Genomic DNA, 64,761 nt, shown 5'->3' on the forward strand with positions numbered 1-64,761 from the left:
GGTCGGGAAGATCCCCTGGAGAAGGAAATGGCAACCCACTCCAGTATTCTTGCCTGGAGAATCCCCTGGATGGAGGAGCCTGGTAGGCTACAGTCCACGGAGTCGCAAAGAGTCGGACACGACTGAGCGACTTCACCTCACCTCACCTCACCTCACCTCAAGACATGAAAACAATGTAAACGTCCATTGACAGGTGAATGGATAAAGAAGATATGTTACATATATAAATGGAATATTACTGAGCAACAAAAAGAACAAAATCAGGCCATTTACAGCAACAAGGACGCAACTAGAGACTGTTATACTAAGTGAAATAAGTCAGAAAGAGAAAGACAAGTACCATATGATATGGTACAGACATAGAATCAGGGACATAGAGAATAGATTGGTATTTGCCAAGGGGAAAGGGGTGGGAGAAGGTTGGATTGGGAGTTTTGAATTAGCAGTTGCAAATTTTGTATTAATATATATAGAATGGAAAAACAACAAGCTCCTACTGTATAGCATAGGAACTATATTCATCATCCTCTGATAAACCATAATGGAAAAGAATACAAAAAAGAATATATACATATATATATATGTTCAATATGTATGTGTGTGTGTGTATAACTGAGTCACTTTGCTGTACAGTAATAATTCATACAACATTGTGAATCAACAGTAGGTCAATAAAAATTATTTAAAGTTAAAAAAAATGAAATGAATGTCAGCTCACAAGCTGATGGCACTATAACCCAGTGATTAGCCTTGGAGTAGACCCTCATGCCAAGTTGCTGGGTTTACAGGACACACAGACATGGTCCTGGTCCTCAGAGGTGGAACTTGGACCTGAAATTCCTATATTAAGCTGGGACCTTGGAAATTCTGTGCTTTCAGTGAAAGAGGATTAAATATTCAGATGACCAGTCTTAAAATGCAAAGAAGCCTGTGTCTGACAGCCGATGTGGTTAGAAAAAGTTTCTAGTGAGAAACTGAAACAAAACATGATATGTGGTTGTAGACACAACTTATGCTAGCCATGTGGTGCTGAAATCATTTTTACAGGGATTTAATGTAAATCTGGTCCTGAGGATACCCCTGGGGCTCCTGGCAGAAGCAAATACAAAACCACCGCCTTGGGACAGTTTCCTGAATCCATCTATATTGTGAAAGGTGAAATGTTAGTTGTTCAGTTGTACCTAACTCTTTATGACCCCATGGACTGTAGCCCACTAAACTCCTCTGTCCATGGGAATTTCCAGGTGAGGTTACTGGAGTGGTTTGCTGTCTCCTTCTCCAGAGGATCTTCCCAATGAGGATCAAACCCAGGGCTCTTGCACTGCAGGCAGCTGCTTTACTGACTGAGCTACCAGGGAACTGTACACACATAGAAAAAACAATATGGAGTCGAAAATTAAAATTATAGATAAAATGAAGAAACAGTCCCTTAGGAGAGAAATCAGTGGACACAACAAACAGAAAGATGAGCACTGTAAGGACTTGACATAATTTAACATAATTTAAATGGTGCTATTTAAACTGATTAAGTGGAAAAATGATGGAGTAGAAATATATAGAAACAATAGGAAACAATTTACAAAGAAGAGGCAAGTTTGAAAAAGTAACAATTAGAATATCCACAAATGAAAAAATATTCATCGGAAAAAAGTCTCAGTGGATGGTGTATCAGTTATCTATTGCCATAGTATGTTGCCTTGGGCTCGAGAGGTATGAAAGTCTCAAAGTATTAGTTGCTCAGTTGTGTTCAACTCTATGCGACCTTATGGAGCCCACCTGGCTCCTCTGTCCATGGACGTCTCCAAGCAAGAATACTGGAGTGGGTAGCCATTCCCTTCTCCAGTGGATCTTCCCGACCCAGGGATCGAAACTGGCTCTCTTGCATTGCAGGTGGATTCTTCACCTTCTGAGCCACCAAGGAAGCTGAGAAGTATACAACAAGGATTTATTCCTTATGTGCCTGGAGTCAGCTGGGGCTGCCTAGGTGGCATTGGTGCCCTTGGCGGGATTGCTCACTCATGAGGGGTCAGCTGGCTTTTGGCTGCTATAAGTTGGCCTCAGTTGGGGTGACAAGGGTAACTGGGCTCCATTTTACATGTTTCTCTTCCTGCAGTAGACTACTAGGTATGTGCTTATGACAAGGATAGAGCAAGGGCATAATAACTGACACACTGTCACTCCTGCTTCATTTTCTTGATCAAAACCATGACTCGACCAAGCCCTGAGTCAAGGTCAGGGCAGGGCATTTTATTCATGATGAGAGAGCATTGCATTGCACAGTCATGTGGAATAGGATATTTCAGGGAGACGTGAAGAATTGAGGACATTACTGCAATAGATTGCAGATGAGCGAAAGAGCTTGTTAAACACACCTGAATAGAGAATGAGTGAAAAAGGAAAACCTGAAAAAAAACTCTCAATTTACAGCAAGCAGAGAAGCAAAAAGATAGGATACATGAAAAAGTGAAGACATTAGAAGTACAGACTGAGATGGCCTGTCATATATCTAATAAGAGTGCCAGAGAAGACAGTACATTTAAGGAAGAAATAGTGAGAATTTTCCTGAGTTTATAACAGACCTATTTTCTCATAATTTGAAAGCATGATGGGCCCTGAGAAGAACTTTATTTTTTTTTAAGTCATACCTAAATGCACTTTAGTAAAACTTGAGAATGTGAAGAGAAAATTTCAAAGCCACAAGGAAGAATAGACAGATTACTTACTAAAATACAACCAATTGCTGCTGCTGCTAAGTCGCTTCAGTCGTGTCCAACTCTGTGCGACCCCATAGACGGCAGCCCACCAGGCTCCCTCGTCCCTGAGATTCTGCAGGCAAGAACACTGGAGTGGGTTGCCATTTCCTTCTCCAATGCATGAAAGTGAAAAGTGAAAGTGAAAAGTGAAAGTGAAGTCGCTCAGTCATGTCCGACTCTTCATGACCCCATGGACTGCAGCCCACCAGGCTCCTCTGTCCATGGGATTTTCCAGGCAAGAGTACTGGAGCGGGGTGCCAGTTCCTTCTTCAAAATACACCAGTAAATGACAGCAAGCAAACTTTACATCAACAACAATAGATACCATAAGGCAACAAACTATACCTTACGGGGATTGAGGGAAAATAGCCATCAATATGGAATTCTATATGATACAAAAATGTCACTACAAAATGAGGGCAAAATAAAAGGCTATGCTAAACAACTATTACCTAATGTGCTTTAGAAAGAAAAATAAATAAATCCAGGAGGAAGGAATAAGATCAGAGAAGCAACAATGATCACAGACAGTGCAGATGTGGATAATTTAAATTTTTATTAACTGATCATACCACAATAACCGAAATAATGGCTATGGCTGAGGGAGGCTTGAAAACAGAGTAGATTAAGCTCCTTCACAAGGAAAATGTGAAGGAGTAACTAGAGTTAAAGAATTCCAAGTTTCTTGTGTTACTCAGGAGAAGACTTGAGGTATTAATTAACTGTAAATTTTGTTAAGTCAAGCATGCTTGTTAAAATATAAGGGTAATTATTAGAAGGACAGAAATAGAATATATAGCTTCAGAATCAACAGAGGAAAGTGGAGTCTACAGAGAACCTAATCATTCTATAGAAGGCAGGAAGTGAAAAGAAGCACTCTCTATCTTTCTCTCTATATATAATTAGAAACACAAAATAAGGTAGAAGAAATGTAATCACACTGTTTGTAAATGTATTAAACTCAAAAATGCTTGGCCTCACTAACATTCAGGGAAACGTAAAATGAAGAAAAGAGATACAATTTTATGACCATCACATTGTGAAAAGAATTAAACCGCTAATAACAGCAGATTTGTCGCCAAGCATATAGAAAATAGGTCATGTTATACACTGTTGGCCCAAGTGTAACTCGGTACTTTGTAAGGCAGTGTAATAATACCTAATAAAATTGAATAGATACAAACATATGTCCAGATGTTAGAGAAACTCTCATGTGCGTACAGGAGGAAATATACATAACGATGTTAACAGGGAAAAACAGGAAGCAACCAAAAACTGTAAGGAAGAGGCAACCTATAAAAAGCAAACAGTAAAGAATATATATAGTATTCTCCTGTCTCTCTGTGTCACATATGTGTGTGTGTGTAACATACACATATATACCTTAAAGTATATACTTATAAGTTTATTATAACTACATAAGCAAGTTGTATGTATATACCTTAAACCTGCCAATGCCTTGTGGGTAAATAAACATATACTTATAAGTAGAAGCTATAAAATGTGCCCTAGAAGGACATCCACCAACCTCAGGGTGGTGGTTACCTCTGGGGAGAAAACGAAAGTTATCTAAGTATAAAGAAGGTGAAGAGGGCTTTAATAGACTCTTTTTTAAAAGAAATCTGTACTAAGTATGGCAAAATGTTGGCAACTGTAGAATTTGAGTGGCAACTTCACAGTCATTTGTTATAGCTGTACATTTCTAAAAGTTTGAAAAATTTCATAATTAAAAATTTAAAGAATTCTGGCTAACATAAAATACTCAGAGAAACACCAGCAATCATCACAGCAGAGAATGAAATTCAAAGCCAAGGAGAAGTGTTCAAAGGAATCACATTTTTGGAAAGTCATGACATTCCTAAGGTGAGGCATTAACAGAAATGTAACTGTAATCACGATTATGTACGCAAGATTTCCTACTTCTTTAGCAAAAAATTAATGTTTAACCCAATGTATTGCACTTGGTCGTGTTAGGAGAGCACCATAAACACGCTGTTCTCTGTCCCTCAGCTAAATTCAAATTATAATCAGTCAGCTTTGACATTTCATGACTTTCTGGGTCTGGAATTCACCACCTCCACCAAGTATTAGCATTATTTTCCCATCTGAGCCCTTTTGGACCACAGCAGTAATAACCTTGGTTTTTTTTTGTGAGTGGTTATAACCGAACCTTCCTTGCGTTCCAAGGGAAATAGCCCCCATCTCATTTCAGTGTGAAGTTTGTCAAACTCAGAGCTTCCTTCCAACTGTGAGTCTGATTTCCCAATATTCTTCATGTTCCATCTGGGGCACTTTCATCTGGTGCTGAGAATGAACATAGGCTTTAATCTCCAAGGCCCAAAGGGATTGGAATGAATAGGAGCCTCTCAGTGCTGTGCTTTTTTAACACCCTTTTCAGGGACAGCTCAGGAGCAGACAGAACTTTCTGCAAGCAGGGTGTTGAACTGGACCTAGCTTTTGGGGTAAAATCATGGGAAGTAGTAAGCCTGAGATGAGTTAAACTGTAAAGTGTATTTAAGGCACATTTTAAAGGTCAATTTAAATTTTGTCAATGAGGTGATTTTTAAAATCAGCATTCAGTTCAATTCAGTTCAGTTGCTCAGTCATGTCCGACTCTTTGCGACCCCTCATCCTCTGTCGTCCCCTTCTCCTCCTGCCCCCAATCCCTCCCAGCATCAGAGTCTTTTCCAATGAGTCAACTCTTCGCATCAGGTGGCCAAAGTACTGGTTTCAGCTTTAGCATTAGGACTGGGCTACCAATCTAATGGTAGCCACAGAGCACACACTTGCTATGGCTTGGCTATGCCCTCTGCTCCCATAAATGCATGAAACCAACAACCCTTCCAATCAAGGTAAGATGTTTCAGAGAGATGCTCCTCACATCCCAATCTTGTGTTACCTTTAAGACATGTGGCAAATTTCCTTCTCTTTTTGATACCATTCTCTGTGGATTACTGTCTTCTTTAAGGGACACTAACATTTAAAAGGGTTTCCCTGGAGGCTCAGACGGTAAAGAATCTGCCTGCAATGTGGGAGACTATTTCTCACAACTTTGTAGTTGGACAAACCTAGGTGTGAATTCCAGTCTTGGATTACTCATTGTAGGATCTTAGGTACCATATTTAACCTCTCTTTGCTCCAATTTCCTCATCTGAAAATTGGGAAAATAATAAGACTTATTTCAGAGGCTTGTTGTGAGGACTGAATGAGATAGTACAGAGTCTGCCCTGGCATAATGCTGAATTAATCACAATTGTTACCAACATTCTTCTTTCCATTAATTTTCCTTGTCCTTCAGATTTCCATTTTGAGTTGAGAATGATTATTTTGAACTTAGAGAAAAGCATTTTCATTTTATTCTTATCTGCTATTGATTGAAAATATGCTTTATTTCCAATGAAAGAGATTTTCTTGAATTTCTGTTTGGTATTCTGTGTCTTACATTTCCTTTTCTCTAACATCATTAAGAACAGAAACATTTGAAAAATTGAAGTCAAGCATATTCAGCAGTCAAGTGGTTTTGGTCTTAAGGGCCACTGTTCATCAAGCCACTTGAGGTACTTCTGACCTTTGCTGACTTCTCAGAGTGCCTGTTAATTCACTAAGGCATTGGTGTTGGTGTTAAGATCAGCCATTGGGGAACAGAACATTTAAGCTTTATTACACTGTGGGAGTTGTATTTCCAGTAAGAAAGGCCAAGAAAACAACCAGGGAAGTTATAAGTTAAGTCCTTTCCATTTGCAGGTTGCCAGGAGAATAAGTCTGAGAACAAGTACCATTCCTTTATGTCTTTTAAGCAACGTCAGGCATGAACAAACACAGTCGGTACTTAATAGTCACTTGCTGAGTAATATGTAATGCCTCCCATGGGGAGTCACCTCAAGACAGATTGTCATGGACTAGCTGTGTCCCTCCAAATTCACATGTTGAAATCCTAAACTCCAAGGTGATGATACTAGGAGAAACTAGTTCACAAGGATGGAGCCCCCACGAATGGGCTTAGTGCCCTTCTAAAAGTGACCTCAGAGGGCTCCTTGCTTGTTTTCTACTATGCAAGGATACAGGGAGATGATGTAGTTTATACCAGGAAGCAGTCTCTTACCAGACACTGGATCTGCAGGTGCCCTGACCTTGGACTTCCCAGCCTCCAGAATTATGAGAAATAACTGTTTGTTCTTTAAACCAGCCAGTCTGTAGTATTTTGTGGTAGCACCCTGAACAAACTAAGAAACAGACCCTATCAAGGATGCTGACAATCATCAAGTCTTCCCCATCCCCCAAAAAAGTCCTGAAACTAAATGCCTATACAACTTGAACTGTGTTCTTTTATTTATTAGTTTCAGTCATTGCCCAAAGGAAAATTTGTGGCTATATATACTTTAAATATCAGAAAATATAATTCTGGAAGGAAAACCAGGTCAATGAAATTTTGTAAATCAAGAGAAATCATTTTTCTCGAGAGAAATTCAACTTTGTAAAGATTCCAGGTATCAGTGCTCTGTGAATCCTGGAAAATCTGTCATTGCTTTGTATTTGTAATCTCATACACAATTACTGAACTTCAAAAACCTAACCACAGTAACTCCAGCATCTCCTGGGACTGAGAACAGGCAGCTGCAGTTCTACGCTGTCATCCTCGCCACGGTCTCATCATGGTTCAGCTTCCACTAGAGAGCCCTTCCAGGGGCCCTGCTCTTGGCAAAGTCGTCTTCATCTGCTCCCCCTCTGTGTGACCCTGCGTAGAAGAGTCTCATATAGCTCATCCAGACCGAGTATAGCATTTTAACAGAATAAGAGGGACAAGCGCTCCAAAGAACAATACAAGCCCTGTGGTGTTCCTGGCATTTGGGCTAGGAAGTCAATTCTCATTACTTATAATGCTAATGGAGACAGTACTTTTGAGACAAATTACTGAACCCTTGTTTCCTTTCTGTGTACATGACCATTTTCATAGTCCATATTCCCACCCATCTGCTGTGGGGATGGGAATTAGAGTAGAGAGTTTTATATCTATTCTTTTTCAGATTATTTCCTATTATAGTTTATTACAAGATATTGGATATAGTTCCCTGTGCTATACAGTAGTATCTTGTTGTTTACCTATGGAGTAGGGAATTCTGACGATTTGAATAGAAATTTTGAGTCCCTAGTCAGGCAATGGGAAAAAAAATAAGGATTTGAAAAATGTTTGTTTTGGGGGGAAAGGTGGGGGAAGGAAAAATTGGGAGACTGAGATGGACATAAATATTCTATTACATATAAACTAGATAACTAGTAAAGACCTACTGGATAGCACAGGGAACTCTTCTCAATACTCTATAATGATCTATATGGGAAATGAATTTTAAAAATTGTAGATGTATGTATGCTAATGTTAAGTCGCTTTCAGTTGTGTCTGACTCTTTGCGACCCCATGGACTGTAGCCCACCAGGCTCCTGTGTCCATGGGATTCTCCAGGCAAGAATACTGAAATGGGTTACCATTTCCTTCTTCAGGAGATCTTTCCAACCCAGGGATCGAACCCATATCTTTTATGTCTCCTGCATTGGCAGGTGGGTTTTTTGCTGCTAGAGCCACCTGGGAACCCCAAAGATGTATGTGTGTGTGAAAATGAAAGTGAAAGTCACTCATTAGTGTCCGACTCTTATGACCCCGTGGACTATACAGTCCATGGAATTCTCCAGGCCAGAATACTGGAGTGGGTAGCCTTTCCCTTCTCCAGGGGATCCTCCCAACCTAGTGATCGAACCCAGCTCTACCACATTGCAGGCAGATTCTTTTTCTTTCTTTTTTTAATCTTTTAAATTTGTTTTTTAATTGAAAGATAATCACTTTATAGAATTTTGTTGTTTTCTGTTAAACCTCAACATGAATGAGCCATAGGTATACATATATCCCCTCCCTTTTGAAACTCCCTCCCATCTGCATCCCCATCCCACCCAGGCAGACTCTTTACCAGCTGAGCCAAAAGGGAAGCCCAAGAATACTGGACCTATTCCTTCTCCATTGGATCTTCCTGACCCAGGAATCTAACTGGGGTCTCCTGCATTGCACGTGGATTCTTTACCAACTGAGCTATCAGCGTATGTGTGTGTATGTATAAATGTATATATATATATATATATATATATAAAACAAAAAATAAATTTAAAAATTAAAATGTTTATATATCTATTAGCATATTGAAAGCTAGACCTGCTGAACTTGACTGGAGATTGCTAGAAGCCAGAGAGAATTCAGTACATATGGGCATTTCACATCAGACAGGGAGAAACGGTATGACAGGGACCTTATTTTCTAGTTATGAGAATGAGAAGGCAGGAGAAATGGAGTAAGAAGATCAGACAAAGGTCCTTGGTTCTCATCCACTGTAGTGGATAGAATTCAAGGAAGAGAGACTATTAAATGTCTAATTAGGCATAGGTTAGCCTGAGAGTATTGGAGCAAGAGACCTGCCTCTTTTGATGTCACCCAGGGGAAGATGCAGGGATGGCCTGACAGAAGGATGCAGGATGTCTCTAGAAGAAGTTCCGTATTCAACCCAGGCCATATCCAACATGGGGTGAGTGAATTCACAGCACGGTAGAGAGAGAAGAGTCAGGAGAAACAGCCAGAGACCACACTAGTGGCTCCCCAAGCCTAGGTCTGGCAGGTAGGGTCTTGAAACTTCCTGAGTGTTCTCTTGAAGAATGCAGAGGTTCTTGGATGTTGTAGCACTGTCAGAAGCCAGGAGACTGAACAGGAAGGACACAATGGAACAGGGCTTTGAGGCTGGAGTGGAGGCCACAGACTTCAGAGCTGGGTGCATGATGTTCTAATAGTGCTAGATGGAATTAGCTGCATCTCAGTGGCCTCATTCAGGGACTCATTAGTTCAGTTCAGTTCAGTCACTCAGTTGTGTCTGACTCTGCGACCCCATGAATCGCAGCACGCCAGGCCTCCCAGTCCATCACCAACTCCCAGAGTTCACTCAGACTCATGTCCATCGAGTCAGTGATGCCATCCAGCCATCTCATCCTCTGTCTTCCCCTTCTCCTCCTGCCCCAATAGACCAACCCAAATAGTCACAGATTCCTCAAAGGGACACGGTGGACAATGCCTGACCTGCCACCTGCCAAATGGCAAGGAACTGTGCACATGGCTCCAGAGGCCCTCCTTTTCCTTACTGCCAAGGAATCAAGCAAATTCTTCCACCCACTCTATTCAGTAGGCGTCATTTCAGATAGAAGAAGCGGATGGAGGCAGGAGATTAGAAGAGACTGTATCAATCAGAGCAGGTCATCTGAATGAGGCCATTTAACCAAAGACATGAAGCTGCTATTGACTGGCAAGTTTAAAGTCACCACCCTCTGCCCCAACTTCCAGGACAGTGGGTACTGTGAGAAAGACTGGGTGGCTAATAGATAATAAGGTACATTCTCTTCACACGTATGTGTAAAAATATTAAGCTATAGAACATCTATATAACAAAGGAAACAGTTGTGTATTTTTAAATATCTCCTTTCTTCTAAAAAAGATTTGAGGCATTTAAAACCTATATATTGTAAAATAAACACTTAAGGGAAGAGCCAAAAACTGAGTAAGTTTTAATTAGTAGGCATGAAGAATGAAATTATGCAGACATACTTAACATATGTGTTACGAGTTATAGAAAGATAGTATGAGACGGGTGATACCTTGCATCTCCTCTATTCATGGAATGTCACTATGTTTGTGGAAGAAATCAGAAAAGCAAAAACTGTGCTAGTCACACCTGTATTGCCAGCACTTCCTAGACTTCTTAGAGCATAGTGTATGCTCCGTAAATATTTGCTGAATGAATAAAAGAAAAAATACAGGAAGCATTAGCATCCAAATGGATAACAAGACATTTATTGAACTCTCAAGTCATCGATAGTGGGCCAAATGATGGAGTGGGGGGAGGGGTTCTGGTATGGCAGGAAGTAGGGAGACCCTGCGAGACCTGCACGGAAATGGGAAAAAAGAAGGGAGTGGGTGTGCGGACTTAGCTGTTCTTCTCACCCCATCTCCCCGAAGCTGTGAGTTTGGTGCTGTTGTCTGTGTGTGTGTGTAATTGTTTTCTTGGGCAGAGGTGCCTGCTGTAGTTTCAGGTGAGTGGATATGACCTTCAGTGGTACCTTATGCAGCAGAGATTCAAGGCCAGGGCAGAACGGATTGTCTGGGAGCAAGGAACAAGGCACTCAGCATGGCTTCTGGGAGGGAGGCCTAGACCGGCGGGCCCCAGGGGGCCTTTGGTCTACAATTCGACTTCATATACGTATACTCATAACTCACTGATTACCCGGAAAGAAAGAGAAGAACATGCTGTAACTTTAAACTGTGTTTCATTAAACTTACATTGTGTGGTGAATTAAGAATTGCTTTATTAACCCTGCAATATCTGGTTACTAGCACAATTTGACTATTGTTTATTAAAAGTTAAGATGCCAGTTCACTAAATGTCAACGTGTAAAGTACACTGCAATTAGTGTAAGTTTGTGTTGGCTTTTATTTTTTTTAAAGCCAGAATCTCAAAAAGAAAAAGCCACTAAAGGCCCTGTCTGAGATATTCTGGTGCAAATAGTAAAACCACACAGCGCTACTGATGGTTCTCTCAATGTGATGCTTTTTCTATCACCTCTATGCATTTCACACACTGTTCCCTGGGCCAGGAGCACAGACTTCTCATATTTAGCCCACTTCCACCCTCAGCAATATTTTTTGGGATTACATGTTTCTTCAAGACTCAACCCACGTATCACATCCTCCCAGAAGCTCCCACTTCTTCCATCTTGGGTTCAAGGCCTCTCTTTTCACAGCACACGTCATACTTATCGCTCATCTCTCTTCTTCGCTAGAGTATAAATTCCTTTAGGAAAGACACCGTCCATTTCGCCCCTTTTGTGTTCTTAGAATTTGACACAGTGTCTGGCACTAGACAGATGCCCAGCCCTTACAGCAAAGTTCTCAGAATTCCAAATTCTAGTTCTGTCCCTCCCCAGCATGATCGGAGCACAGTTTTGGAGGGTGGGTAGGTGGCACTAAGTGGCAAAGAGCCTGCCTGACAATGTAGGAGACAAAAGAGACGTGGGTTCCATCTCTGAGTCAGGAAGATCCCCGGGGGAGGGCATCGCAACCCACGCCAGTATTCTTGCCTGGAGAATCCCATGGACAGAGGAGCCTGGCGGGCTACAGTCCATAGGGTCGCAAAGAGTCAGACACGACTGAAGCGACTTAGCAAGAATGCATAGTCCTAAGCCTACACGAGTTAATGGCACAGATTCAGCAGAAAGTATGTCAACTGGGGAGAGACACGAATGCTACCCAGTTATACAGCAGGGCTCTGACTTCTTTTCTCCAACATTAGAGGTTTGGGGGCAAGATTAAAGCAGAGAGAAAATTTTTGTTAGACTGAGGATAGGAGGCTGCTGTTACTGTGCAGGAAGACAGTTGGAAGTGAAATGCTTTGTCCCAGGCCAGGCACTGTGGAGGACGGACTTGGTGGGGCTGTTGCAGCTCCTGCTAATCTCAAAGCTGTGCTGAGTCATGGGCTCTTCCTGGCACGTGGCCTCTGCTCACAAAACACCCAGTGATGGTGTGAGTCTGCATTGTGCGTGCTTTCTAAAAACAAAAACTTTTCCTGTTCTTGTTTAGATGACTGGCCTTTTGCAATACAGGCAGTTTTAAAACATTATCGAGGACCAATCTGTCATAAGAAAGGGCTTGAGTCTTAAGAATATTGAAAACCAGGGAAATTAAGACAACTCAGAAGACGTGAATTAGTACTCCACTTTCATAGACTGTGCAAGACTGTTCTGCGTTCCACCCAGAGGATGAGCACTTGTGTACTGTCCTGGAGAGCTGTTATATGGGGTCCATAAATCCCTGCTGGCATTACCTGGCACAGGCATTGATGAAATCATTAGCTGACAGGCATAGAAAACAAACTTGTTGTTGCCACAAAGGAAAGGATAAATTAAGGAAGGGATAAATTAGGAGTTTTGGATTAGCAGATACAAAGTACCATATATAAAACAGATAAACAACAAAATCCTAATGTATAGCACAGAAAAATATTTTCAATATTTTAGAATAACCTATAAATCAAAAGAATATGAGAAAGAATATATACATGTGTGTTTGTGTATAACAATGACTTTGCTGTACACCAAGAACTAACACAACATTGTAATCAACTATAATTTTGAAAAAAGATCATTGGCTGACAGAAATTGCACTGGAAATCAACATGTCAACTGGCCTAATTAATTCACTGGAGTAATTAATTATATAGCATTTTTCTAATTAGTGAATGTTTTCACCTGTCAGAACCAGAGGTAAATGCCACACTGGAATTGGCGGCAGTGGGTGGGGGGTGCGGGGTTCCTCCTCATGATACTCGACAGTAAATTGAGAGGAGCACAGAATACTAAACATAAGAGGGAAGGTCCCAGCAGTGGGAAGTGGGCGTGCTGAGTCTCAACACTGTCAGTGGGCACTGGGAAAGAGCAGCAAGTAGACCACTTTGAGGTAGGTCATGAGGTCAGAGACATATGTGTTATTATAAACTACAAACACGAACTACTGTACCAAATTACAAGCAACACACATGTGCAGGCTTATTTTGCTTCAAAGTTTTCTTTACCTTCAGTTTCCTTGGGGATTTTCGGATACCCAAAGTGACGAATGCATATTTGGTGGTGGCAATGACAGGACTTAGGCTGCTATATTGGTTCCCTATCTATGGCCTTTCCTTTTCAATCAGTAAACTCTGCTAGCTAAGATGGACCAAAGGAAGCCAGTATGGAATTTGAGGAGATTTCCCACAATGATTGTCACCAGGAAGAGGAGTATCTTCTAACATGCAGACCCCGATGAAGACATGGGCATTTGATACCTAACAAGGACATGTTGTATAGCACATGGAACTCTACTCAATACTCTGTAATGACTTGTGTGGGACAATAATCTAAATAAAAGTGGATATATGTATAACTGATTCACTCTGCTGTACACCTGAACCCAACACAACGTTATAAATCAACTATCCTCCAAAAAAAAAAAAAAAAGATATGGGCATTTGATTCTCCGCTGTTATGCACATTCTTACAGAGAAATCCACGCACATTATGGAGTGCCTTGATCTGGTGCTGTTTGGGTATTTACAGACATTTGAAGCTCCAGTTTGCTTGAAAGTTATGAGATTAATATTCTTGATGCTCTCACCAGCATAGAACCTCAACTGATTGCCACTGGAGCTGAGCCAAAGTGAGACAGGATGGCGAAGTTCCTCTAATGTCTTTTAGATTTTTCTGTCTGTAGAAGTATAAAGTGATAAACAACAGCAAACATGGTGAATTCATGGATTTCTTGACAGAAATACCCTGTTTTCTGAAAATATTAGTCTGTATTTTGTTCTACCTTGGTTGATTTCTGACAGCTGCTTCATTGGATTTCACAGGCAGCCTTGGGTTTAGCTAAATAAAGAGTACCTGGAAACAGGTTTTGTTTAATTATCAGACCTTCTGTGTGAATTTGAACGGGCAAAGTTCAAATGAAGGGGTGTTCTGAGGTCCTAAGTTTGTGTGTTTTTCTCACTGTGATCACAAAGAATGAAAACAAGTTGATGAGAGGTAGGATGGGATAAGAAAACGAATGTTTGGAAACTGAAAGTTCTCACGTGTACCGGATACATTTTGAGACAATCTGGTAGATTTGTTATGGAAATCAGTGGAGGACTTGAAACCATATACAGTTGTCTTAAAGAAAATGAGTCTGTGTGCTACCCCAGACCCATACTGGACCAAGGCCAAATGTAAGGAGAAGGTGCACTGGTCAACAGTTAACAAATCAACCAACCTATCCTATTAGAGAGATAGATGCCCCACCTTCAAAGGGGGCCTATCTCCTCGGGGAAATGTTGCCCTGAGAGCTGGGGTATAGTATAAAAGGCTATGTCAGGGGGAATATTTTTGAATTGATAAGGGAGTTTAGAAAGCGAAGGGGAAATTTCCTTTAGCAGTTTCAGAAGAAAACAAGTTTAAAGAGAGAGTGGCATTCTACCATCATTCTACTGTGATTTGATCTGTAATTGAATAGCAAATTACGATATTTTTATTTTCTGTTATCAACTTAAGAGTGACTATCTTCATATTATAGAATATGGCTTCGATTTTACCTGCTTCCAACACATCCATGAGATCTGACAGGAATACATATGTTGGGTGAGTAATTTTGAGTTTTTTCTATTGACTTTGACAAGATGGAGGTTCTTTGGACTTTATATTAAATGTTCAGAAGATGGATCTCTACAGTTATGTAAGTTTCTTAAGTTTAGAGATCACTTAGTTGGAACACAGTTCAGAATACAAAGCAAAAACAAGGCCAATTTTCTTCTCAGTGGCATTTTCTTTCCTCAGTTTTTGGGAGAGTTTAGCTCATCTTTAACAAAGTGGGGCAATATGTCAATTACATCTCAATTAAAGAAAAAAGAAAGTAGGGGCAAAACAAGTCACCAAAAAACATGGAAAAGCTGAACCAACCTGCCTGAATGAACAAATTCACAGTTCAGCCTGAAATTCAGTGTGCAGTTCAGTCTTTGATTCCAAGACTATGTGCTATATCTGAGATATAATTACAGGGGCCTCCTGGTATCTAAGGCAGATTTAACTGTGTTGCAGCATATTACAAAGTGATTTCATATGCTTTGTGGTGGACTTTACATAGAATTCACTTTTAAAATACCATGTAGCTTATTCATCTCAGAGGTAGACATAAATCTGCAAATTTAGCTCCAATTCTTGTCCCAGGTTCACAGAACATAATAGAGCATTAATCTTCATGAAGCTTAAGGAATTTTGCAAGTTCCCTCTGATTTGCTGAGAGTTGTGTAAAATGTCTGCTTAAAGCCTCCATCAGGTCAGCATTTCAGAAAATGCTACACTTACACATCTCAAACAGAAGTAGCCTTCCACTGTGTTCATTTCTTCAGGGAAGCCAAGGAGAAAGAAAAGCAAAAAGTACGAAGATGGAGGTAATAGTAAAATGGAAAGACTTCTCAGCCAGCACTTTACTTTGGTTAACAATATGTAATACTGACAGTGCTATGTAGCTTGTCATAGATTGCTAAAAGACTTTATTCCCAATCCCATCTCTGGCTTATGTTTTATATTAAAAAAAAAGGCAAAACAAGATAGAGGAGAAGACAGTAAATGCAAGTCTATTTAATAAAAATTATATATCTTGGAAAAACTGAAGCAATTGTCTGATTCATACTGGATTGAATTTGGTATGATACCCCAAATTAATACTTTATCTGGTCATTGGTAAGCATGATCATCTTAGAAATGCTTTTCAATGAATCCAATGTAATAAAAATCTATAGACATCTCCCTGCCCCAATTTCTAGTCCAAGGGATCATTAGACAATGGAACAGACATCAAGGAAAACTAAAGAATGAATTAAGAGGAGTATTATTATTAACATGAAAGAATATAATTAATGGTTATGCCAGTTTGAGAAATTCTTCTTGAAGATAGGAGAGGTGGAGTAGATCAGTGATTTTAAAAATACAAAGTCCCAGATCTCCTTGACCAACTAAATCAGATTTTCAAGGAGCTGGGTCCAGGTATCACTACTTTTCAAAGCACTGTGGGTGATTCTGATATATAGTTAGATTTTGACTCTCTGGAGTAGATGAACTCTTTTAAAGAGTAATGATTCACTCATTCAATTGGGAATCCAAAGGAAAAATATCCAGATAGTGAAGCTGTTTTGGCAGAGTAAGACAGGAAGCATAATAGAAACTGGAAGAGACAGTGGATGGTGGTGTTTCTCAAACTTTAATGTGCATGAGAATCACAAAACAGTTAGTTGAAATGTGGACTTCATTAGATCTAGGGTAGGGAATAAGATTTTGCATTTCTAACAAGTTGTCCAGGTAAATGCTGCTGACCCTGCTGGTTCATTGACCACTTTGTCTAGCAAGGGACAGTGGGTCAATGTCCTCTTGCCCTTCATCAAGAGAAGAGAGATATCCTTTTGCTTTGAAGCTTATTCTGAAAGTGCACTAATGCCATGGAATATTTTATTTTTGAAATCTACTCTGATTCACTAAGAATCTGTTATCCTAAATGTCTTGGAAATTAATAGTATTTCTGTTCTACTTCCTGAACAGTTAAATTTAATTCAGAAAGTAGAATTTTTAAAGATTTAGGAATTTAAAAAAAAGATGCATATGTACAGCTGAGTCCCTACGCAGTTCACCTGAAACTAAAGCACCGTTAATCGGCTATGCACGTGTGCTCATTGTGTCCGACTCTTTGAGACCCCATGGACTGTAGCCCACCAGGCTCCTCTGTCCATGGGATTCTCCAGGCAAACATACTGGAGTGGATTGCCATTAATTAATTGACTATACTCGAACAGAAAATAAAAAGCTTTAAAAAAAGATATATGAGAGAGCTTGCATGAGGGAATTCATATCTTTCTGGGGAGGCAAAAAAATTAACATGTGAAATGCTAAAATATATGCTTTAGGAGCACAGTGGGGAGGAATTCATACTGACCAGAGAGGAAAGATGCTTTGAAAAGCCTTCACAGAGGATATGGTATTTGAATTTGACCTTGATGAATGAGTAGGAGGGTTTCCTTTTCTCCGCACTCTCTTTATTGTTTGTAAACTTATTGTTTGTAGACTTTTTAGATGGTGGCCATTCCAACTGGTGTGAGATGGTGCCTCACTGTAGTTTTGATATGCATTTCTCTAATACCTAGTGAGGGCTTCCCTGATAGTTCGGTAAGGAATCCACCTGCAATGCAGGAGATCCCGGTTTGATTCCTGGGTCGGGAAGATCCCCTGGAGACAGGATAGGCTACCCATTCCAGTATTCTGACCTGGAGAATTCCATGGACTACAGTCCATGGGGTCGCAAGAGTCGGACGCGACTGAGCGACTTTCACTTTCAGCACCTTTTCATGTGCCTCTTGGTCATCTGTATGTCTTCTTTGGAGAAATGTCTATGTAGGTCTCTGCCTATTTTTGAATGAGTTTGTTGTTTTGATATTGAGCTGCATGAGATGTTTGTATATGTTGGAGATTAATCTTTTAATCAGTCATTTCACTTGCAAATATTTTCTCTTATTCTGAGGGCTATATTTTCATCTTGTTAATGGTTTCCTTTGCTGTGCTGAAGATTTTAAGTTCAATTAGGTCCCATTTGTTTATTTTTAAAATTTTCATTACTCAAGGCCATTTTACTCCGATAAAAAATCTATATATATCTGAAACCATACTTTTTAAAAAAATCGAGTAGGATTCCAGTAATTAAAAAATGGAAGGGTAGCAGAAGGCTGTTTCAGGAACAAAGGCCTAGAGCAAGGGTCCTTAACTTTGGCTTCACATCAGATCATCCCAGAAGATCTGAAACATAATCAGAGTTTAAATTAATTGGGACCTGGGCAACAGTGTTTCCTACAAAGCCCCTCAGTGATTTTAATGTTCAATCAGGTTGAGGATCATCAGAGATCTAGAAAGATGCAAGGTTTTTGTTAGGGGATTTTGAGGTATTTGGAGGGAAGTGGGAGGTCTATAGAACAGAGAAGTCCCAGATGGTTCTTGGTAAAGATGGCTGGATCCACTGTGGTGTATGGTACATAATTTTTTATCACTACTAATTAAAGCAGTATATAATTATTATTGAAATAACCAAAGTCTGTATAGATGATGTGCTTCATAAATATGAATGTTTGAATTAAGGTGATTTCTATAACAGCAGTCAATTCACTGTCTTGACTTCCACATCTTGTATTACTTTACCAAGAGAGGGATGAAAACCTGGTGGTTCAGCTTGCACTGCTGTGATGGAGGTCTCAGCTGGGGCAGTGGCCTCTGGCGTGGAGAGGAGGTGATGTATTCAGCTTGGTTGATGGAATCCTCAATGGCAGTGCTACTCTGAGTGTGATCCTTGGGCCAGCAACATCACACCAATGAGCAGCTTGTTTAAAAGGCAAACTCTGACACACTCAACCTGCTGAATCAAAATTTCTAGAAAAGAAGTCATAAAGTGTCCAGTGATTCTTATGCTTGTTGACCTTTGAGAAACACTGGTCTATGGAGCTGAAAGACACTATTGGACTCACAGATTACATGTACACATACACTCAGATACAGACATACACAAAACCCCACGGAAAGTTGAGGAGACAAGGAAACATGCAGAGATGAAAAGACAGCAGTGATAATATTCCCTCAGCAGAGTGTATGGAAGGATTGCCGTGGGAGCAAAAGCCTGCCTGTGCAGAAATGACTGCTCTGCAATTTCTTGGTTATATAATCTTCCACAAGTTTCTCAACTTCTGTAAGCTTTGGCTTCTTACAAATTGAATTATTAGTATTTGTTACCTAATAGAATGATTATAGGATTAAATGAAGTAATATATTTATTATATGCAGTTTTTATGACAGTGTGGAATTTTCATGCCTAATGCTATGCCTGGCATACAGTAAATGCACAGCAAATCTTTGTCATTTTTATTCATTATACCATATTTCTTCCTTACAAATCAATTAATCCTAAACGACGGTTTGTGTCCAATATTTGGGCTTGTGGTTATCATAGATGTAGAATGATATTTCTCTTTTGTGTGGTATCTCTCCAGATTGCTTTACATCTTCTTTGCATTATTATTATATTTTTTTTCAGAAAGAGTTTTGTTCATGTTAAAAATCCTTACCTGGACTCTATGGATGAAGATGTTCTCTATCACTTGGATTTAGGAACAAAAACACACAACCTACCGGAAATGTTTGGAGATGTAAAGGTAAAATATTTCTAACTTTAGGGAAAGCAATTTAATTTCCTCTGGTGATATTTCTCCTTATTTTCCTGACATAAACATTACTCTTTTGGCTAGAGAAATGTCAGAGGTCTGATAGGAACCAAAGTCATGCTCATTCTCTGAAACAATTTAGATTGTGTATGTCATAAACAATCATTTCCAACTCAACAAGACACAAAAGTTCCCGAACTAAATCTAATGCAAACATTGTTATTTGACTTCTCTGGACCCTAGAGATAAATCTGACTTTATTGACAATCCTGCTGGGTGTTCAGAATTCGTTATGATTCAGTTCACTGTTTAACATCTTTATTTATAGATGAACCTCACTAATCTTCATTTTATCAAACTATGAAATAACACAATGGAACTAACAATAGGATCTACCACTTCCTGAAAACAACCATTGTTCAATATTTCATATTATTAAGATTTTTGTTATTTCATAAGATAATATTATGAGGAAAAATTGTTTATGGAATTTTACTAGGAAAATTGTATGTCTGTATTATTTATTTCATCTTAAATGTATATATTAATTATAAAAGTGGGTCATGTTCATTATTTAAAATTGGAAAAATATATAAAAGAATAATGACTTTAAAAAACACACCTAAGAAAAACTCCTACTCCTAGACATAGATGCCATCAACTTATTTTCGTTTCTTTTAAAACTTTTTAATAAATAGATTTTATAATAGTTAGAATTACATAACTTTACATCTTGTGGTTTTTCGTTTAACTTGATGTCATTAATATTTCCCCATATTACAATATTCTCTTTGAAACAGTTTTTATGGATGCCAAGTGCCTGTGCCATACATTATATAGTCTAAAATTGGCTTTCATGTTGAAGTATTTTCCATCATAAACAGCGCTCAAATGGATATTTTTGTACCTAAAATTTTTTCATACATAAGTCTATTTCTTTAAGATGATTTACAGAAGTGGTCAAAGGGAATAAACTGATTTTTAAATTAATTTTTATTGGAGTATAGTTGCTTTACAATGTTGTGTTAATTTTTGCTGTACAGAAAAGTGAATTATAAATCTATATGTATATATGAAAGTGAAAGTGAAGTCGCTCAGTCATGCCCAACTCTTTGTGACCCCATGGACTGTAGCCTACCAGGCTCCTCCCTCCATGGGATTCTCCAGGCAAGAGTACTGGAGTGGGTTGCCATTTCCATCTCCAGGGGATCTTCCCGACCCAGGGATCGAACCCAGGTCTCCCACATTCCAGGCAGACGCTTTAACCTCTGAGCCACCAGGGAAGCCCATATGTATGTATATATGTATCTATACATCCCCTCTTTTTTGGATTTCCTTCCCATTTAGGTCACCAGCTAGCACTGGGTAGAGTGCCCTGTGCTATATACTAGGCTCTCATTCATTATCTATTCCATATGCTGCTAAGGCGCTTCAGTCGTGTCCGGCTCTGTGAGACCCCATAGACGGCAGCCCACCAGGCTGCCCTGTCCCTGGGATTCTCCAGACAAGAACACTGGAGTGGGTTGCCATTGCCTTCTCCAATCTATTCCATATACAAACTTAAAAAATTTTTTTGTGCTCTAAAAGGCCTACATGGACACAGTCCCACTACTAGAGAACTGTGCAGTTTTCAGCTGACTTTTATTCACTCCTCACTCCTTTAGCAGTTATACTTGGAGAAGGCAATGGCACCCCACTCCAGTACTCTTGTCTGGAAAATCCCATGGACAGAGGAGCCTGGTGGGCTGCGGTCCATGCGGTCGCAAAGAGTTGGACACACTGAACGACTTCACTTTCACTTTTCACTTTCATGCATTGGAGAAGGAAATGGCAACCCACTCCAGTGTTCTTGCCTGGAGAATCCCAGGGATGGCAGAGCCTGGTGGGCTGCCGTCTATGGGGTCGCACTGCAGTCACGACTGAAGTGACTTAGCAGCATCAGCAGCAATTATAAGAACAAAAATTAAAATTCACACATCCACTATCTCAAATCTTCACATTCCCTCTTTTAAGTGGGTATAGCAGATATTCATTTCCTCCATAAAATAAGGAAATTGAGTTCAGACTGATCAAAGGTGGTTAACAAGTTATGCCATATAGTGGCAGTGCTAGGACTTGTCCAGTTTCCAGGATTCTTGCCTACTGCACTAGGTGGGCTCTTTGAGTCATCGTAACTGAGAATAGTCCATTAATTGGCCGGGGGCACTGGAGAAGGGGAGCAAGAGGAGGAGGATGTTAGGTACGTGAAGAAGGAGGAGAAGGAACGAAAGCAGGAAGAGGGAGGTGAAGAAACCAATCTATGATGCTCATTAACAGTAGGTGTTAAATTGCTTCCTGCCTCCCATTGCTCCTATGGCACAAGGTGTGAAGATACAGGCTGATCTGTGGACCTGCCTGTTTCCTTACTCCCCTGCAATCAGTTACTCCCTGCCCTTTCATGGCATCCCCCAATCTTTTGCTTCATCTTTTCAATGTAACCTCTTTTCCTACTGCTGTTTCTGATATTTATGCTCCAAGAGAAATTGATCAAGGCTGTCTGTGATACTCATTAACCAGACTTTATCTGAATTCAGATGTTAGGTTTGAGGTTCATGCCTCACAATTTTTCCAGGACCCTTATATAAAGATAACTCTGATTAATTAAATGATCCATCGTAATTAATAAACTAAGGTGCACATCTAATTAAAAAGACATGTTTTTGAGACAGAACATGATCTATTATTTACATATCTAGGTATCTCTCTCTCTTCTACCTGACTAGATTTTTATCAGCACTCATTCTTATACTTTGTTATAACCACTACCCAATCTTAAAAATTCACAACCCACCTGGTTCTAGACCACTTCAGTGATTCTCTTTTGGATAAAAAGACATGCTCTGGTTTAGAACACACTTCTACCAGAGAACAACTCTATTGATTGGGCCATTTGGATGGGTAGGAGGCAAACGTGTGTGTGTGTGTGTGTGTGTGTGTGTGTAGATTGGGAAGAAAGTAATGTAGTTTCAAATAATCTGAACTGGCTGCTTAATCTATTCTTTAGAGGCAGCAGGTAAAGTCTGACATATTTATTAATGCTCTTCTCAGAAACTTGCCTCCTTCCAGTTACATTCTTATCTTCGATCGAGAACATGCTAGGTTCAGTTGTTTGACTCACTTAAATTCCAGGATAGCAATCCTAGGTAAGGAGAGAGGACATAACCCATCAGTACCTGAAAACTTATCCTTATCTTCACAGAGATGATCATTATTCATACCACTATGTTCAAAGAAAAGAAGAACTTCGAGTGTGTAAAATTTTAAAACTTAAAATTTTAAATCATTGAAATGATCTCTATTGTTTTCATTTTCTTACTTACTGTACTTAAAGGGCTTTGTTAGCTGCTACTTCAAAATATCAGCGGCATAATACAATGTAAGTTTGTTACTCACTCACAGTGAGTGCCAAGTGGGTGCCCCTGGGTCAGCGGGTGGCTTTCCTCCAACTGGTGATTGAGGATCCAGACTTTTCTCATCTTGTTGCTCTGTCATCTTCAAGGGATGCCTTGCTAGGAGTGCCTGGGTGTCAACACCCATTCAGCAGACACGTGGAAGACAATCTATAGGATCATTACTGGGAGATTGCTGTGGGTGAGAACTGGCAGTGACACTCATCACTCTGTTCACATTCTAGCAGCTGGAACTCAGGTATATGGCCTCATCTAACTGAAGAGAAGGCCGGAAAGTTACATTTAGTAGTGTACCCAGAAAGAAGGGGAAATAGCTTTGGTGAACAGCTAATGTCTTCTGTCATACTGACTTGGCTTAATCAATCATCTGAAAAATATAGTGAGGGATCTTTAGAAGCTATCTATTCAAATTCAGCCTCCAAATATATCTTTTATAAAATCACTAACTGGTACACTCCATTCTCTCCCTAGAAATTTCAAGTAATATGGAAAAGCATTATACCACTATATAATGTGTACTTTAAGTCTTCTTACTCCTTTATTAACATGTGAAATACATATACTGAAACAGGACTAGATTAACACAACATGGCAAAGCTAAGTCTTTCAAAACAGTAGGCATATTTGAAAGTGAGCTCATTCTGGCAGTCATTAGGCCAAATCCTTAACATAGTCTTGCAATGCTTCAGACTCCTTCCCAACACATTTGTGTCTCCTTTGATAAAACCAGGACAAATCATAATTGAAGGGAGCATAAATCACAGAAAGTGTTGCTTAAGGTTAATGTTGGTTGGTGGTCTTCAGTTGTATTTTACTTCTCATCAAAGCAACCAGACTGAAAATTGTGTCCAGAGGTGATATTTAGTAAGTCTGATTTAGAAATAACTCTTTAAGAACAAAAATGCTTTTGTCTATACTTATCATCTTTATGTCTCCAGAAACATTCAGAAATTCCCATTGATTACAGCAATATCTGCGTTCAAAGAAGAATTCAAACCGCAAGCTATTCCAACATCTGTTTTGGTTTTATGGTCAATCTGAATAGCTGTAATTTACATTTATGGTACCGCACAATGAGGTTATTTTCAAACTACTGTATTTTGTAAAAAGGAAACAACAACAACAAAAATTACCTCCTTGTACTTAGATCTTGAGCCAAGTCTTAACTATCCATACTCACAAGGGGAAAATTTCATGAATAATCAATAATAATTCAAAAACTCACCTTAGACCATGGCTTTATTCTCTTCGCTACTCAGGCTTGACGGCTACCTTTCATTACAGTTCATACCAACTTTAAGCCCCAACCGAGAGCCTTGTAAGAAGGCACAGAAAAGACAGTAATGAGGGTAGAAGAGAAGCAGAGGGCCTGGATAAAAGGGTAATCACATCCCATAATTGAGAATGAGGGTGGCATAGAAGTTATTGCTAAATGGAAACAATGCATCATGTAATGAGACCACCCATGATTCACAGTAAATCGTTTGTGAATTGGGCACCTAACTCTACAACCCCAGTTAGGTATTTCCTTAGGTAGATACTCTTTATCCCTGTGAGAGACGACAATCTTTCTGAAGCTCTGCCCAACACTGCCTGCATCAGTCAGGCAGTACCAGCTGCCTTTTCCTTGCTGGATTTGAACCAGCTTCATTTGCAAAAATTATGCAAATACAGAAACACATAAACAAGCTGAAAGCAGGGCTAGGAAATTGCTCTATAATACGAAAGATGGAAGTTACCATTTGTTGACCACTCAGAAGGTGCCTGGCTTTGTCCTCTATCACACTCAACAAAATACTCGAAAGGGACTGTATTTTTTTTTCCTGTTTTGGTGATGATGATCTGAGGCACATAGAGATTACATGTATAACACTGAACAAGCTTCTTAATCAGAGATAGAATTGGGGTACAAAACCAGGCTTCTCTAACTTCAAAGGGCAGTCCTTTAACCACTGTGTTTCTGTATCTCTCTGACTTGGGGCTTCTTCAGACACTGTGCACGTTACCACTCAGCTCAGATTCCAGAATGACTTTGCAGTTGGTACCTTTCTGAGAACTATGCTTCATTTGGTCTCTGATACCTGCTGCCATTCATCATCCCACTGCTGAGCACTGGTCCCCACAAAGCTGGCTGCTCATCCACACTACACTTAGGTCATGCCCATCCTGTCTCTGGCATCCACCTCTCCCAGCCCTGGGGCTGATGTACCCCTAACAGGCTATTGCACAAGCAATTACCAGACAATTTTATTGCTGTACTTTATTAGATTTGACACTCTTGACTGCAACACATATTGTAATTTCAAAGATGTTAAAACATGAATGAAAAGACAAAAATAAAACCAAATCATTGGAAGTGATGAAATACCATACTGAGATTTTTAGTCTACAATTATAAGGCTTGTTCCATGAGGATTTCTTCTGAATGAGAAGTTGGAAAGCCTTGTGCTTTCTTTTAAGTTTCATGTTAACGTTGTGTATTTCACAATAAAAACATATGCTTGGGAGGGTGGAATCAGAAAACATATCTAAACTTGTCATTCTCTTATGGTTACTCTTATATTACTTACATTCCATGTTCTCGGTATTGCCATGTTAAGCCTGTAGCCCACTAATGCCCAACAACAGGTTGCCTATAGAAACTTAAGATGCTGGTTGATATTCACTGTGACAAAAATACCCACTTGAGCAAAATCAACACTTATTTTGATCATGTGATTATCTTTTTCTTTACAAATTAAGTACATCAAACTTTTTTTCTGGTTGCCTTATTTACCAGTTAATGATGCCAATTATTTAACTTATGAACATTAACCCAGAATGTCTACATATATCCTTAAGTATATAACTGAAAAACAAAGTAACAACATTAAAGTTGAAAGATGACCCTTGCCTTTTATCTTGGGTACTCAGGCGGGTAATTGTTTATTTTTATTATCAGTTTGTCTGTGTTGGTGGGAGCCCCAACAGAATGAAAGCATTTGCACTGTTTATGCACAAGGAGCTCAGACTGGCGGACAGTGAAGAGGACATCAAGGATATCTGTGCTGGGACAGACAGATATTGTATGTACAAAATTGGTCCCGTGCTCTCCATCAGTGTAAGTACTCAATAGCTGCATGTCACGTAGTCATCACAAGCTAGCAAAAGAAAGTGGGACCTTCCAAATATAGGAGTTCCTGTTCCTCTCCTTTGCATTTTCACGCAGTTAAATGAAGTGACCAGGTGTGACATTCATAGTTGGAAAAAGTCCTAGGGGCAGAAAATAGCGTTCTGTGCCACTTTGGTACACTTTATTAGTTACCACTAAGCTATGCAAGTTAGGGAAAAAAGCCTTCAAAGCATACTTCCTCTCTTTAGTTTGTAACTGATTAATAAGCCACCAGCAATTTTTCTCCTCTATGTCTTATCCAACTTTGGGAATGTTGGGCTTTTAGTACACAGGGTCCAATTTTCAGGATTACCAAAGTGGTGCCATTTAACACTATACTAAGCTTGCTGAAAAGCTGCTAATGCATTTCTATGGAGATCTTGTAAATTGCTCTCCTGTATTTAGAACATGCTAACAGCTCTGGACACACAGTGTCCTGAGACAATATGAAAGTGGAATGACTTGCAGTCTTAGGGAACACAAGGCCACTTTCCCTCTTGGACCCAGGATAGCGTATACTTAGCCAAGTGTAAATGCATGTGCACCCAGCTTGCCTTCCAAGTGGGTCTCTCTGCCACAGGGCTATTTTCTGAAACAACAGTTCTGAGGCTGTACGTGTCTAGGCACTGAAGCCCCCATAAGGAGACAGTTAAGGAGACAATTAAGCCCCCATAAGGAGACAGTTAACCATGTCAGATGGCAAGGGAAGAATCTACAACAGGGTGTAACAATTCTAAGGAGCTGTATTATATATGACTCCTGCACTAGGGGATAACTACTTTTCCTCAGTCACTCTGGAGGTGGAAGAATGGATGATCATGGCTGCAAGCTTGGACTGAAGAAGGGGGAACTATGCAACACTAGCGGAACAGCCAAGCTGATCTCTCCTCTGGGTCAAAACACATGAAACCTGCTTTGGACTCGAATGGGAGAAACCATTCATTCATGTATTTGTTTATCCAGCAATTATAGAATATCTACATTAGAAAAAATGGAATACCCCCTGATCTTGGCATATTTTGTCTTACTAACTTTTGTTTGACTTTTAGACTACAACTCTTTGTCCTTTTTTGCACAATAAATGGGGAAGTACAAAAAGGTAACATTTATAAAAATGAGAAACTATCATAAACAAGTAGTATAACTTCAGATATAAAAACAGCAGTGACTGATACTGTTGGCCTGTCAGAAAAAGAACTGAAATGTGTATCATACCCGAAGAGGTCAGCCAATTGGAAATGAGCCTCAGCAGGCAGAAAGAGGATTTCCAGTTGAGATCCCTTCTTTGAAAATTCTTCCTCTCCAAAAGCTGCTGGGGTCTGGTGTGTGTGTGTGAAAGAGAGAGACAGAGAGAGAGTTCAGTAGAAATACACAAGCCCATTTGTTATTTTATCACTATGCCATATATAAAGTGATAATCATAAACCTATCAAGTATCTGATTTAGGAGGAACCTAATAGACTTCCCTGGTGGCTCAGACGGTAAAGCGTCTGCCTATAGTGTGGGAGACCCGGGTTTGATCCCTGGGTCGGGAAGATCCCCTGGAGAAGGAAATGGCAACCCACTCCAGTATTCTTGCCTGAAAAATCCCATGGACAGAGGAGCTTCTTAGGCTGGAATCCATGGGTTTGCAAAGAGTCGGACATGACTGAGCGACTTCACTTTTCACTAATAAATCAAATAATGGTTCATTCTCTTCATTTACAATTGAGAAATGAGACTTAGAGAGTTTACTCATTAGTGGCAGAGCCAAGACTAGTTAATCTTGGACATACAATTAACACAGGTTTGATTCAGGCCTCTAGGAGACTTATGATGCATTTGGAAGTCAGAACATGTTCCATGGCAACCAAAAATAGGAAGTCCAGAGGTTCAAAGTTTCCGTAGTTTAATATTCTTGATGGTGAGAAAAAGGGAACTCAGACGAAAATATTGTACCCGTGACTGCAGTGGTTTCCCAGATTTGTTAATGAAGAATTAGTGGAAGCCATCATCTAACTGCCAAGATGCCCCTGGTGCTTTTGTGCACACAAAGTCTTTGTGCCTGAGTAGAACACTGAAGACCACCTTTGACTCTCTGGCATTATGTTAGAAATGAAATAGAAACTGATTCTAAACTTAGTTCCATCTAGCGCAAATTCCAGCATGGAGGATCTTTCTGGAACATTGTTAGAACATATTGTAAATGCCAAATGATTTGGAATGGCCAAATCCTCTAACCTGTGTTGATCTTTATTCTGTGACAATGATTCTACTCTTCTAAATGCTGAGGAAGACGGGGTTGCAATCATGATCTATAGCAACTTATTCAACAACTTAATCTCACCTACACATTTAGTATGGGCTTCCCAGGTGGTGGTAGTGGTAAAGAACCCACCTGCCAATGCAGGAGACATAAGAGACGTGGGTATGATCCCTGAGTCAGGAAGATCCCCTGGAGCAGGGCATGGGAACCTACCCCAGTATTCTTTCCTGGAGAATCCCAAAGACAGAGGAGCCTCGTGGGCTACAGTCCATAGGGTTGCAAAGAGTCGGACAAGACTAAAGTGACTTAGCAGGCATGCATACATTTAGTATATGCTCCAATTTTTAGGTGTAGGTATAACCCATATCTCTAACTTTTTACCTTTCAGAGCTCACACAGAATTACCAGCAAATGAACATGGACATGGCAGAGCAATGAAATGGACTTACTCTTTCATTTAGTATGGTGGAAAAGGACTAAATACATGGCAGCCAAATCTATATTTCCTCGAAATCAAGTCAATCTTGCAAAAAGCTCTTTTTCAAAGACTCACTGAAAAGCCCAGAAATGGCACTGCCCTGACACACCAGTACACCACGCTGTCCCCACCTTCTGCTCTTGACAATGAGGGTTGAACTCAGTTTAACTGGCAGGGAGATGCCTCTCTTTGATCATCACAGATGGACCCATCTATCAGCGTGTCATGTGGGCGTCAGTTAGAGCTGACTTACGGTTTTCTCTGCTTTGGCAAAGTCATAATGATTATGTAAATTTATCTGCGGGCTGTTAACTTGTAATGAAGGAAGAAAATATGTCCTGTGCGTGTATCAGTCTGCGAGATGTATAATGACTTTCCCTTTTCTCTCCACAGCATGGCATGGGCATCCCCTCCATTTCTATTATGCTTCATGAACTCATTAAATTACTATACCATGCCCGATGCTCTGACGTTACCATCATCAGAATCGGCACATCAGGGGGAATAGGTGAGATGAACTGATTTCTATACTATTCTAATAAATGCAAGGAGTGGTTCCATACAGGGTAACTAGCTGCCAAAGCATACCAATATACCCAGAGCCCCGCTGAAACCCAGATGGGCTGAAAAGTGTCAGGAGGCTGAGCTTGAGGCAATTTGGAAATTTAAACTTAGAGAAAACTAAAGGAATTTAAAGAAATGTGTGTGTGTGTATATGTATGTATGTATGTATGTATATATATATATATATGTATGTGCACATATATGTATGTATAATCTTTCTCTTTTTACCTGCATGGAAACCTGGAGTGAGACCTCACGCTGCCTATTGCCCAAATAGGCTTAGGTGTTCTTAAGGGGAAGAGTGGAACAACTGCTAGGAAATTTGTTTTGAGGATAAGAGTAAGTTTCAAGGGTTAGCATAAATTTTGAAGCTTAAAAATTTTATAAGTGACAGAAATAAGTGCCTTCAAGTGAAAAAAATCACTAAGACTTGCTTTGTTTATCAGCTAAGTAAGAAGATGGCAATAGTTCTCAGGAAAACATTGCTTTTAGCTCACATCAGTGTCACCCTTTACTTGCCTTGGTCTGGGCCTTTTCTAGATGGACCTACCAAAAGACATCAGGCCAGGTTCTTAGCGAAGAGTCGGGAGATGCTTCCAGAGTTTTTCTCAGCACCTCACCTCCTCCCTTACTCCTCGGGTGGCCAGGCAACTGGTCAGGAGCCTTGTTAATATATCTACCCTGGGTTCAGGTAAAGTTCTGAGGAGACCTTCTATTTCAACCGGTTCCTCAGGAGCAGATCTTATGAGAGGATAATTCTACTATGTCAAGAAATGCAAACAGAGCAGGGCATTGTAACTGAAAAGGTTGGGTTGACAGAGTGAGAGGACTGAATGGGAATTATTTTTTTCAAGATGGAAATTATTAATAAAAATTTGGTCTTAGAATTGCACAGGTGGCTAAGTCGTGCTTCACTGGAAATAGACATGTTAAAAAAAATCATGTCCTTTCCACAGCTATGGTACAGGAAAGTCCACCAAGACCCTCACAGATGGATCAAAGGACATCTATGGATGTTCATTTGGAAAGAGAAGGAGAATGTTAGCAATCATTGTTAGATCAGGCATCCTTCTGGATGGTTGTTTAGCCAATGTTATGCCAAATAGGCAATAGTAGGGAATGAGGCATTTGGGGATGAAATGGATAATGTTGTTATAAAAAGTGCTCAGAATTCTTGAGTTGTGGGATACAAGGATCTGTCTGTGCAGCCTGTGCCCATGCAGTGTACCACCCTGACCGCTGAGGTTTCCCTGTGATATTAGCAAGTGTCCTGTGTGGGCAAGGTACCCTACTGACCATCCAGCTTAAGGCCATGGACTCTAGGTGTTTTGCTTCATGATACATACATCCCTCGCAGCACAATGAAGGGCGATGAATTGTGGGAAATTAAAGCAATGCACTGTTGTGGATATCTATCATTTTGAAGTTCTGGTCTCATTAAGAATTCTTAGCTTATTGGTAAGATGTGTTTGTTTGTTTTGTCTTAAGAAACATTGATTTGGAGATGAAGAAGTGCAACTTGTTTTTTTTCCCCCCCTTATGTTTCCATTCTTTAAATGAGCCAACAAAACTGATGATGATGAAGTACTTGAATAAATAGTAGATAGTACATTAGCTTTTAACTGGGATATAAATGTTCCAATGCATCTAAATATTAGGATGGCATGTGAATAATTTAATTATTGATGTCCACATTTTCAGTTTCCTTCTCAGTCACTTTCTTGTCTTTAGGACATTGTAAATAATTCAAGAAGCTACTTTTTTGATTTATTTAAAAAGTATTTGACCTACCAAGGTTCTGTCCTCATAGTCCACTTTGGGTCTCTACCTGGATTTTCTAAATTAACCACATGTTGACCCATGTTGGAATATATTAAGAACCCAGAAGGATATGGCTAGGCACTATGGTAAGGGTTTGTAATTTTTTTCTATACTAAGTCACATAATAAATATTTTAGGATTTGCAAGCCATATGGTTTCTGTTGCAACGTCTGAACTCTGCCATTAGTGTGGAAACAATCATTAAAAATATGCAAATGAGTGAATGTGGCTGTGTTTCAATAAAACTCGATTTACAAAGATGGACTGGATCTGGCCCATGAGTTGTAGTTTGCAGATCTCTGTCTACGGCAACTCTATGGAAACGTTTCACTCATTCAATGAGTTTTTACTGAGTACTTATAATGTGTCATGGATCACAGCTTTGTTGTGGCAAAGGGGCTTGCATAACTCAATGAAGCTATAAGCCATTCCATGCAGGGCCACTCAAGATGGACAGGTCATAGCGAAGAGTTCTAACAAAACGTGGCACACTAGAGGAAGAAATGGCAACCGCTCCAGTATTCTTGCCATGAGAACGCCATGAACAGTATGAAAAAGCAAAAAGATATGACACCAGAAGATGAGCCCTCCAGTTCAGAAGGTGTTCAATATGCTACTGGGGAAGAGCAGAGGGCAACTACTAATAGTTCCAGAAAGAATTAGGTGGCTGGGCCAAAGTGGAAATGACACCCAGTTGTGGATATATCTGGTGGCGAAAGTGAAGTTCCATGCTGTGAATAATAATATTGAATAGGAACCTGGAATGTTAGGTTTATAAATCCAGGTAAACTGGAGGTGTTCAAGCAGGAGATGGCAAGACAGAACATCGACATCTTAGGAATCAGTGAACTATAGTGGAACAGAAAGGGCTAATTTAATTCAGGTGACCCATTCTTGGGTGCAAGAATCCCTTAGAAGAAAGAGAGTAGCCCTCATAGTCAATAAGAGTCCAAAAGGCAGTACCTGTGTGCAGCTTCAAAAACAACGGAATGATTTTGATTCATTTCTAGGCAAACCATTCAATATCACAGTAATCCAAGGCTATGCTCCAACCACTGATGCCAAAGAAGCTGGAGTTGATTGATACTATGAAGACCTACAAGACCTTGTAGAACTAACACCAAAAAAAAGATGCCTTTGTCATCATAGGGGAATTGAGTGAAAAGGTAGGAAGTCAAGAGATACCCAGAATAACAGGCAAGTTTGGTCTTGGAGTATAAAATGAAGCAGGGTAAATGCTAACAGAGTTTTTTCACAAGAAGATGCTAGTCACAGCAAATACCCTTTTCCAATAACCCAAGAGACAGCTCTACACATGGACATCATGAGATGGTCAATACTGAAATCAGATTAATTATGTTCTTTGCAGCCAAAGATGGAGAAGCTCTATACAGTTAGCAAAAACATGACCTGGAGCTGACTGTGGCTCAGATCACTAGTTTCTTATTGCAAAATTCAGGCTTAAATTGAAAAAAGTAGGGAGATTGACTAGGATCTCTTCAAGAAAATTGGAGATATCAAGGGAATATTTCATGCAAGGATGAAAAGTGAAAGTGAAAGTCGCTCAGTCATGTCTGACTCTTAGTGACCCCATGGACTACAGCCTGCTAGGCTCTTCTGTCCATGGAATTCTCCAGGTAAAAATACTGGAGTGGGTTGTCATTCCCTTCTCCAGAGGATCTTCCTGACCCAGGGATCAAACCTGGGTCTCCTGCATTGCAGGCAGATTCTTTACCAACTGAACCACTATAATAAAAGACAGAAATGGTAAGGACCTAACAGAAGCAGAAGAGATTAAGAAGTGGCAAGAAAATACAGAAGAACTATACAAAAAAGGCCTTACTGACCTAGATAATCATGATGGTGTGGTTATTCACCTAGAGCCGAACATCTAGGAACGTGAAGTCAAATGGGCCTCAGGAAGCATCACTATGAACAAAGCTAGTGGAGGTGACAGAATTCCTGTTGAGCTATTTAAAATCCTAAATGATGATGCTGTTAAAGTGCTGCACTCAGCATGTCAGCAAATTTGGAAAACTTAGTGGCCACAGGACTGGAAAATGTCAGTTTTTCTTCCAATTTGATAGAAGAGCAATACTAAAGAATGTTCAAATCACCATACGATTGAGCTCATTTCACATGCTAGTAAGGTTATACTCTGAATCCTTCAAGCTAGGTTTCAGTAGCAGGTGAACTGAGAACTTCCAGGTTTACCAGCTGGGTGTTGAAGAGGCAGAGGAACCAGAGATCAGCTTGACAACATTCATTGGATCATGGAGAAAGCAAGATAGTTCCAGAAAAACATCTATCTCTGCTTTACTGACTCCACTAAAGCCTTTGACTGTTTGGATCACACCAAACTGTGGAAAACTCTTAAAGAGAAAGGAGTACCAGACCACTTTACCTGTCCCTTGAGAAACATGTATGGGGGTCAAGAAACAACAGTTAGAACTGGACATAAAACAAAAGACTGGTTCCAAATTATGAAAGCAGTATGACAAGGCTGTATATTGTTATTTTGCTTCTTTAACTGTTATGCAGAGTATATCATGCAAAACAGCGGGTTGGATGGATCACAAGCTATAATCAAGATTGCCAGGAGAAATATCAATAACCTCAGATATGCAGATGATACCACTCTAAAGGTAGAAAATGAAGAGGAACTAAAGAGCCTCTTGATGAGTGTGAAAAAGACAGTGGAAAAGCTGGCTTGAAACTCAACATTCAAAAAATTAAGATCATGGCATCTGAGCCCATCACTTCATGGCAAATAGAAGGGGGAAAACTGAAAACAGTGTCAGATTTTATTTTCTTGGGCTCCAAAATCACTGCAGATAGTGACTGCAGCCATGAAATAAAAAGATGCTTACTCCTTGGAAGGAAAGTTATGACCAACTTAGATAGCATATTCAAAAGCAGAGCCATTACTTTGCCAACAAAGGTCCATCTAGTCAAAGCTATGGTTTTTCCAGTAGTCATGTATGGATATGGGAGTTGGATCATAAAGAAGGTTGAGCACCAAAACTGAAGCTTTCAAACTGTGGTGCTGCCCTTTCGGCTGGAACTGCCACCTTCCAGTAATTCACAGAAATGACCAACACAAAGGGAAAGAGGAGGGGCACCCACTACATGTTCCTTAGGCCTTTCAGAAAACACAGAGTCATTCCTTTGGCCATATACATACAAATTTACAAGAAGGATGATATCATGGATATCAAGGGAATGGGTACTGTTGAAAAAAGGAATGCCCCACAAATGTTACCATGGAAAAACTGGGAGAGTCTACAGTGTTACCCAGCATGATGTTGGCATCATTGTAAACAAACAAGTTAAGGGCAAGATTCTTGCCAAGAGAATTAATGTGCATACAGAGCATATTAAGCAACTGAAGAGCTGAGATAGCTTTCTGAAACATGTGAAGGAAAATGATCAGAAAAAGAAGGAAGCCAAAGAGAAAGGGACTTGGGTTCAGCTGAAGCGCCAGCCTGCTCTACCCAGAGAAGTACACTTCGTGAGGACCAATGGAAAGGAACCCGAACTACTGGAGCCCGTTCTCTATGAATTCATGGCCTGATGGAGGTAAAAATAAAGACCTGGACTTAAAAAAAATTGTGGTGCTGGAGAAGACTCTTGAGAGACCCTTGAACTGCAAGGAGATGAACCAGTCAATCTTAAAGGAAATCAATTCTGAATATTCATTGGAAGGACTGCTGCTAAAACTGAAGCTCCAGCACTTTGGCCACCTGACTTGAAGAGTTGACTCATTGGAAAAGTCCTTGATGCTCGGAAAGATTGAAGCCAAAAGGAGAAAGGGGGTGGCAGAGGATAAGATGGTTAGATCACATCATCAACTCAATGGACATGAATTTGAGAAAATTATGGGTCTTAGTGAAGGACAGAGGAACCTGTTGTGCTGCAGTCCATGGGGTTACTACGAGTTGGACTCTTAGTGACTGAATAACAACAAACCTATAATGTGATAGGCATAATACTACCAAGGAGAAAACAGAGGACAAATACTGCTCTTGCTTTTATAGAGCCTATGTTTTATCAGGACAACAGACAAACAAATGAGGAATTACGAAAAGTGTAATGAATCTTAGGACAGAGAGAATCTAGTGAAGAAAGTGCTGGTCGCTCAGTCATGGCCAACTGTCTGTGACCCCGTGGACTAGCCTGCTAGCCTCCTCTGTCCATGGGATTTCCCAGGCAAGAATACTGGAGTGGGTTTGCCATTTCCTTCTCCAGGGATTCTTCCCAACCCAAGGATTGAACCCAGGTCTCCTGCACTGTAGGTGGATTCTTTACCATCTGAGACACCAGGGAAAGCCTTCCTGGGGAAATTGAATATAATCTATCTGCATGACCTTTTAGACCTCCCCACACCCCACTGTGGATTCAGATCTTTTGAAGGAAGTGATTTAAGCTGACACTTGAAGAATGGGTTGGAGTTAGTCTGATGAAAGTGCATGGCGGAGGATGAGAGAGCGAATCAGGCCAGGGGAATAACAGTTGGCAGAAAATGGTTTCTCAAGTCCCAGAGACTTGAGTTTCTGAGTTCCAGGAGCAACCAGACTTTGTAGCAATGGAAGGTCAGACAAGAGGCCTAATTTACATGGGGTGGGAGAGGGGAGGAGGGAATGGATGTGATGAAGATCAAACGGAAGAGAGGACAGTGATGCAAAGAAATTATAGTAATCAAAGAGTTGCAGAGAAGATTGAATATCAAGTAGTCACATCACTTTATGAAGACTACTTGCTGGCAGTCTCACTTAGTTTATTCCTGACCTAATTTATTCAAATTTGAGCCCGAAGGCCAATACTAATTTGCATGCCCAAGAGTCATGTTTGTCTTGAAATCTAAACCCCATCACATTGTAAATGTGAATCTGGAAAGACAGCAAATGTAAATGCCTGTTTGGAATGTCATTATTAATTGCATTTGGAAGAGAAAATAATTTAAAACTTGAAAATCCAGAGAATCATTAGCAACTAGCATTAATTAATGCTGGAAGAAGAGATTATATACTACCTGTCACAAGTCAACTCTAAGTGACATTCTTCTGTAACCACCTATTTATTCCCACACTGCAGGGATTGCGCCGGGATCTGTTGTAATAACAGATGAAGCTGTAGACTCCTTCTTTAAGCCCCGGTTTGAACAGGTAATCTTGGACAACATTGTCACCAGAAGTACTGAACTTGACAAAGAACTGGCTGAGGAACTATTCAACTGTAGCAAAGAAATTTCCACCTTCCCAACCGTCATTGGACATACGATGTGTACCTATGATTTTTATGAAGGTGAGAAGAATTTATAAATTGCGAAAGCAGCAGAAAATTACCAGCAATACTTTGTTATTCAAACCTATAGTTTATATTAAAAACTTCACCATAGAGAATTAATAGTTGGGGATTTAAAAAGGCACTGAAACAGCCTTTTCAACTTACTAAAGTAATGTAAGGACATAATAAGCAGAAGAGACATACACATAATGAATTTATTTTGAGAGTGAGTTTAATCCTTCAAGAACAAATTGGATACTCTATGCAATTAGTGATGTTAGCAAAATCTTATCTCTGTTTATACCTTTAATTTAAACTGGAGAAAGGGGATAAACTTCTATGCTTCTGCCATTTTGAGGTACATTCACCTGTACCTTGAAAAGAAGTAGGTATCTGTTAAAGAGTGGGAACCAGGAAATCAGGAGAAATACTTGGAGGAGGAAATCTTGAAGGGATGGAATAGTCTCAGACCAGTTCTCTCCTCTCTCAGCCATGAGTAAAATGTCCTCAAATCAAGTTTAGGAACAAATTGAAGGTGACTTCCAAGTAGCAGTTCTTGCTACAAGTGGTGGGGGGCCAGGAGAAAAATCGCTCTGGGACAGACCCTGCTCATTCCACAAGAAAGAATCTAACCAGGGTTGGTACCGTTCCTGGGAGGGCATTCTAGAAATCGTGTAGTATAGCTATGTCTGAGTATGTTCATCACACTACATATTACTTCACTTTAAATTATTTTTCTTTTCCCTTTGGATCAAACTTAAAGTATTACATTGAATTATAAACAATTATGTATGAAGATACATTATATTATCTATACTGGTTACTTCAGGTTAGCAAACGTGTTGTCACAACATATGTGTTATAAAATAGGAGGTGCTTTGGGTCTGATAGGGTAAAGACTCCATCTCAGGCCACTGGCCTCTTCATTGGGAGGGTCACCAATGAGTTTAAGCCAGAGCTTGCACACAGCACATGTAGGAGTCAAAGTTTCTTTGGGCTGTACAGTATTTTTATTTTTTTATTTTTTTGATTTTTTATTATTATTATTTTTTTTAATTTTATTTATTTATTTATTTTTTAAATTTTAAAATCTTGCACAGTATTTTTAAAGTGTGAATTATTTTGCCAACATTTATATGTTCTGGATTTTTCATATGAAAAATGTCTAGATTTGGGGCTTCTTGAAATAACATAATGACATATTATTAAAAATATAAAATAATTTATGCATGGCCGCCCTGGCAAGTCACATCTGGGGCTGCATTCATTGAAGGTGAGGTGAGGCTGCTCCCTTCCCACCAGGCCCACCTTATTGACATTACCTGCTTGACCTGTGGGACATCTGAGTTTAGATTGGTTCATTAGTGGTGTTAGCAGGCAGCTACAAGGAGTGCAGGAGAAGTCGGCAGAGTAGAAGTAGCATGAAAGATAAAGGAAAGGGGAAAAGGAGAGGAAAGGGAGACAAAATAAAGAGAAATTGTGCAATATGGCTAACAGTGTATACTGGCCTCCCTGCTTCAACCGGATACCCTCGGAGGTGGGACCCGGTGAAGTCTGTTCCCAGCGCATGCGCAGTGGAGGAGTCCTAGCATCTGCCTTTTCTCTGGCCCCACTAGCAGGGGCGGTGGAATTAAGTGCTAAATAAACACTGACAGCATCTTAAAAGGGAAAAATGTGATCACAAAAGGCTAGCGTGCAGCCTGAGGTCTGTGGCAGAGAACAGGGTTGACCAATCAGATGTCTGTATGTACCTACCATGGTCCATGATGGTCAGATGGAACTGCAGTATCCAAACCACCCTCCTGATCCTCGAGTAGCTTAGGATCATCACTGGGGCTTAGAGCATTTTATTCTTCTGCAGCAACTGTTTCTGGGCCATCTGCCAGTCCTAGGAGCAACTTGAGATTTTCCTCAAAGGGCAGATCTTCCAGCAACCCTCCAGATCCTGCTATCCCTGGGCACAGTGCTGGCTGCTGAGGCCACTCAGTGGTTACTTGCCCCAGAGTTGGGGAGCTCAGTGTCATGGAGACCCCACTGTATGTGAGATGCTTGAGCTAGGCACACTCTTGCCTCATGTCCTCTGGTAGGATGATTCAGATGGCTAGATTTATTTTATCTGGGGTGCAGGCTCACAGGTCAGAGTTAGCCACAGAGCACTTGGTCTGACAGAAAGCCTCTCAGTGATGCCACAGCGACTGTAGTAGGACATCAAGTTGCTAAACATTCTCCATTCTCTTTCAGGCCAGGGTCGGCTCGATGGAGCACTGTGCTCTTTTTCTAGAGAAAAGGGTTTAGATTACTTAAAGAGAGCATATAATGCTGGCATCAGAAATATTGAAATGGAATCTACGGTGTTTGCAGCCATGTGTAGACTTTGTGGTCTAAAAGGTAAGACTTTCATGAATGCCTAGGATCAAATTATCTTCTTTCATGAAGTTATTTTCACACTTCAGGAGAAGAAAAAGAAATTCAGCTATATATTACTTTGGGTTGAAAGCATGATTATGTCATAATATCTTCTGAATGGGTAGGACATTATTCCTATTTTGCAAAGGAGGAAACTAAACTTTAAGGGTCAAAAGTGAGTTGCCCACCATCGCTAGATAGTGGTTATGTAGCCAAGACTTGACAGCAGGTTCAGTTTTCTCCATCCTAATAGTGACTGCTGTTTTCTACTACAATTGGATTTACTGAGACATGACATAAATAACATATCCCTAAAACAGTCCATCAAAGGACAAAACATCAGTGGAGCAGTGTGTTTTTAGTTAATTTACATGCATATGTAAAATTTCCACCTTTTATTTTGGAAAGAAATCAAGAATACAGAAAAATTAAAAGAATAGTATAATACTTAGGTACCCTTTACCAAAATTCAAGTTTTTAGTATTTTCACGTTTGTGCATATACATCTAAATATATATGTATGTGTGTGTATGTATATATGTGTGTATGCATATATATACATCTATTTGGTTTTTTCTTCTGAATCGTTATAAATAAATTACAAATATCATGCCACTTAACTTTTGTACCTCAGCATCATTTCCTAAGAATAAGGATGTTCTCCTAATGTCCATAATACAATTATCAAACAAGAAAAGCTAAGAAAAGTAAAAAGCATTTCATAATATCATTTAACATCCATTCCATATTTAAATTTTCTGATTGTCCTAAGAATATCTTTAAAGAGTACTTTAATCCAGTATTGAATTAACTTTATATGTTGTATTGCTTGGTTGTTGTATTGCTTGGTTATTTTATCTCTGTATTTTTACAACTACAATAGTCTCCCTACTTTTCTTTTTTTCCTGGGACTGTGATTTTTTTGAAAAGTCCAGGCTGCTATCCTGTAGCACACTCATGTTCTAGATTTGTCTGCACACATCATTTCAAGGTTTCACTTGGGCATTTATACTGAATATTTCCTGTAAAGCAGAAGCGAAATCTAGGGGCTTGATTAGAGTCAGCTATGTGGCAAGAAGATTTCATAGTAATGTAAACTAGGTACATTAGTTTCCCTTATTCCATATCACAGAAAGGTAAGGTGAAGATATTCCACTATCAGTAATTTTGCATCACTTGGTTCAAGTGGTAACTGCCATCTCTCTCCATTGAAAAATTAACGCTTTCTCTTTGTAAGTAACAAGTAACCTCGGAGATGATAATTTGGCATTTTGATAATTTTAATTTTCTAATTCCATCATTCCTCCTACATATATTAGCTGGTATTTTTTAGAAAGAGGCTTTCTTTCTCACACTCCTCTCTCTCTCTCTTTTTGGGGACAGGGAGTTATTGTTTTGCTCATTTTGTTCAAAGCAGTGTGTATATACAGCTTCTGTCATTATTCTTTTGATATTCAAATTATCCCAAAATTGGCTAGGAAAAGTCTCTTCTAGCATCCTTTTTTGACATAATCCTCTTGGCATTTAGGCATCACTTGCATTGTCTTTGCCTCAGGTCTGGAATCATACATTTTTCCAAGAAGCTCTGCTTCTCTGGGTGGAGAATGGTATTATGAAGCCAAATATGGATGTGGCATGCATTTTTATTTTGGGTGAAATTATTCCCATAGAACCACTAACCTTTGACCAATACCAAGAAAACCTATTGAAGTAAAACATAATTTTCATGAGAATTAATCAATATAACTATTCTTTTTTATTTAAAATTATTTTCATACTCATCTTCTAGATTAAAAAAATCAAGCTTAACTGATGGAAAAGGTAAAGCTGCAAAGTTAGTTAAATATTATATATTAACTTGGCTGTGAAAGCCTCAGATCTAAAGCTAAATAGCATCATCTAAAATAATATTTTTGAGTGGCAAGCAGTCCCCAAATATGAATAATGATGTCCAAGAAAACATTGGAGCAACTTTAAAAAAAAATGCCTAGTTTTTTTTTTCACATGGCAATTGTCTTTTTTCATGAGTCCATAAAAAATGTCATCTATTCAAATGTGTTTTATAGCATGCCTACTGAGTGCATGGCACAATACAAGAAGCCTGGATTTTAAATCAGATTTTTGGCTGATAAGATTTGTCTCAATCATTGTCTTCCTAAAGAAAGAAGAACTTTCTCCTATGCATCAACTAGTTTCCTAAGCACCCAGGCAATATGGACGCAGCAAAGGATGACACAGAATCTCTGCCCTTGAGGAGTTCTAGAGGGGAGAGAAATAACACCAAAGAGTTATCTATAACAATATAGTAGTGTGTTAGATGCTGAGGAGCATGATGGTGAAAAAGTAAGGCAGGGAAAGGGCACAGGGACAACCAAGGTAAGGAGGAAAACCATAAATTAAAATAGGGAAGGGTGCACGGAGAAGGTGCCATTTAGGAAAATGCCACGTGGGTGACTGGGCAAAGCAGTCTGGGACATGCAAATCTAAGACTGCCAAGCAGGAGCATTCAGAGTGTCTAGACACACAGGGAGACCAGTGTGTCTGGAGGGCAGTGACAGCAGTGGAGAGGGTAGGGGATGGAGTCAGTGAGGACTGTGTGGTCCCCATGAGAACTGTGACTTTCACTCTGAGCAACATGAGAAGCCATTGGAGGCCTTTGAATGGAGAAGTGATGGGATCTGGCTTGCCTTTGAACAGCAGCACACTGGCTGCTGATCTGGGAAGAGCCTACTGGGGTCCATGGCAGAAGCAGGGAGAAAGGAAGGCTGATCCCATAGTCTAGGGAGATATGAACAACAGTCGAGAAAGTGGGAAGCAATCATGCTAGATATAGCTTGAAAGCAAACCCAGCAAGATTTGTTGACAATGTGATGTGAATTTGGAGAGAAACACAAGAGTGAAGATAACTCCCAGGCTTTTGGCCTGAACAGCTAGAAGGATGGAGTTATCACAGTTGGGACAGAGAATATTCGGTGAAGTTTTGGGGGTACTGTGAAAGTGAAAGTTGCTCAGTTGTGATTGACTCTTTGTGACCCCCTGGACTATACAGTCCATGGAATTCTCCAGGCCAGAATACTGGAATGGGTAGCCTTTCCCTTCTCCAGGGGATCTTCCCAACCCAGGGATCGAACACAGGTCTCCCACATTACAGGCAGATTCTTTACCAGCTGAGCCACAAGGGAAGTCCAGGAATACTGGAGTGAGTAGCCTATCCCTTCTCCAGTGGTTCTTCCTAACCCAGGAACTGAACCAGGGTCTCCGGCATTGCAGGCAGATTCTTTACCAACTGAGCTATCAGGGAAATCCTGGGGGGTACTGTCAGTCAGTTCAGTTCAGTTCAGTCGCTCAGTCGTGTCCGACTCTTTGCGACCCCATGAATCGCAGCACGCCAGGCTTCCCTGTCCATCACCAACTCCCGGAGTTCACTCGGACTCACATCCATCGAGTCAGTGATGCCATCCAGCCATTTCATCCTCTGTCGTCCCCTTCTCCTCCTGCCCCCAATCCCTCCCAGCATCAGAGACTTTTCCAATGAGCCAACTCTTTGCATGAGGTGGCCAAAGTACTGGAGTTTCAGCTTTAGCATCATTCCTTCCAAAGAAATCCCAGGGTTGATCTCCTTCAGAATGGACTGGTTGGATCTCCTTGCAGTCCAAGGGAGTCTCAGGAGTCTTCTCCAACACCACAGTTCAAAAGCATCAATTCTTCGGTGTTTAGCTTTCTTCACAGTCCAACTCTCACATCCATACATGACTACTGGAAAAACCATAGCCTTAACTAGACAGACATTTGTTGGCAAAGTAATGTCTCTGCTTTTCAATATGCTATCTAGGTTGGTCATAACTTTTCTTCCAAGGAGTAAGTATTTTTAAATTTCATGGCTGCAGTCACCATCTACAGTGATTTTGGAGCCCAGAAAAATAAAGTCTAACACTGTCCAAGAAGTAATGGGACCAGATGTCATGATCTTCGTTTTCTGAATGTTGAGCTTTAAGCCAACTTTTTCACTCTCCTCTTTCACTTTCATTAAGAGGCTTTTTAGTTCCTCTTCACTTTCTGCCATAAGGGTGCTGTCATCTGCATATCTGAGGTTATTGATATTTCTCCTGGCAATCTTGATTCCAGATTGTGCTTCTTCCAGCCCAGCGTTTCTCATGATGTATTCTGCATAGAAGTTAAATAAGCAGGGTGACAATATACAGCCCTGACATACTCCTTTTCCTATTTGGAACCAGTCTGTTGTTCCATGTCCAGTTCTAGCTGTTGCTTCCTGACCTGCATACAGGTTTCTCAAGAGGCAGGTCAGGTGGTCTGGTATTCCCATCTCTTGAAGAATTTTCCACAGTTTATTGTGATCCACACAGTCTCAAGGCTTTAGCATAGTCAATCAAGCAGAAATAGATGTTTTTCTGGAACTCTCTTGCTTTTTCCATGATTCAGTAGATGTTGGCAATTTGACCTCTGGTTCCTCTGCCTTTTCTAAAACCAGCTTGAACATCTGGAAGTTCACAGTTCACATATTGCTGAAGCCTGGCTTGAAGAATTTTGAGCATTACTTTACTACCATGTGAGATGAGTGCAATGGTGCAGTAGTTTGAGCATTCTTTGGCATTGCCTTTCTTTGGGGTTGGAATGAAAACTGACCTTTTCCAGTCCTGTGGCCACTGCTGAGTTTTCCAAATTTGCTGGCATATTGAGTGTAGCACTTTCACAGCATCATCTTTCAGGATTTGAAATAGCTCAACTGGAATTCCATCACCTCCACTAGCTTTGTTTGTAGTGATGCTTTCTAAGGCCCACTTGACTTCACATTCCAGGATGTCTGGCTCTAGGTGAGTGATCACACCATCATGATTATCTTGATCTTGAAGATATTTTTTGTACAGTTCTTCTGTGTATTCTTGTCAAAAAAGAGATGGCAAGAGTGAATGTCGACATTCTAGGAATCAGCGAACTAAAATGGACTGGAATGGGTGAATTTAAATCAGATGACCATTATATCTACTACTGCGCACAGGAATCCCTTAGAAGAAATGGGGTAGCCATCATGGTCAACAAAAGAGTCCAAAATGCAGTAATTGGATGCAATCTCAAAAATGACAGAATGATCTCTATTCGTTTCCAAGGCAAACGATTCAATATCACAGTTATCCAAGCCTATGCCCCAACTAGTAATGCTGAAGAAGCTGAAGTTGAATGGTTCTATGAAGACCTAGAAGACCTCTTGGAACTAACACCCAAAAAGGATGTCCTTTTCATTATAGGGGACTGGAATGCAAAGTAGGAAGTCAAGAAACACCTGGAGTAACAGGCAAATCTGGCCTTGGAATGCGGAATGAAGCAGGGCAAAGGCTAATAGAGTTTTGCCAAGAAAATGCACTGGTCATAGCAAACACCCTCTTCCAACAACACAAGAGAAGACTCTACACATGGACATCACCAGATGGTCAACACCAAAATCAGGTTGATTATATTCTTTGCAGCCAAAGATGGAGAAGCTCTATACAGTCAACAGAAACAAGACCAGGAGCTGACTGTGTCTCAGATCATGAACTCCTTATTGCCAAATTCAGACTTAAATTGAAGAAAGTAGGGAAAACCACTAGACCATTCAGGTATGACCTAAATCAAATCCCTTATGAATATACAGTGGAAGTGAGAAATAGATTTAAGGGCCTAGATCTGATAGATAAGAGTGCCTGATGAACTATGGAATGAGGTTCATGAGATTGTACAGGAGACAGGGATCAAGACCATCCCCATGGAAAAGAAATGCAAAAAAGCAAAATGGCTGTCTGAGGAGACCATACAAATAGCTGTGAAAAGAAGAGAAGCGAAAAGCAAAAAAGAAAAGGAACGAAAAAAAAAAAAAAAAAAAAGAAAAGGAATGATATACGCATCTGAATGCAGAGTTCCAAAGAATAGCAAGAAGAGATAAGAAAGCCTTCTTCAGAGATCAATGCAAAGAAATGGAGGAAAACAACAGAATGGGAAAGACTAGAGATCTCTTCAATAAAATGAGAGATACCAAGGGAACATTTCACACAAAGATGGGCTCGATAAAGGACAGAAGCAGAAGATATTAAAAAGAGATGGGGGTACTGTAGTAGGTGTCAAATAGAGGTTTAATAAGCAGGTGGGTTTATCAATATTGAGTACAGGTGTGAATTTTGGACTGGGAAGTAAAGAAAGATGTAGGTAGCATTTAAAGTACTGCAATGAATGAGATGACAAAGCAAATCAATGTAGAAACAGATGAAAAAGTTAGGGCAAGTGAGGGAGATCTAGCAGAAACCAAGGAGGAGGGGTCAGTGCAATGGGCAGAACACTTGGAGATCAAGTGTCCCAGAACCAAAGAAGAAATCTTCAAAGAAGCAAAGAAGTATAGCCCGATAATGATTTACTTGATCACAAGTAGAATTTTCTAGCATTTGTCCTTACTGTCACCTAATTTTATCACACAATGCTACAAACAAAATGTATGTGCTAATCTAAAAGCACATCTTAGAAAGAAGTTGTATGTCACAAGAAGAGATTAATTGTAGAACCATTACTCTCATCGCAGAATGAAAGCACACACAAATCATTGCAACATATGAGTGAAGGGTGTAATTGCATCCTTGTCTTCTTTAGAAGGCCATCATTAACACCCACTTTCAGGGAAGCAATAACATCTGCTTTCCTTCCACAAGTTAGTGAGGGGGGGAGCCCTAGCTGGGAGCAACTCGCCCTTCCCTGAGCAGCAGCCCAACCAGCAGTGACCTGCAGGAACACCTGGATTCAGATGATTTCTGCTCCAGGAAATGTTTCCTCATGTTTCTTTCTTATGGAGATAGCAAGTGGTCACTTGAGTGACCTAATATGCAAATTAGGTGACCTCCCTCTAATATGCAAATGGAGGAAAATTTGGTAACCAATTTACTCAAACACAACATGCCAGGTCACGAACTGCTGCCCTGATGTAAGTTTGGTGATCATCATCAGTTCTTTCTTAAGAGGCAGTCAGAGAGAGTTCTAGGCTTGTGGACACTGGACCCATCTTTCTCTCTTTGAAATGTTGCCGAAACCTCAGAGAAGTTACTGATATGAGAGAGTTTTTGCCCTTGCCACAAGTCCTTGTGACCTTGCTCTCTCTGCCACCTGCAGGTCCCCTCCTAGGCTCTTTCCTCTCTAGCATGCTCTAGTTCCTGCCCTCTGCTGTGTTTTCCCTTTTTTGCTGCTATTGAAGCTGTTGGTAGCTGATTTCAGCCTGCCAAAGCTGTCTTCCAGGCCACTGATGCTGCCTTTTCCTTGAGCAGATCCCTTCTGGGCTGCCAACATTCACTCTAAAGGTTGTATCTGTAAGTACGTAATTCTGTAGTTCTTGGGAGAATTTCTGTCTAAATTTCTTCTTGGTGACAGGGACTCTTTATTTCCTTCAGACACCACTGTTTCCAAAGATGAATTCTTGGTACAGGAAGATCAACCCCTGGAAGGTCAACCACCAAGGACACAGATCAAAACCCCATGCATATGATTCTGCTATGTTCCCCTCTTTCATCCCCACTTCATTATATTCGACCCTGAATGTAGTGAAGCTTGGAAAAGCTCTGTATGAGATGGAAGAGCTTCATCTGGGGAAGGGCTGTGAGAGCCTTCACAAACAGCTGCTTTAACATACTTATCAGGGAGGTTATATATCAATGGTAAACAACACTGGTGGAGGAGGCAATGGCACCCCACTCCAGTACTCTTGCCTAGAAAATCCCATGGACGAAGGAGCCTGGAAGGCTGCAGTCCATTGTATCACTGAGTCTGACATGATTGAGTGACTTCACTTTCACTTTTCACTTTCATGCATTGGAGAAGGAAATGGCAACCCACTCCAGTGTTCTTGCCTGGAGAATCCCAGGGATGAGGGAGCCTGGTGGGCTGCCGTTTATGGAGTCACACAGAGTCAGACACGACTGAAGTGACTTAGCAGCAGCAGCAGCAGCAAGCAACACTGGAAAATATGTTTCATCTGGCACCAAAAGCTCAAGACTCCCAGGCCTATTCCCGTTCCCCCTCCATCTTGCTCCCACTGTCAGCAAAGACCCATTCCCCATGTGTCTCCAAATGGCCTTCTCTAATGGCCTTTTTTGTTCCTTTAGTAGTACCAGATGACTGGGTTCATACTAAGGCAATGATGCCTAATGGTTTCAGCTTATAAATAATATTGTATTTAAACAAGAGTCTTCTAGAGAATCATTGTTCTCAGAGGAGTCACTCATTGAGTATGGACTAGTACAAAAACAGATCTTTCTGCATTCACCAGGACAAGGAGGTCCTGAGACCCAATGGACTAGCACTTCTTATCTTTACGATTCATGTAAGATCTCACTTACATTAAGGGACATAATTCTAACTTCATCTGGGACATTTTGCATGACTACCTAAACTACTCACTCCCATTCATTCTACTTACCCACTCATTCACTTTTTCTACCTCATTTCTCTGTATCATATTTACTACTATACCAAACTACATTTCTTGTTTCTTTATATATTAACTTACATATAATTTTGCATGTATTAACACATGAAGATACATATTTAGCATCTATCTCCATTACAACATAAGTAGTACAACAACACGAACGCTGTTTGTCATTTTCTTGCTATATCTTTCAGTTCAGTTCAGTTCATTCGCTCAGTCGTGTCTGACTCTTTGAGACCCATGAATCGCAGCACGCCAGGCCTCCCTGTCCATCACCAACACTCAGAGTTCACTCAGATTCACGTCCATCGAGTCGGTGATGCCATCCAGCCATCTCATCCTCTGTCGTCCCCTTCTCCTCCTGCCCTCAATCCCTCCCAGCATCAGAGACTTTTCCAGTGAGTTAACTCTTCGCATGAGGTGGCCAAAGTACTGGAGTTTCAGCTTTAAGCATCATTCCTTCCAAAGAAATCCCAGGGCTGATCTCCTTCAGAATGGACTGGTTGGATCTCCTTGCAGTCCAAGGGACTCTCAGGAGTCTTCTCCAACACCACAGTTCAAAAGCATCAATTTTTCGGCGCTCAGCCTTCTTCACAGTCCAACTCTCATATCCATACATGACTACTGGAAAAACTGTAGCCTTGACTAGACAGACTTTTGTTGACGAAGTAATGTCTCTGCTTTTGAATATGCTATCTAGGTTGGTCATAAGTTTTCTTCCAAAGAGTGTCTTTTAATTTCATGGCTGCAATCACCATCAGCAGTGATTTTGGAGCCCCCCAAAATAAAGTCTGACATTGTTTCCACTGTTTCCCCATCTATTTCTCATGAAGTGATGGGACTGGATGCCATGATCTTTGTTTTCTGAATGTTGAGCTTTCAGCCAACTTTTTCACTCTCCTCTTTCAGTTTCATCAAGAGGCTTTTGAGTTCCTCCTCACTTTCTGCCATAAGGGTGGTGTCATCTGCATATCTGAGGTGATTGATATTTCTCCCGGCAATCTTGATTCCAGCTTGTGTTTCTTCCAGCCCAGCATTTCTCATGATGTACTCTGCATATAATTTAAATAAGCAGGGTGACAATATACAGCCTTGACATACTCCTTTTCCTATTTGGAACCAGTCTGTTGTTTCATGTCCAGTTCTAACTGTTGCTTCCTGACCTGCATACAGGTTTCTCAAGAGGCAGGTCAGGGGGTCTGATATTCGCACTTAGAATAATATTTGTATATGGTCTTTCAATAAATATTTCCTAAATGAGTAAAAAGAATGACTACTCAACCTCTATAGCCCATAGAAGATAGCTATAACAAAGTCAGCTGGTTCCTTGTTATTCAGCTACATTTATTGCTTGGGATTATCTAAAGGACTCTGGAATGCCTCATACACGTCCCAGTAGGAAGTGGCAAAACCTTATAAAGTTAAGCATCCTTTCGCTATAAGGTTCATATAATACTTCTATATCTCCTAATATCTGATAGATGGACAAACTACTTGAAATGGAGCCATGGATATCTCTACTCCACTGTTGTTATCCTGATCTCATTCATTATGCTGAAAAAGAATAGTGGGAGTCCACTGTTGCTTTAACAAAGATTTAAGTGAGGGAAATAGCGGTCTTCACAAAATTATTCTACCTTGAAAGGCTGAACCTTCAGAACCATGTAAACCCACTGCATAGTGCTATATAAATATATTCATCTATGGTTCTATAATATGCATACATCTTTCCAACTCTTGAAACAAAATCTACTTTAATTAAAAGCCCTAACATTCTGGTTAAAGATGATATTCCTTTTGCACTGGGAACTTGTGATAAGTATGTTCAGTTTTATCCATCTTTAAAAGACAGTGCTGGCTGCCTTTTGACAATGCTTGCTTGCACAACAATATATGAAATCTAGTATTTATCCAAGATTAGGTTCACTTAAATCTTCTTTGTCTTTAGTTTTTGGCAGCACTCACAGTGGTTTTTCTTTAGGGTAAAGGAAGAATTCACTGTTATTTCTTTTGACACATACTGGGAACTTTGGGGATAAATTCAGTCTTCATAATATTACTTTACTACAGCTTGATGAAAGGGAGCAGAATCCTGACTTTAATTCCATATTATATTCATCTGCTGATCCAAGAAATGAAGGCTGTTGGGCTCTGGGAACTGCAGGATGATCATTGATAGAGTAAACAAGATATTACAACAAGGATTAAAGATTATATTCAGTCTGGAGCTGGAGTATTTCTTAACTCAAAAATGGGAAAACTGGGGTTTTAAATTATTATTATACAAAAGCAAAAGGTGACCCATTTCAGTTCTTTACCCTCACAGTATCTGCTGAGAGATACTGTGGCTCAGAGAGGCTAACAACTTTCCCAAGTTCTCACACTAAATAAGAAGTAGCTGAACTGGAACTGGAATTGACTTCTCTCTGACTTGAGGCCCCATGCACCATGCCCTGCTGTGTCTTCCTGGCAGCCTCCAATGGATACACAAGGTTCAGAGTCTCTATTCACAGGAAACAAAAAAATAAGTGCAGATTTTTCTATTTTATATGTTGTGAGCAGATAGTTGTGCTACTTCAGAAAGCAAAGCCCCTAAAGGCTAGTCATATATCAAGATAGTGCTGAAATCAAGTAAAGCAGCATGTTGATACTTATTCATTTGTAAGTATAGATATTATTTTACCAAGAAAATAAGTCAGTGTATTTGGGAAACCAGACATAAATGATAAGTAATTCATTTATTATGCTTATAAAGGTAAAATTTTTAAAAAATTGTTTCTTCTTGTTTTACTGATTTTTACATATTTTTAACGAAAGTGAGTGTCTAGAATTTTGTTTGATTCATTTTAATTATACTCTCCTGTCTTCTATCCTACTTCTGCCTGCCTTGTGCCAACACACTCACCCATCAGAACGATTTGGATCCATGGATCCAACTTTTTGTGTGATAGCATTATCCATGACCTGCCTCTCTCCATCTGTGACCCCAGTGAGGAATTCTCCCTGCTGGAGCCCCCAACCCCAGCATAGCAGGTTCCATCCTCTGCCCATCCTGACACAGCTCTGCTTGGAGGTCCAGCATCCAACAGAAGTGCAAGTTCCCAAGATTGAACCTGGATCCCCAGGAGATGACAGCATGGTCCTCACACCAAGATAATGAGAGACACACACAGATGCTGAAGGTGTGGGCTTGGGTGAGACCTTTGAGGTCCAACCTGTTCCTTTCTCAGAGAATAAGACTCAGAGAGTAAAAAGTGACCTGTCAAAGGAAGCACAGCTAGATCAAAACAATGATGGACTAGCCCTGATAGCTCCTGCCTCTTTGCTCCCACTTTCTACACTACTCCATAAGGTGTAAGAGAGTAACATATTTATCTATTGACAGATTACCTATACTTTCCCCATTTTTTGAAAAGGCATGAGCAGCAGCTTTCAATAAAAGATTAATGTATAAATAATTTAAGCAAAAGTAAAGAGAATAAGAGGCATGTAGTTAAGGGAGTGAATGGGATGTTCTCAATAGCAAACAGCTACCTAGAAGGGCAATACTAAATATAAATAGTCTGAGTTTCCTAGAAGCCAAGTTGAAAATGGAGACTCTTTGAGTAATACAGCACTCATTATCTTATAAAAGAAAGCATTTGAGGTTTGTCATAAAACTTTATTCAAATATGTTAAACATAAGTGATCAGCTGTATTACATTGACTGTGTCTTTAGTAACAATTTCATAAAAAATATGGGACAATTTTTAATAGAGTTAATACTAAATCTTGGTTCTAATCCAGCATTTCTTTGGGAATCTAAAGTGCTAGGGTGCAGGTATGAACATTTATTTTCATTTGATTTAATTAGGGATAAAATTTAGTCTTTAAGGCAATAGTTGTCAAATATCAATGTGCAAATAATTTAACTGATAATTGTTTTTTTTTTTTAATAAAATACAGCTTAACTGTCCTTTTTCACTCCTCACTCCTAATTCTGTAAGTCTGCTGTTGCTGCTGCTAAGTCGCTTCAGTTGTGTCCAACTTTGTGCTACCCTATAGATGGCAGCCCACCAGGTTCCCCTGTCCCTGGGATTCTCCCGGCAAGAATCCTGGAGTGGGTTGCCATTTCCTTCTCCAACGCATGCATGCATGCTAAGTCGCTTCAGTCGTGTCTAACTCTGTGCTACCCCTTGGACAGCAGCCTACCAGGCTCCTCTGTCTACAGGATTCTCCAGGCAAGAATACCAGAGTGGGTTGCCATTTCCTTCTCTAATATACAAATACTAGATTGGCCAAAATGTTTGTTCAGGTTTTCTCATAATATATGGGAAAATCCAAATGAACATTTTGACCAACCCAATATTTTATGTGTATATGCACACGTGTATTTTTTTGAAAAGAGGTTCCAGTTACAGCTTTTATCAGAGGGGAAAAATTTAACAATCAAAGGGTTGAGAATCACTGGGAGTTCCTGGTGCAGCTCTGAGTGGATTGAGCTCCATGTTGATGCTGGTGTGTTCCCACCCCATTGCAGCCTGAGGTCACTTAGCTGACAACCTCCTTGGTGACAGCTAGGTAACTAAATGTCCCTCCACAGGAGCCATCCTCCCTGCCCAATATGAGGATTATAGTAGCAAAACTGTCAGGCTTAATTCTGAAAAATTGTTTTGGGTAAGTTGGTCCCTTTTAATTGCTTGTGGAAATTGTAATTTTAGATGACTAGATTATTACAAGCTGCTTGTTAATTGGTCTGTCAGCATCAAGAAAACCCCACTGAGATCACAGTGACCTGTTCTTGTCCCTCTTTGGCACTACCCACGAAATCACCGGAGAAGACATTTAGTAAAGTCAGCTCTTGCTCCTTGACAAGCACGAGTTTCCTTTTATCCCTCTGCCAAGTGAAGGATTAGAGAAGGACTTTCATCTTTTCCCTGCTACCACCAGCCCATGTCAGCCTTCACAGACTAGCTGATCATTAACTTGAAAAGCTGAGGAAGTTTCTAGCCCTTCCATTTGCTTGTTTACCTGTTGGGCCAAGTTGCTTTACAACCAGATGATTTTTGAATAAATAGGGTCCTAGGTGATGAAATATTTGACTCAGTTCCAGTTGGATATTCTCATTGCTTTTCACAGTTCACTGAACAGGAGGGTCAGTTTGACTGGTAGGTCAGGACAGGTCTGCCTTACGGTTTGCCATGTGCCAGCTCAGTAGAGGAGGGATGGGAGGAAAAGGAGTCTTCTCAGCAGTTTACGAAGTGGGGAGTTGATTGGCTATTTACTAGCTGTGTCTTCCTGGGCCTTTTGACCTCCCTAATTCCTCATTTCATCATTTGTCAAAAGAGACTAAGAATAATAGCTAGCTTATGGCACAGCAATGAGGTAAAAATGGTATCGTAAATACCCAGCATATAGCAAGAGCTAAACCAAACAAAAAAGATAGCACCTATTTTAGTTATAGTCCATTTTTCCTTCTCAAATCCAGAAGTATGAGATAGCAAAGAAGTCAAAGAAATAAATATCACATTCATACCCAACTTTATCTTTATGACCTCAAAGCTTGTGAAGGTAGCTACATCTAATCCCAGATCCACTATGCAGATGAACATAGAGATTATGATAACTGCTATCAATTCAAAGTGATTGTCACTGATTTTGTAACCATATTCCTTGAAATCAAAGATTTCATGTGAAACTGGCAATAAAAAGTTTGTAGGGTACCCAGTGTTTCTCTAGAGTTCTTGATGGAACAAACCAAGTTTGTTGCCTTTATGGTGACTTATAAAAATGAAACTTTCATTTTTTAGAAAAGAAAGATGCTTGTTCTTTCCCCTTAGTTTCTCAACTGTCACTAGATTTTGTCATCATTCTTTAGAAACTAACTGCTAAAAAAATGTGCTACTTCATGGAGCTGATTCTTATGTTTAAACATATTGTTTCACTTTTTTCTCAAATTTCAAAAGTGTCAGGACTTGCCCTTAAGGCTATTTCCTGAGGTTAGCATTCATATCTCTTCTCTGGTTACTTCCCTTTCTAGCAGGCACACTCAAACATTGGATCAAGGAGTAAAATGTCATCTCAGGAAAAATGGCTAGCTCTCTAGTTATATCCTCAAGAAAGAAAAGCCTGCTCTAAGAACTGGAAATGGGATAGAAAGCTGGAGGTTTGTGTATCTTGAATGGCAAAGATCCTTCCTCGTTCTTGTCTTGAATACAAAGATTTTCTGAGCCTTAATCTAACCAGCTGTAGGGGAAAGGAGAAGGGAGAGTACTGAAAACGATTTCAATTAATTTATTTAGATGGAGTGTTGGACGGGAGTCCACAGAAACATGAATCATAATACAGGAGTCTAGAGGGAGAACAACACAAAGCCCATGTTCGAGGGACACGGGGAGTGTCTGGTTAATGTTTCTATAAGAAAGATAAACCCATTTGCTCAGTAATGGTCTTGTTTACGTTTCCAGCTGCTGTGGTCTGCGTGACACTTCTCAACAGACTTGAATGTGACCAGATCAACTCTCCCCATGATGTTCTCGTGGAGTACCAGAAACGGCCTCAGCTCCTAATCTCCAAATTCATTAAACAGCGGCTTGGATTATGTGACCAGACATCATAGGTGGGCAGCTCAATCCTTCTCTGCAAATTCACAGTTCCAGTCATAATGTTGAAGGCATATATTATTTGTGACATTTTTGTATAGTTCTCATCCACATGGTAAAATTGTAATTGAATGATTTTATAAAACCTTTTCTCTTAAAAATGAATTTGTTGAAAAGAATTTAATAACTTACATTAAATTAAGTTCAAATTTCGTTTTAAAATGAGTTAGCTAAGTCAGTCTAATAATTAAAATTGTAAAACTGTATTGTGACATTTGGAGTTTCATATGCAGCATTAATTAAGTTCACATCAAAATAGATCAACCACTTGTAGATTCAGTTACCCGTCACTCTGCTTCTGAAACCAATCCAGAAATTCATGTTAGGATGTTGTCAGGCACTTCTAGGTGTTGGACAAGTGACAGAAATTGATCATGCACATTCAAAATATTTACAGAAAAAAAGTGTCAGTGTAATGTAGGTCTCTATGAAAAAGCTACTCATAGAGAAATAGGACCATACTTCTTTTTTTTCCCCTGCAGGATTTTAGTGCACCACAGAATAGGATTCGAGGCTGAGGTTTGCCCATGTTTGTGATTTTATCACAAGCTGTAACAACTCTAGATCACACATTGATTTTCAGATGAAAACCTTTGGAAATGCAAAGAAAGATCTTCATTTTTCTTCCAAAATCACACATGATTAAACTATTTTCTAACAAACTTTTCTTTTAAGGAAACGCATTTCAGAAGGGCTGTATTTTTAAATTTTCATTTCAATATTAACCTCATAGGCAGAGGAATAATAACAACTGAATTTAGACTTGAGTTCAAGATGTTAAAGTCATCCTTTTGAGTGACTTTGAAGTGGTCTTGCCTGCACCCTGCCCCGCCTCTGGCAGACATGGTGTCACTTGGAGGGTATACTATGCTTTGTATAAGTTGATGCTGCCTGGAGGGGGCAGTTCTTCTAAAGATGATACACTTAGGAGTTGGGAGGCATGGATGGAGGATGCGTGGAGGATGGCTTACCATCTTGAATAGTATGTAATGTTATATACATATATTTATATTGTTGTGGCTCAAATAAAGTTTAATCCCAACCATGATAGAGATTTTTTTGCCTACTATAATCAATGACAATAAACAATCCCCAGAGCGGAACATCAGTCTGGAAACATTTTTGGTAACAGTTATGCTTGGAGTGTTTTTAAAGCACAATGGCACCCCACTCCAGTACTCTTGCTTGGCAAATCCCATGGACCGAGGGGCCTGGTGGGCTGCAGTCCATGGGGTCGCTAGGAGTCGGACACGACTGAGCGACTTCACTTTCACTTTTCACTTTCATGCATTGGAGAAGGAAATGGCAACCCACTCCAGTGTTTTTGCCTGGAGAATCCCAGGGATGGGGGAGCCTGGTGGGCTGCTGTCTCTGGGATCGCACAGAGTTGGACACGAATGAAGCAATTTAGCAGCAGCAGCAGCAGCATTCTTGGAGTGTTTTTAAAGCCATCCCAATGATTGGCCATCAAATACCATGATTAGAACTAAAAGTAAGGTAGAATGACATTATAGTTATTAGGTGGGGTTCTCACTGTGTTTCGTTTTTTTTTTTTTTTCCAGACAAGGTGGAAAGTACTTCAGAGTGTTCTCCATAACCCTTCAATTTGAACTTTTATCTGTCTGTTCCTAGAAAATCTTATTTTCCTTTATATTGAGAGAAGAAGAGGTTATGGGGTGGAGGAGAGAGAGAGAGAATTAAATACTCACAGTTAATCCTCCTTTCAGCTCCTATGTAGGGTGTGTATATGTGTGCACACATGCCAGAAATCTAGGAAACCTTTTTGATGATTCTGCCTCCTCATCCAATCAATCACCATGCCTATTAATTGATTCTAAGACATTTTTTCCAATGAAAAGCCTTCTCTGTCCTCAAACCAGATTCCTCCCAGCCTCACCCATAGCTTTCCACAGGACCCTCTACAGCTTCTTTAAAGTATTCATGACAGCTTGCAGTTGTGTTGAGATTTGGGTCTTTAATTTTAGTGTTTAGACTATAAGATTCATGAGGACAAACACTACATTTGTCTTATTCACTGCTATATCCCAAGCACCCAAAAAGTGCCTATCTCATTCTAGGTGCTTCATTTAAGTGAAGAATGTATTCTCTGCAAACATTTCCCTTATAAACTCTCACTAAAATGCCTCATCTTTGCAAAACCCATCCTCTCCTTCTTCAATCCCTTGTCAGCTCAGCTCTCCCTGGCTTCCTCCCATGACATCCCACTTTGTGAGGTGGAAAGTTCTCTGTATCATTAATGTAGAGTTGGGGTGGTGTCTAGAACTTCTTGTTTTCTCCTGTAGCAGGTGACTTTCCCCTCTGTCAAAGTCAAACCCCAAATTCACCCTCTTTAGGAAGGCCTCCAAGCTTAATTCCCCTTGATTCATCATAGCTAGTTCCTTAGAGAGATATCAATGTGTTCTTATTTATATGCTGTTTTGAGAACACTTGTGCTTTTATGTTAACTTGGGTAATGGATGCCCAGCTTTCTTTGGGAGGCTCATGTTTCCTTTCTACCCTTTGACTGCCATGGAGTGTTATCTACTGCAGGCATTCAGCCACTACTCACCTATGCCTGCCCTAAGTCTAGGAACCACCTCTTCACCTCACCCCTAACCTCACCTTCTGCACACTCATTCAGTCTTGCCCTCCTAGAAGGCAGTTCAAGAAACAATTAGACTTGCAAAAATTCCTCTGATTATTTCTATTTATCGGTGTTTCCATGCATTTTTGGTATGTTTTTCCTTTGTTCATTCATTTGTTATAAATCCATATCGCTCCTTTTTCCCCAGAAGAATAAGAGATGATTTATAAGGAAAAATTTAAGTACATCAAGATAGTATAAACTAGACATAAGTTGTGGGGGGAGAAGAAAAAGGGAAGGGAAGGGCCGCCACTGACACAAATCTTGACGCTAATACCACAGTGCGTTGCGTATAGCCCATGCGGTGGCAGACAGTAGGTCCTGAATTGGCTCTGGGTTGCCCAGCAGTTCCTTCATAAAGAGAAAAAATTTACAGCACCTCTAAGATAAAACGTGAACTAATCATCAGAAGAACAACTAGTAGTGATTCCAAGAGGTTAGAGTGTAGTGCAGGGGTGAGTGAGGGAGGTGGGGAGAGGGAGAGGTGTGTATGTCAGTGCCTTCACTCCAGGTGGCTCTCGACACTGGTGCACACCGGGATACCGGAAAAGCCTTCAGCAACACTGTCTGGGGCCCCACCTCGAACCAGCTAAATGGGAATCTCTCAGAGTGGGATTGGGAAGCCCATTTTAATAATTTCCCCTGACGATGTGCAGCCTGGGTCAAAAGACACTGATTTAAAAGAACGAATAGTCTGTGAATCTAGCAGGCACTCCTCCAGCTGAACTTCTAGAAGTCTTTTGATGATGACTTCATTGGAAGAGTTATATACAGATCAAGCACTTTTACTTGATTCTTACTCCTCAACAGGAACAGTATCCTTTTGTTCTAATATTTTCAAGTGTACAATATGATGATTTGATAATACATACATTCTGAAATGATTACCACAGTCAAGTTAATTAACATATCCATCATCTCACACAGTTATATGCATTAGCCAAGCTATGGAAACAGCATGTGTGTCTGTTGACTGATGAACGGACAAAGAAAATGCGTTATATATATACGTGTAATATATACATATATATATACACAATGGAATATTGTTTAGCCACAAAAGAGGGGGAATCCTGCCATTTGTAATAGCGTGGATGAAACTGGAGGGCATTATACCAATAAAACAAACCAGACAGAGAAAGACATATACTGTATGGTATTGCTTATATGTAGAACCCCCAAAACAATCAGATTCATAGAAACAGAGAATAGAATGGTGGTTACCAAGAGCTGGAGCAGGAAAAGGGGAGATGTTGGTCTCAGTGGTCAAAGGGTACAAATTTCTAGTCATAAGATGAATAAGTTTTGAGGATCTGACATGCAGTATGGTGACTCTGGTTTAGCATTGTATTATATACTTGAAATTTTCTAAAAGAGTAGTTTTTTCGCATTCTCACCAAAAAGAAAAGAAACAATATATTAACCATTTTATATCCCCAGCAATATGCACACTGCCTAACACATAATAAAAGTGGATTAATTATACATATTTTATATATCTATATACATATTGCTATCGATTCAATTTTTGTATTCCCCTCACCTAATTCTTATGTTGCAGCTCTCACCCTATATTGTGGCTATGTTTAGAGATGGGGCCTATAAGGACTTAGGTTCAATGTGGTCACAGGATGGGGCCCTAATCTGATAGAATTATTGTTCTTATCAGAAGGGACACCACAGAGTTCCCTGTCTTTCTCTCTCTGTACATATGTACTGAGAAAGGTCCATGTGAGGATGCAGTGAGAAGATGGCCATCTGCAAGCCAGGAAGAGAGCTCTCAACTGATATGGAATCAGCTGAAATCTTGATCTGGAACTCCTAGCTTCCAGAACTATGAGAAAACAAACTTCTGTTATATTTATTTAATCACTCAGTCCCTGGTTATTTTGTTATGGCACCCACAGCTAAGATATATATCATATATATGAATTACATGTGTATACATATACATATATGCATATACATATCACACACGCATATACATATCATATGCATACATGTATATGTATACACATGTAATTCACACACATGTATATGCATATATATACATATATATGCATATACATGTAATTTATATATATGATATATATCTTAGCTGTGGGTGCCATAACAAAATAACCAGGGACTGAGTGACGGGGAGGCCTGGCGTGCTGCAATTCATGAGGTCGTGAAGAGTCGGACATGACTGAGCGACTGAACTGAACTGAACTGAAATATAGATATATATATGTATATATAACCCTGTAAACAAACAAAAAACATGATCAATTGATCAGTTAATGCAAATACATAGCTGACTACCTGTCAACTTAATTTTGCCTGAATATTATCCCCTGATCAACCTTTCAGAATAACATGTGTTTATTATCCAGCGTAATTTTCTATGTGAGATAATTACCAGCCAGTTCAGCTCCTCTGCTCCACGTTTCACTGCCAAACACACTAGACAGCTGACACACATTGCAATCTTAGTAAAACTCAACCTTTGGTCCAAAGTATACTCAGTCAGTTTTCCTGTCTTGTTTTTATACAGTTATAGAATAGTTACAGAATGTCAGTAAGTGCTCTGCACTATGTAGGCACTTAACGAGGACTAAAAGCTATCACCTTCAGAAATACAACAAAGTGAGTTTAAATTTTATATCCTTCTTCTAAAAACATAGCTCTTAACATTTGGATTCATTTAGGAGACCGTTGATAGCAATCTATGCACCAACTCCACAGAAAAAGGCATTTTCACACATGTAACTCTGAGTTTGCATATAATTCACGGGTTTGCACACCTTCCTCAGGCTGTCAAGGCAGGATAGCTGCATCCCCTGCCACAGGCCACAGTCCTTCTGGGTGACCCTAGTTAGAGTGCTGCCCTTGATGTTCTGGTTATTGCTCCCCTCCAGCCGCCTCACTTCAGTGCTGCTAACAGCTGTTCCGGCTACACCACCTTTGTTGTTCCCTAAATCCTGCTCACCCTTTTGTAAATAGTTCAGTAAATTCTCTGTTTCCTAGTTTAATTGTGCCATCTGGTTCCTGCTGGGGCCCATTAATACAGCCTCCAAGATACATCTGGGGACCCAGAACCATTTGGAAAAAGTGTAAGAAGCTAAAGTCATTCTGTATGCAGATCTTTCTATTATAATGGGTTTTTTTTTTTTGTTTCACTGCAAAACAGAAGTTAGTATTTTTCTTCTTAACTGGTAGAGTACTTTAAAAAATATATTACCTTCTATTCAAGACTGTATATTTGTATTTCAAATTCTCCTGGAACTCTCCAGGACTTGTAGCTTGAAAAACAGAATGTTCAACTTACATTTTCTTAGCTGGCTGCTGGGCATCCCGTGTACAACAGAACTGAAAGCTTGAGTAAAAGACAGATAAATGGCTTCTATTGCTTGCCTCCAAGCTACATGTTTCGTCATCCTGTCATGGAAGGAAATTAAAATTGTCTGACATACTGAGCTTCATAAAGCCACACTGTTCCTCTCCAGGATCCTGTGTGCCTCTAGATGTCTATATCACGAGTAGATTTTTTTGGGGATTTGATCCACAACCTTCATCTCAGGATTGAAACTTAGGCAAACTCAATCCTTAGTTATTAGGTTCTTTCTTTAACCCTTTAAAAAATAAACTATACAACCATTTCATTCATCAGTCCACCTGGACTTTCTCTACCACTTAATAATCCTAAAATTTTGGCCAGGGGGTCTACCATCCAATGTCTCCTAAGATTAATAACTGAAGATACTTATAATTTGCAACCTGCTTCATTATTTACTTCTTAAGGGTTTTCCTCATTTCTTATTTGCTTTTTCAAGCCTTCCAAATAGGTGTTACTCTATATAGAATCAGCTTAACATTTATTTTTCTAAAAACTGAGCAATTTTCACTTGAGAACAAAAGTTCACCATTAAATCACTATTTCCCCTGAAATTTTAAACGTTATTTAAACATTATTTTTATAAGTATAGTTTAAAAAAATCATCAGGCAAACAACCTAGAAACCAGGATCATCTAGTTTGTACAGGATTAGTAAAAAATTACCCTCCAAAAGGTAGTAATTTAAGATCATGTCCATTTACTTTCTGAATTTCCAGAGTTTCTTAGAAAATCTGTTACTCTGTACAGTAGCTTAGTCATTAACATTGTGAAGCACTGGATGCATTCCAGAGTTACAAAAATCATTTGAATAATCTGATTTTGGCCCTTCCTCTGTTAGAAAAGGAAGTACAGATCTTTAAAAATCTGGTTTCTTCTTTTTACTTTCATATGAGTTTACTTTTTCATCTGAGTTTATGGACATTTGCATTTGCATTTTCTCCTAACATTGTAACCAACAAAAACCAATGATGTGGCAAATAAATGTTACCCATGTCCCACTTACTCTGAGTAAATAATCAGCAGTGGACACCAACCCACTAGCCAGATCTGTCTCCTACACTGCCTGGTCCCGTCCTCTCCTTTCTTCCGCTTGGACTCCAGAGATCACACCTGTTCTGGAGCTGGTTCCATGATTGATTTAAGGTTGTAATGCCATTGGCTAGCATGCAAATGATAGAACAAATATAAAGGACCTACTATGCACAAATCACAGTTCTAGGTTTTGTGGGAGAGCAAGACACAGTCACCTCCTTTAGACAATGGACAGACATCCTACTAAGTTTGAGGCACTAAAACAAAGGTGTGGATAACTACAATTCAGAGATAATTGGATAGACTTGAAAAGAGAGGTGGAAATAAGAGTGTTCTGGTAATGGCAACCCACTCCACTGTTCTTGCCTGGAAAATCCCAGGGACGGGGGAGCCTCATGGGCTGCCATCTATGGGGTCGCACAGAGTCGGACACGACAGAAGCGACTTAGCAGCAAGGAGTTATTGGACTTCCCAGGTGGGGCTAGTGGTGAAGAATCTACCTGCCATTGCAGGTAAACGTAAGAGATGCGGGTTCAATGCCTGGGTCAGGAAGATTCCCTGGAAGAGGGCAGAGCACCCCACTCCAGTGTTTCTGCCTGGAGAATTCCATGGACAGAGGAGCCTGGCAGGCTGCAGTGCATAGGGTCGCACAACGTCCAACATGACTGAAGCAACTTAGCATGCACGCAAGGAGTTATCAGGAAAATGATGGTATAGAGGTGGAAAAATTTGAAAGGGTTTCTTGGACAAGGTAGATATTTGAGATGAGCTTTATTTAAGTGCCATGATTCTGAAAGGACTCTAAGGAGCGTGTTGTCATCAGAGGAAAAAAAAAACCATGAAATAAAACAAAGGAGGAAAAGACAGGACATATATAAGAATCGTGAAGAATCCTGTGTGGCTGGACCTGGAAAGGTAGCTTGGGGTTCTATTATGCGGGACCCCAGAAGTGGGGGTAAGGAGATTGGATCTTATTCCCAGGAGAAGGGAAGTGACTGAAGCACATAGAGCAGAACTGATTGGTAGTCTGTCAGGATAAGAAGAAGTAAACTTGAGATAATTAAAAATAACAAAAAACTGCACCAGGTGGAGGTGACCAAGATGTGACTAATTCCCTCCCACAACATTCCAACATTGTGGGATGGGCGGAGATGGAGTAAAGATAAGCTCCTCTGTAAAGATGGTCCGCCAGGCTCCTCTGTCCATGGAATGCTCCAGGCAAGAATACTGGAAGATCCTACTCAGGGGATCTTCCCCATCCAGGGATTAAACCCACGTCTCTTGCATTTCCTGTATTGCAGGCAGATTCTTTACCCACTGAGGCCCCTGGGAAGCCCTTAAAGATAAGTTAGGGCTGCCTAAAGACATTATTTTTTTTTTTGTTAGACTAGGCAGCTCCCCTACTTGTGAAGGTCAGTGCCTTCAAATTTTCACCTAATAAGTTAAATAGCATACATATTTCAGAATAAAAATTCCCTTCTCATGTGAAAATGATGTGTTTCCAAAATCTTTTTCTTGCTAAAAGGCTAAGGAAAGTTCAAACATGACAGAGCCAGAGCAGAAGCTATGGGAGAGAATGGCATTTAAAGGGCTGATGAGTGAGAGATGTCAGCGGTGATCTCAGTATCCATTTAGATAAAACTTCTTATGGCTTTGTGGCTAATAAAAAATCTTCTTTCCCTCAAAGGATATATGTAAAGTAAAGACTTGACTCACAGATAGAGAAAGCAAACTAGTGGCTACGGAGGGGTGGGGGTGTGTGTGCAACCTAAGGGTGGGGCAGTGGGAGGTGTAAACTGTCGAGTGTAAGACAGGCTCAAGGATATATTGTACACCATGGGGAATATAGCCAGGATTTTGTAATAACTGTAAATGGAAAGAAACTTTTAAAACCTGTATAAATTTTTTTAAAAAGATTTTAAGAGTAAACCAAACAAAAATGAATACATAAAATTAGAAAATAAAAGGAGGTTCATCAGTCTGCATCTCTATTTCAGCTCTGTAAACAGGTGAATATAGGAATAGAGACACAGATACAGAGAACAGACGAGGACACAGTGGGGAAGGAGAGGCTGGGATGAATGGAGAGAGTAGCTTTGACATACATACACTACCGTGTATCAAATCAATAGCTAGCAGGAAGCTGGTGCTCTGTAATGACCTAGAGTGGTGGGATGGGGGTGATGGTGGGAGGGAGGCTCTAGAGGGAGGGAATATATGTATACATATAGCTTATTTGTGCTGTTGTACAGCAGAAACTAACACAGCATTATAAAGCAATTATCCTCCAATTAAAAAAAAAAAGTAAAGGCTCAATGAAATCCTGTCACATGCTGCAACATGAATGAACCTTGAGGACATGACGCTAAGTGAAATAAGGCAGGCATGAAAGGACAAGCGTCGTACCTAGAACAGTCAACTGCAAAGACGGCTATGAGAGACTGATGGAAACTCTGTACTGGGTACTGAGTTTCAGTTTGGGGTGGTAAAAAAAGTTCTGGAGATGGATACAGTAGTGGTCACAGTTGCACAACAGTGTGGATGCACCTAATGCCTCTGATTTCTCTGCTCCAAAAAGGTTAAAATGGTAGACGTTATAGTAGGTACATTTCACTATAATAAAAAAGCAAAAGCTCGTTGAGGTCTGCATTGTGGTTTTGATAAGAACAAATTCTAACTTACTGATTTTTGGAAAGAAAGTTCATACTATATTGTCTGCTGGTTGACAACCTATCGATCGTTATGGGCTTCTCTGTTCTACAGGAGGAGTCATGTGGCTCTGAAAAGCTTGCTTGGTGAGTGAGAAATCAGGCCTGGGACTAGGTATGGTGACGGTTACCAGTAGACAGACTATTTTGTTTAATGTTATCATCTTCAATATAGGAATATATCTGCTAAGGAGGCCTGAATCCTTGAATCAGCCAGTTAGGGCATTCTTCCTCAAAATAGTGTAATCAACCAAGGTTATTTTTCAAAGCAGATTTTATCAGAGTCAGGAATGGAGTAGGAGAATACTAACACATCAATAACTGTCAGAAAGAATATTGATTTCTAAAATACTCAGAAGAGAGACAAGAAGAGTAACATCAGGAAATATTACTACCAGATGAAAGCCAGTGATTTTAAAATGAAAACTGCCTGCATCAACCCAATATGCATTCCCTTTGGTTCAGATGCTTTGGTGTCTCAATGATGGTAGAAAACCATTTAATAAGGTTATTTATCTTTTCAGGTTGTCATAGCATATATGAGTCTCTAGGATTGAAATATACTACTGGGGAAGGAAAGAAACTGATATGAAATGGGGGGAGATAATAAGATGAAAAATGAAATATTGAGAAGGAAGGGAGACTAGTAAGGAAGGAAGACAGCTGTGAAATCATGTTGTGAGAAGAAGCAAGTCTACGGGGGCTTCTAAGAGACGAAGAGCTTGCATATCCTCAAGAACTGGAAATACCTACAAAAGCTACATGAAACATTTCTGGAAGAGAATCAAAACATGCTAATAAAAAGGAAGAAACTTAAAGCCAGAGTAGTGACCTGAGCAGATACCTAATAACCTGGAGGCTTGGGCTGAAAGTTCATGTAGACACATTTTGAGTGAGGTGTTGTGACTAAGCCTC

General features: G+C 40.0%; 1 protein-coding gene and 1 pseudogene across 1 annotated transcript; both read left to right on the forward strand.

The window, feature by feature from the left end:
- Window positions 14,666–55,138, forward strand: UPP2 (uridine phosphorylase 2). Its single transcript, XM_005676105.3, has 7 exons — window positions 14,666–14,978; window positions 19,459–19,576; window positions 25,976–26,134; window positions 29,302–29,416; window positions 36,388–36,597; window positions 38,821–38,967; window positions 53,890–55,138. Exons 1-7 carry the CDS (start codon window positions 14,917–14,919, stop codon window positions 54,039–54,041), a joined length of 963 nt encoding a protein of 320 aa, XP_005676162.1. The 5' UTR covers window positions 14,666–14,916; the 3' UTR covers window positions 54,042–55,138.
- Window positions 34,384–34,867, forward strand: LOC106502892 (annotated as a pseudogene).

This window comes from Capra hircus, chromosome 2 (genome assembly GCF_001704415.2).
Source record: "Capra hircus breed San Clemente chromosome 2, ASM170441v1, whole genome shotgun sequence".
Classification (NCBI taxonomy): Eukaryota; Metazoa; Chordata; class Mammalia; order Artiodactyla; family Bovidae; genus Capra; species Capra hircus.

Bases quoted from the DNA above. Each gene is read 5' to 3' on its own strand.
- UPP2 (XM_005676105.3), top strand. From the start codon at position 14,917: ATGGCTTCGATTTTACCTGCTTCCAACACATCCATGAGATCTGACAGG. The intron at 14,979-19,458 runs GTGAGTAATTTT...ATTTTTTTTCAG, and splicing joins GACAGGAATACATATGTTGG to AAAGAGTTTTGTTCATGTTA. The intron at 38,968-53,889 runs GTAAGACTTTCA...TTACGTTTCCAG, and splicing joins TAGACTTTGTGGTCTAAAAG to CTGCTGTGGTCTGCGTGACA.